The 72,089-nt window shown below is 31.5% G+C and overlaps 6 protein-coding genes and 1 pseudogene across 14 annotated transcripts in view; 5 read left to right on the top strand and 2 right to left on the bottom strand.

The window, feature by feature from the left end:
• LOC123202764 (fluoride export protein 1-like) overlaps positions 1 to 3,168 on the top strand; it is a 6,507-nt gene extending 3,339 nt beyond the window's left edge. For 4 of the 5 annotated variants that reach the window (XM_044618880.1, XM_044618878.1, XM_044618879.1 and 1 more), the window contains 4 exons: positions 931 to 1,029; positions 1,568 to 1,760; positions 1,837 to 2,261; positions 2,865 to 3,168. In XM_044618880.1, the coding sequence (XP_044474815.1) occupies positions 931 to 1,029; positions 1,568 to 1,760; positions 1,837 to 2,261; positions 2,865 to 3,086 (939 nt within the window). In that variant the 3' untranslated portion in view covers positions 3,087 to 3,168. The remainder of the gene's footprint in view (positions 1 to 930; positions 1,030 to 1,567; positions 1,761 to 1,836; positions 2,262 to 2,864) is intronic. The other variant, XM_044618881.1, reaches the window with a different exon arrangement.
• Positions 3,169 to 3,595: 427 nt separating this feature from the next.
• On the bottom strand, positions 3,596 to 6,551 carry LOC123202765 (flavonol synthase/flavanone 3-hydroxylase-like). Its single transcript, XM_044618882.1, has 3 exons — positions 6,058 to 6,551; positions 5,130 to 5,457; positions 3,596 to 3,930 (listed from the first exon to the last, which is right to left on the bottom strand). The coding sequence occupies exons 1-3, from the start codon at positions 6,510 to 6,512 to the stop codon at positions 3,718 to 3,720; spliced, it is 996 nt and encodes a 331-aa protein (XP_044474817.1). The 5' UTR covers positions 6,513 to 6,551; the 3' UTR covers positions 3,596 to 3,717.
• Positions 6,552 to 29,062: 22,511 nt separating this feature from the next.
• On the top strand, positions 29,063 to 34,175 carry LOC123202986 (flavonol synthase/flavanone 3-hydroxylase-like). The gene is made up of 3 exons (XM_044619139.1): positions 29,063 to 29,610; positions 32,812 to 33,139; positions 33,784 to 34,175. The coding sequence occupies exons 1-3, from the start codon at positions 29,156 to 29,158 to the stop codon at positions 33,994 to 33,996; spliced, it is 996 nt and encodes a 331-aa protein (XP_044475074.1). The 5' UTR covers positions 29,063 to 29,155; the 3' UTR covers positions 33,997 to 34,175.
• Positions 34,176 to 40,502: 6,327 nt separating this feature from the next.
• Positions 40,503 to 48,366, top strand: LOC123203081 (DIS3-like exonuclease 2). 5 transcript variants are annotated; one of them, XR_006499161.1, is made up of 8 exons: positions 40,503 to 40,959; positions 41,431 to 41,807; positions 41,935 to 41,988; positions 42,078 to 42,146; positions 42,447 to 44,654; positions 45,359 to 45,430; positions 45,526 to 46,266; positions 47,837 to 48,366. XR_006499161.1 is itself a non-coding variant. In XM_044619250.1 (7 exons), exons 1-7 carry the CDS (start codon positions 40,836 to 40,838, stop codon positions 45,937 to 45,939), a joined length of 3,318 nt encoding a protein of 1,105 aa, XP_044475185.1. In that variant the 5' UTR covers positions 40,503 to 40,835; the 3' UTR covers positions 45,940 to 46,532. The 5 variants fall into 5 exon arrangements, 1 of the variants encoding a protein (XP_044475185.1); XR_006499162.1 differs by lacking the exon at positions 47,837 to 48,366 and adding an exon at positions 47,384 to 47,730; XR_006499160.1 differs by lacking the exon at positions 47,837 to 48,366 and adding an exon at positions 46,603 to 47,730.
• On the bottom strand, positions 48,219 to 50,108 carry LOC123203083. The gene is made up of 3 exons (XM_044619251.1): positions 49,980 to 50,108; positions 49,784 to 49,865; positions 48,219 to 48,699 (listed from the first exon to the last, which is right to left on the bottom strand). The coding sequence occupies exons 2-3, from the start codon at positions 49,831 to 49,833 to the stop codon at positions 48,465 to 48,467; spliced, it is 285 nt and encodes a 94-aa protein (XP_044475186.1). The 5' UTR covers positions 49,834 to 49,865; positions 49,980 to 50,108; the 3' UTR covers positions 48,219 to 48,464.
• An 88-nt stretch (positions 50,109 to 50,196) lies between these two features.
• Positions 50,197 to 57,367, top strand: LOC123203082 (annotated as a pseudogene).
• Positions 57,368 to 71,983: 14,616 nt separating this feature from the next.
• The window catches only part of LOC123203101 (protein NODULATION SIGNALING PATHWAY 2-like), a 1,811-nt gene continuing 1,705 nt past the window's right edge, over positions 71,984 to 72,089 (top strand). The window contains exon 1 of the mRNA XM_044619279.1: positions 71,984 to 72,089. This exon is cut by the window's right edge and continues 1,705 nt beyond it. The gene's annotated coding sequence lies outside the window, so the exon portion shown is untranslated.

Here is a 72,089-nt window from a genome sequence, read left to right as displayed (position 1 = left end):
TCATTAGAACAAAGTGAAATGTTACTGAAAGCAGCATATGACTAGTGACAGACATGTTTCCGAAGGTTTTCTTTTGCTATTAACATCTATATTCCCCCTTTAGTCATCTTCAGTTTGATCTTCAACTCCAGAATTTCCTTTTTCTCGTTTGCTTACTCTAAGCTCCCTGTTGTTTAGTGTTGGAACTCCCTTCCCAATCATAAGCATTACATAGATGCTTCTGAAATTACAATCATTCCATTCTAGTAAGATTGGTCAATGAGATAGACCCTTGATCTTTCTTTAAATTTGAATTCTGCTATTCATCAGGTTCAAGGTTTGTAAAAGTAACCTTTATATTTGTATTTATTGATAGTTACTGTTATGATTAAGTGTAAAATATGAGATTTAGATCTGACATCGGGAAATATGAGTTGTTTTGACCTCTCCAATTTCAAAAATTAGTTTTTAACATGTGATTCTCTTAAGGTTTATATCATCTACTAATGTTAGAACTAACACTTAGGTGAAATATGTATGTGTGGTTATTAAATTAGATTGGACAGTTATGAAACATGTATGAGTAGTCATGAAATAAGTATAAAAGAGAGATTAGGAAAGAAGAGAAGGGAGAAGAAACTTGGATTTTGTTTGGGCAACCTTTGATTGATTGTGGAAGAGAGTCTAGTCTCTCGAACGCTAGACAAATTAAAGATAGTTATAGCCTCTTGAATGACCAAAAATGGAGAGCATTGATCTCTCAAAATAGCTAAAATTAGCAATTTGAGAATATATAAAATACAGTGGTGGTTTACTTCTTTTGGGTGCCGTTTTATTTTACTTCCTGTAAATCAATTCCGTTTGTGTGTACTAGCTGGTTTAAGTTGGTTGGGGGTGATTTGAGCAGGTTTCTGACAATTACAAATTTTCATTGAAAAAATTATTGTGCAGACATTAACAAGGTATTTGCTGCAAAAGCTTTTTGGCCCCAGTATTGCTCATGTGACAAATGAATTGAGCATCCTATACCTTGACCTTCCTTCTAATATGGTATTTCATTCTACCTGTCTTTCACACGCACTCAAGTTGAAAAGCATACTCATAAGATCATACTCTTTCATCAAACATTACATTCAGAAACAAATCTCACTTTTACCTGCTTTTTGGCTAATTCCAAACTTGTAATTTCATATTTTCTGAAGGAGATTTCATCAGTGACATGATGGATGCAGATTTGAAAGTGTCAGTCAAAGAGTCTGGATTTAGATTAGACTGACAGATGTATTTTAATTCCAGAGTACTGGAAGTTGACTTGAAATTGAATGATTGGGTGCTTGATAGTTAAAGGGTATTTGATGATCTGCCACTCTAAGAGGCTTTCTACCAAAGCCTTAAAATTTTCCTTTGCTAAACCAAGGCAATCTGGTGTTAAACTGATTTCCCTACAGCTGGTAGAAAGGCTTTTGCATTTTTCACACAAAATGCATTATTCATGATTTGCTGTTTTCAGATCTTTTTTTTTTTTTTAAATGATTGTGAACATTTTGAAAATTAATTTTCTCATACAAAATCAATATGATCCCTCCAGATTGGTTCTTTCTTGATGGGCTGGTGGGGTGTTGTTTTCAAAGGAGACATTTCCAAAGTCTCTGAATTTTTAGCCATCGGTTTGACAACTGGCTACTTGGGGAGCCTTACAACTTTCAGTGGCTGGAATCAGAAAATGCTTGATCTCGCCGTCAATGGCAAGTGGGTGCATGCTTTTCTCGGCTTTTTCCTAGGTAATATGGCAATTGTGAGACTCGGGAATAAAATTGGCCCTGTCCTAATCTCATTTCCATTTTGGTTGTTTTGTAGGATTGTTTCTTGTGGCCTACTCCATAATTTTCGGGATTGAGACAGCCAACGGTTTCAAGTGGCTTCTAAAAAGATTTTACTCAAGTACAAACAAAGAAATTCCGGACTTGAGCAGCAACTGCAGAGTGGATAGTTTAAAGCGTCATTTGGCAGCAATGGTAATATTGACTCTTTTGCTAGGAGTTTTATGGTGTGTGAGTGGAGTGCTAATGAAGAAGGAATATGATAGTGATAGCAGTGAGGCCCAGCTATGGTTGAGTTGCATTGTTGCGCCTCCAGGCGTCTGGATCAGGTGGTTCTTAGCCCGACTGAATGGACGTGGGTTAGGGAGGGCTGGTTATCTGAAATGGGTTCCATTTGGTACTCTGATTGCCAATGTTTCCGCAGCTCTTATCGTGGCAGCACTTGCTACTGTCAGGGAGGCGGTATGTATTCGCAATTCGGCCTATGTTTATATCAGCCTCCTTCTATGTGTCTATCTAAACTTAAAAAAAAAAACATCCCTATTCCAATATGTCTCACATGTTAAATTCAAATCAAGCCATATGTAAACTCGTCTCGATTTAAATGTAATTGAGTTTGATTCACTGGAGGAGAGTCAAACTCGAGTTTAGTTTAATCTGTAACCAAGCAAAAAATGACTTGAGAGTTTGACAAATTAAAAACTCTTAAAACTTGAACTTAATCTTGAAAATATTTAATTCTTAGGGGTAAGCTTGAATTTATTTTAACTAAGTTTGTTCTATACTCTTTTTTTAACTCGAACAAATTTAATTTGAATCTAACCTTAATTATAAACATTTGTGATGTTTTGAGTTTACCAGTAAATATATTTTTTGGATTTGTTTTTGATGAACCAAATTAAAAAAGAAAAAAATGAGGCCAGCGTCTTTGAGTTACTAGTTTAACATAGGTTTTGGTGCCAACAGTTTAACTTATCACCGTTAACGGTTTGCCATTTTTTTAAGTGTGTGTTTGTGCAAATGATTTGTTCAAAAATTTTGATAAGTAGATATTTGTGTGTGCAGGAGAATAATAATACCAGCAACGTAGTTGTCGGTGGCATACAATTCGGATTTCTGGGTGGTTTGAGTACAGTGTCTACTTTTGTTGCTGAGTTCAATGCAATGCGGGAGAGCAACCAACCATGGAGAGCCTATGCATATGCCCTTGCCACAGTACTAATCTCCTTTGCCATAGGGATTCCGATGTTCTGTGTACCTGTGTGGACAAGGAATTTCAAGTTCTGAATGGATTCCAATTTAAACAGCTTTTTTGCTGTTCCATAAACAAGAGCACAATAAATAATTACAAGATTTTGTTCCACTGCACAATTTATATCTCATATAGTCATATTTTAGGAAATGTAAGTGCCACCCACTCTTGGATTTCAACTTTTGGATTCTTTCCTTTCTTTTTACTGATTATTATGAAAAATAATTGTGTAATATGATTTTGAAAAAATAAAATAATAAAAAATTTAAATGATATATCATTATTTTAAAAAAATAACAAAAACATCTAAAATTTTAAAATTTTTTACATACATTTTTATTATATTATCATTTTTTTCAAAAAATATATTAATTTGTATTGGTAATATATATTATACTATGAATACGTGTTATATTATACGATATGTCTACTATATCGTATTTATTTTATACTTCTCATGATCCATATCAATTTTTATCTATATCATATCATATTGTAGGATATGTACTATGTATTGTAAAATATTGATACTCATACTCCGACAAAATCAACAATTGATCTTTCATATCTCTACGGTTTATTGACCAACTTAACATTATCACTAAAAGAGTAGTAAATAAGCTGTTATTAATAAGACTAGAGGCCCCCCGACAGCTGCAAATAGACTTACTGGGGAACCTTGTTGAGTTTACAATAAGCATAGTCACTAAATTTTTTGGTCTTGAATTTGGCAGGATTCTGTTCATTTACGAGCTTCGGATGAGGCCCTACCTCCAGGTCGACTGGTGGCTCTAAGAACACTGGCCATGACAATCTTGTCTTCTCCTTATTTACTGTCACTCTGTGGAGCACACTCCTGTACTTCCCATTGCTCAAAATCTGCCAAAAAATAATTTGACCAGAAAATTAAAGGGCTAATATATTAATCAAAAAATTAATGACAAGAGTTAAATACTCATATTTGTAGATAATATTGGATTCTAATCGAATTTAGTTCGACCGAATTTAAAACGAGTCAGTTTCAAATGAGCTTGAGCCTACAACTTCAAGCTTGAGCTCAAGCTATTTGTTAAACTCATAAATTAAAAATTTTGATACAAAATAAAGTTTTTTTGATCTATATATATTAAAACGATGTTATTTTAATAACAAATTAGTTAAAATAGAAACTTGAATTGAGTTCTAGCCAAGCTTAAGCTCATTTACAACTAACTCAATGAGACCAAATTTGGGCTCGAACTCTATTTCTATATATCAAACCGAATTTAAGTTTAGAGTAATTTAAATCTAACTGTATTTGTAACGTCAAGAGGTGGATTTGCAATTTTATATTTGAGTTAAAAATATAACTATCTCGGGATAACAGAGTGAGATAATCTAATAACAAAAAAATTTATTATATAATTATATAAATTGACGAATAAATAATTGTAAAAAAAAATTAATACCATTTATTTTCGTCCCTCTTTCTAGGACCTTAGTGAAACAGAATACTTTTTTTTAACTGTATTGTTTTACTTCCTTATCCTACTCCCCATTTTTATTTTCTTAAGTTCTATCTCTCTCTCACCTCCACTGTCATCGGCTTCAGTTCACCATTTCACTCACTTTGAAGTAACTCATAGTATGGTAGTTAAATTGATGGAATATTAAAAATCAAAATTTTTATTATATTTTTTAAAAAATAAAATAATACATGATAAGTTATCATTTTTTAAAATATCTCAAATACTTTTCAAATTTTAACACATTATTTTTAAAAAATATTTTAAATACTTCTGAAATTTTAAAATCTCTTTTATATAATTTGACTATATATTCATTATTCTAGAAGGTGCATCGATCTATATCGTTAATATGTATCATACTGTAATATACATATTATATTATACAATATTTTTGTTATATTGTATATTATAAATACACTTTAGGATATACATAATTTTTTATTTGTATTATAAGATATGTATACTGATAACTATGATGGATCATCTTAATTTCATGTGTATTAAAAAGATATCAAGTGTGTGTGTGCGTGTATGTGTGTGTGTGTGTGTGTGTGTGTGTATATATATTACCTCCATTTGATCGCCAATGTGAATGACAAGCGAATTAGTAACGTAGTTGACGTTGTACCAGTGGCCATCCCTGCAGGCCTGGAGGCCCTGAACTTCATTTGGTAAAAGAATAGTGATGGCGCTCATGTCCGTGTGCTCCGCCAGACCAAGAGCAAGCTCCGGCTGAGGACAGGGCGGGTAATGGTTTATCTTCAGAAGATAAATAAGGTTTTCGCCCCCCAGAGCCTTCCTCACCTCATCTTCTCCAAGCCCTAATCCTAGTGACAAGCTCTTTAATAGCTTGTCCGCCACCCCATGGAGCCACTTCGTATATTCTTCCGTCGCCTCCCTGCATTCAATATTACACTATGTATCAATAACCCCATTTCAATTAACGAAGTAAATATGATTCAATTAAGGAGAGACGTTAGCACTTTATATCTAATAAGAAGAAATGCTATCCGACGTCACTCTACAGCACCTATATTTCTTTAAAAAAAAATACATTATCTTTTCAACAAAAATAATGTATACAATTAACCAATTTAGTCTATCAACTAAAAACCAAATAAATAAGGTATATTAAATATAACAAAATTGATCTTTTTAGTGTTTGCCAACGATTTAGAAAAGCCAGAGATGAGAAGAAATAGTTTTAACACGTAAAAAAAGAGAGAAGCTTTAAATGTCAAAAAGAAAAGGAGATAAAATCAGAATTAAGAGATTGAAATTGTGAAGAATAGTGAAACATAAAATTAATTTTTAATTGTTAAAACAAATAAACACGTTTTGAAATTTATCATATTTCCAAAAAAGCTTTCAAAATGTTTCGTATCAATTTCAGGATATTTTAAAAACGAAAACATTTCAAAAACGTAGAAACACACCTTATAGTGCATTTCAGTGCTTTCTAGGTATCACATAAATTAGAGAAAGTTACATTACACACCTGTACGAAGGAGGATTTTTAGGCCAAAATTGGTAATTAATAGCCGATGGGGGAGAAATCTTATGAAACAAATGATCGTTCCAAGTTTTCTTCCCTTCTAATTCTTTTTGAAGCTTTGTTCCATAGCCTTCAATGCCTTTAGACTCGGGAGGTTTAGCATATACCTCCTTCTCTTCCTGTGGAAGCTCAAAAAACTCCTTCCCAACTTGCTGTAATTTGCTTAAAACCTCACAAGGAATGCCATGATTCACAATTTGGAACATCCCCCATTTCTGGCTCGCATCAACGATCAGATTCAGGGCTTTTTCCTCATCAGGGTCATTCAAATCAATGACGGGGACCTCAAGGGCCATTCCATGAATGGTGGTGAGCCCTGGTTGTTCATGTTGTGACCTAATGAACTCTTCTGGGATTTTTTCTTTCAGCTCAATGGCTCGCCCTGTTTCGATCGCCATGAGATTAATTTTTCTTCAGCCTCAAACGGTTATGGCTGGTATAAATGTGACAAGTTGTAGCTCCCTCTCATAATTTTTTTTATGGAGTTTCAAGAATAATGAGACAACAAAATTAGGTGAAACGTACAGTACTATATAAACGGTTTCGCTCAACTTAAATTTCGACCTACTTAAAGTTGACACCTATAAATGTAATATTAATTGCTTACAATTGATGGATCAGTATTAGAGATTAAATTAGGATATTAATTACAATTGATGGATCTAATAATAAAAAAATTTATTATATAATTATATAAATTGATAAATAAATAATTCTAAAAAAATAATACCATTTATTTTCCTCCCTCTTTCTAGGACCTTAGCGAAACAGAATACATTTTTTTAACTGTTTTGTTTTACTTATCCTACGCCTCACTTTTATTTTCTTCAGCTCTTATCTCTCTCTCATCCCCATTGTCATCGGCTTCAGTTCACCATTTAACTCACTTTGAAGTAACCAAGAATATAGTAGTTAAATTATGTATTATATTATTTATTAAAAATTAAAATTTTTATTATATTTTTTAAAAATAAAATAATAAAAAATTATAATTGATACGTTATTATTTTTAAAAATATCTCAAATGCTTTTGAAATTTTAAAATCTTCCGTATATAATATTACTATATTTTTATTTTTTTTAGAAGATATATTGATCTATATTAGTAATATATATTATATTATAATATACGTATCGTACTATATAATATATCTGTTATATTGTATATTATAAATACATTTTAGGATATACATAATTTTTTATTTGTATTGTATGATATGTATACTTATAACTATGATGGACCCATCTCAATTTCATGTGTATTAAAAAGATATCAAGCGTGTGGGTGTGTGTATATATATATATTTTACCTCCATTTGATCGCCAATGTGAATGACAAGCGAATTTGTAACGTGGTTGACGTTGTACCAATGGCCATCCCTGCCGGCCTGGAGGCCCTGAACTTCATTTGGTAACAGAATAGTGATGGCGCTCATGTCCGTGTGCTCCGCCAGACCAAGAGCAAGCTCCGGCTGAGGACAGGGAGGGTAATGGTTTATCTTCAGAAGATAAATAAGGTTTTCGCCACCCAAAGCCTTCTTCACCTCATCTTCTCCAAGCCCTAATCCTAATGACAAGCTCTTTAATAGCTTGTCCGCCACCCCATGCAGCCACTTTGTATATTCTTCCGTCGCCTCCCTGCATTCAGTATTACACTAAATATCAATAACCCCATTTCAATTAACGAAGTAAATATAATTCAATTAAGGAGAGACGTTAGCACTTTATATCTAATAAGAAGAAATACTATCCGACGTCACTCTATAGCACAGAAACTGAAAACTGAAATATATTTCTTCAAAATGGTAAAAAAACAGAAATATGTGAAAACCTATAAGTGTATAAATATATGGTATTTTTTATAAATACCAAATTAAGAAAAAAATACATCCACCTATATTTCTTTTAAAAAAATACATTATCTTTTCAACAAAAATAATGTATGCAATTAACCAATTTAGTCTATCAACTAAAAACCAAATAAATAGGATATTTCAAATTCGACAAAACTGATTTTTTTAGTGTTTGCCAACGATTTAGAAAAGCCAAAGATAGAGAGAAAATAACTTTAAATGTCAAAGAGAAAAAGAGATAAAATCAGAGTTAAGAGTTTGAAATTATGAAAAATAGTAAAACATAAAATTGATTTTTAATCGTTAAAAAAAATAAACGTGTTTTGAAATTTTTCATATTTTTGAAAAAGCTTTCAAAATGTATCATATTAAATTTTTTCTCTAAGGTTTCTAATTTTTCAAATTCAATTTTTCTGGTGATAAAGAGATTTTTCCGACGATCTTCAGCCAACATCTATTTCTCTTCCTTCCATCCAAATCCAATAACACAAGTTATTTCACTTAAATCCAATAAAGTTAAAAGTGTTTACACTAGCACCATCCACAAAAAATATTCCCTACAAATTTAGAGTTCAATTATAACTTTAAAACAAGTGAAATACATAAAGGTTTTGAAAGAGGTGGTTAAAATCACAAGAAGCAATCAAATTGAAAGGAAATAGTACAACAACACAAGTAATTTTTTATATAAAAAACTTATTCAATGAAAAGAAACCAAAAAAAAAATCAATTTAAATCCAATATAATTAAAAGTATTTACAATAACCAAAATCCACCAAAAAAAAAAATATTCTTACTAATTTAGAACTTAGCTACAACTCTAATACTAGTAAAATATATAAAGATTTACGTATAAATGGGTTAAAATCATCAGAGAATCAATTAAACTTCAAATTGTATACAAATTAATCTAATTGTTAAAATCAAAACTTAATCATTTATATTAAAGACCAAAATGTTATTTACATATTGATTAAAAAATTAAGTTAGAATGTTATACCTAAATATATGAATATCTTAATATCAATTATTGAAAAATGAAAACAAGTAGAATGGTATAGCTGAAGATTTACAAAATAAAATAATAAAACAACATGAATCCGATAATTTCTACTTTGAAAATAAGCTTTGGCAAGCAAGATGGAAAATTTGAAAGTAAGGTGAATTAAGGATTTGGCAGAATTTAGGATGTATTGGTTTGGACTATATTATACATTAAACTATACAATGATTAACATGTATTTTTTAAAAATTAGGGTATGTGTAATCTGTCTATTTTGTGCAAGACCCAAGTCCACCTTTTATCTCTACACGATCCTTTGGTCAAAAAGGATAAGATTGAAAACGAAAATAACATGTATTTTTTTTTTAAAATTAGGGTAGGTGTAGTCTATCCATTTTGTGCCAAGGCCTAAGCCAATCTTTTATCTTTGCACAATATTTCTTACAAAGAGTGAGAGATAGTGTCACCTAGAAAATGAAGATGAAAATAAAATAAATTAAAATTTAATCATCATAAAAAATTATTGTGAAATATTAGAGATTTGAAAGATAAAAAATTGAGTTTTTTATTTTATGTAGTTATGATATTATGATAATTAATTAAAAATATAAGAGACATTTTCGTATTTTAAAAATTCATAAAAAAATAGAATATGTAAAAGAAGGGTAACAATATGTGTTTAATACAGGAGATATATAAAATAAATATTTAATACTTTTTAGATTCAAAAATTTAGAATGACGTATTTAAAATGTGAATTAAGTGAAAATACAAATTAAATATGAATAATTCATATTTTTACTAACTAAAAGTGTTACAATTTCGTATATTATATCAAACACATTGTAAGAGGTAGTGTTACATTTTTATATGTTATATCAATTATTAAGTACATTAAATTAAAAATGTAATTCCCTATTTTGTATAAGAGGAAAATACGAAAAAAATTATTTTATGAGGAGAAATCCTACTTTAATCGGACTATGTAAATAAAAGGTCTGATATTGATATGATATCGCCAAATCTCAAACCCAAATGCTTTCATTTGAAGGTTCTAAGTGCTTTATTACTATGCTACCCCATGGAAATGGAAAAGAATAATATTATATATATACTTTTTTAATACATAATTTAAACACATAAATAGTGTATCAAAATATATATATACATAAGATTATATAAAGATTTTTTTTAATCTGATTACCACCTTCAGCTTAGGTATTTAAATATTACTAAGGTAATTTTGAGTTTATTATAATTATATTATTATTTATTAATTTTTTGAAATAAAAATAAATTTATTTTTAATTAATATGACAAATAATATAAAAAATATTTAAAAATAATTATATTTAAGGGTATTTAAGTAAAATAATTTAATAGTAATCTTTTATTACCTTTAACCAAACACAATAATTATTTATACCTATCAAATTTTATCAAACATAGTAATCATTTATACCCAGTAATCTTCTAAGTATTTTATCTTCAAGGTAATCTTTCTATTTTGATAATAAAATATTATCCAAACCAAACGCCCTCTTAGGGGATAAATATAATTTTTTAAAATTTAGAGTAAATTATAAATTTTTAAAATTGAAAAAAAATATATATTTAAATCTCAATTGCACTTTTAGAGTTAAAGCATTTTTTTTAACACTAATTGACCGCAGATAATTATTTAGATTTAGATTTTTGAAAGAGAAATTATAAAAAATGGCCAAAATACCCTCCCACTAAACAAAAATACCCAAAGTCACCATTTTCAAGTAAAAATGCCGAAATTCACTATTCCTAAGCAAAAATACCCATGGTTTTTTTCTAAAATATCAAAATTACCCTTCCCCTTATTTATATAAACCCCCTCACTCTCACTCTCACTCTCATTACATACATTTCTTATATCACTTAAATACTTACTTTCACTCTCATTTTTATTTAATATTAATTACTACGGGTTCTTTCGGAAAGAAGAAATTCGTATTTCTAAATTCGAATCGCAAAAATCAATTCGTGAAAACTATATTGAAAATAACATGTTATGAATAAATAGATATATTGAAATACCCTAGAATGTCAATAATAAAAAAATTACTCAAAAATCTAAAAAACAGATCTAAATTTCGAAAACTATACGTTCAAATAGCTTATGAACGAGAAAACCGAAAAATCAATCAAAAATTTCATAATTACATCGTAAAATGTGTCTAAAAAGAACATCGTAATTACAAATATCAAATTTGAAAATTACATATGAAAAAAGTCTAATATGGTCACAAACAAACTCAAAATCATAAAAACTGAAAATCCTAAATTTGATAAAATAAAAAAACTATATAATACACATTAAAACAATTTTATTTTGGCCTCCAAATTTAGTGCAATCGACAAAGCGGTTGTCATTATAGAGCTCGAAACGAGCTTCGCGTTGATATATTATAGGCCCCGTAACTCCTCTCAGATAAAAAGTTATGGTCATTCAAAGTCTGTCACATATAAACCCTATAGTTTTAAAAACGTTAATTTTCACCTAACCCACGGTTTTCACGGCCTACCCACTATTCAGTTTAAAATTTCACATGGACCCCCGTAGATCTCCCCCTGTTTCCTCTCCCCTTAAAACTTTGAAAACGTTAAATTTCTCCCCCATCCCACGGCAGCGTCGGCAACAACGCACTGTCATGTGGTAAATTTCAAAAAAGCCCACAGTGGACTGAGGATTCTCACACAGCTCCCTAATATTTTGAAAACACTAATTAAGTCTCCTAACCCACTATCGACTATGGGAGAAATTGTTCGACAGTGGGAAACACTGTTCCCACTGTCGGACTGCCGAACGTTTCAGAAGGGATTTTCAACTAAAAATTCGTCATTTCGACCTCCAATTTCAACACAAATCAAATCTACATAGACTATAATACAAAACCCCTCAACCAATTCAACAAAATCAACCAAGAATCAAAACATTTTAAGCATTGTTCAAAATCAAAACCCTAAAGTTTTCAAACTGCAAAATCTCACTCAAATCTTAATAATATGAACAATAACTTGATTCAAACAAGATAACGGAAGATACACTAACGTTTTGTGCCATTTTCGGTGGCCAAAAACCACAAATATCGCTAGAAATCTGGCCGACAATAGATGACCGTGGGACAGGGGAAAATTTTGAATTTTTCCCTGTTTTTGAATAGTAAACTTACAGTGAGAACAGGAGAAATTTGTTGTGTTTATATATGGGCAGTTTTGATATTTCACAAAAATTGGACATTTTTGTTTTAATCTAAATTTTTTGAGTAATTTTATTTAAACTCTCTTACTTTTGTTTATTTTTTATAATTTCCCTTTTTTTTTTAGGCTAACAATATAATATACTTTGGTGGGAACAAACCTTTCCGCATTAAGATTTCTTGAATGAACGGATTGGACAGTTACAGATATGCATAGATTTAAGTTCAACAAGTGGAATTGAATATTATTCTTACCAAAGAAATTCTATTAAAGAAATTTGACTCCTCGTGTTTATTTTAGGCAATGTTAATGTAAAACGACAAGACATCTCCTGCCAAAACAGATTCTGTTAGGTCAGCTGGCTTTGGTGCGCCAGTTCTTCAGATACCGACGCGACGTGTGTTCATCTTTGTTGTCAACCTCTCTCGTCTATTTATTGTAGAGACCGTCAAAATCCGAGAGTTAAAAACGAGACTACACTCCTCAGTCCTCAGTTAACAGAAAACTGAGGAAAAACCAAATTCCGCCGTGTCTTAAAGCCAAGGGCTGTCAAACTCAAGAATCTGGAAGGTTTATTCTGGCCCCTCTTAGTTTACAGATTCATTATTGTTTATCTTTCAGTTGCTTCGATATTTGAACGATAAATTTTCAGAAGACTTTTTGGCGGGCCGGTATGATCATTTTCTTTCTTGTGCATTAGCATATTTTAATTTTAGAAAGTTTGAATAAGTTAGCTTTCTCTTATGATCTAACTTTTCTTTATTTTATTTTCGTTTAGTCCTTCTGATATGGTAATTTATTCTCCACCTGTCTTTCACATGCACTCATGTTTAAAAGCATACTCGTGAGATTACACTTTTTCAATAAATATTACATGCAGAAACAGGTCTCACTTTTACCTGCTTTTTGACTAATTCCAAACCTGTAATTTCATAATTACTAAAGGAGATTTCAGGGTGACATAATGGATGCCGATTTGAGAGTGTCCGTCGATAAGAGTCTGGTTTTTGAAATTGAAGAGTACTGGATGTTGACATGAAATTGAATTATTGAGTGCTTGATAGTTAAAGGGGATTTGTTTCCAAAGTTTATGATCTGCCTCTCAAGAGGCTTTCTACCTAAGCATTAAAATTTTCCTTGCCAAAACCAAGGCAATCTGGTGTTAAACTGATTTCCCTAGCTTAATAAAAGCTTCTACAGCTGGTAGAAAGGCTTTTGCAATTTTTACACAGGCTGCATTATTCATGATTTGCTATTTTCAACTCTTTTTTTTTTTTTTTTTTTTTTTTGTAAAAATTTTTAAAAATTTATGTTCTCCTGCAAAATCAACATGATCCTTCCAGATTGGTTCTTTCTTGATGGGTTGGTGGGGTGTTGTTTTCAAAGGAGACATTTCCAGAGTGTCTGAATATTTAGCCATCGGTTTGACAACTGGCTACTTCGGGAGCCTTACAACTTTCAGTGGTTGGAATCGGGAAATGCTTGATCTCAGCAGCAATGGCCAGTGGGTGTATGCTTTTCTCGGTTTTTTCTTAGGGAATATGGCATTTGTCAGACTCGGGAATAAAATTGGCCCTTGAGAATATGCATGTTATAAACAAGCCCTGTCCTAATCTCATTTCCATATTGGTTGTTTGCAGGATTGTTTCTTCTGGCCTACTCCATAATTTTCGGGGTTGAGACACCAACGGTTTCAGGTGGCTTCTTAAAAGATTTTGCTGAAGTTCAAACAAAGAAATTCCTGACTCGAGCAGCAACTGGAAGGTGGACAGCTTAAAGCGTCATTTGGCAGCAATGGTAATGTTGCTACTTCTGCTAGGAGTTTTATGGAGTGTGAGTGGAGTGCTGATGAAGAAGGAATATAATAGTGATAGCAGTGAGGCCCAGCTATGGTTGGGTTGCATTGTTCCACCTCCAGGTGTCTGAATCGGGTGGTTCTTAGCCCGACTGAATGGACGTGGGCTAGGGAAAGCCGGTTATCTGAAATGGGTTCCATTTGGTACTCGGATTGCCAATGTTTCCGCATCTTGTATCATGGCAGAACTTGCTACTTTGAAGAAAGCGGTTCTATAAACAAGAGAACTGTAAATATTGCAATAGTTTGTTCCACAACACAAGTTATATTTTCATGTAGGCGATATTCTGTGAGAGTACTATTTCTGGATTGTTTTGCAGGATTTTTTCTTTTTCTAATTCAAGTTGAACATGGCCTGATGTCCAATTTATTTTTTATAACAGATCATTGTAATTTTTTGTCTGGTTCACTTGGATTAAATCTCTTTGGGACACCGACATCTTATCCGATTAGCAGTCTTCTTTTTTCCTTTGTCAAAAAAAAAAAAAAACTTATTCTTTATTTTTTCAAAAAGAATTGATAATATAAGTGCCAACCACTGTTGGATTTCAACGTAGAATTTGAATCATTTAGGTATAATTAATATATGATTAAATATTTTTAATTTAAAAATATAATAATATTTAATTATATGATAATATATAAATATGTATACATAATATTATCCTTATGAAAATCTTTTACCTATGATCTTACACTAAATACTTGGATGAAATCAATTAATCCAACTTCTATATCTCTCCCTACGGTTTATTGACCAATTGAACACTAATTATCACTAATGACTCAAATTATGAGCAAAGAGTAGTAATTAAGATAATTATATTCTTAATTCCTGTTATTAATAAGACTAGTTCCTCAACTCAAATTCATGATTATTTATGTTTTTATATTTGCTAAAACTATATATACTCACTTTGATAACATAAATATGTATACACTTATATATGTTATCATATAATTAGATAATTTTAAATTAAGGATAGAATAACAACAAATCATATAATAACATGTATGAATATATATATAGTAGATATACGTTAACATTATTAATTTGATGTTATGGCAAGGTCATAGTCAAATTGCCTACCATTCTTCTTCCACAATCTTGATTTGGAATTGTGAATTGTGGTATTTGAGACGAGAATAGTTGACTTAGCTTGAATTTTAGTTAAATGTCATACAAGAGCGATGTTTTATAAACTTTAACTAATAGCTATTTTACTTTAGTTAACAACCATATCACATTGTGTAGGTTTTTCAAACATCGAATCAAATCAGGGTGAAAATTATATGCCCCCTTTGCCTTTTTCTTTACTTTATATAGGTCATGCAATGTCATGCATCCAAGATCTATAGTTGTGTATTGCATGTTTGAAATTGCCCAAAAATCCATTAAGAGTAAATGGTCGAGTGTTATGAGCCATCCTTTTCATGAACGAGTCAAAATAACATTATAAATAGTCTCTCTAAGGTGCACGGTCATGTATACACTTGTGTCTTGCATTTTCCAACTCTGATTCTAATTGGTCATATCTTAAATCATGCATTAGATAAATTAGGACATTTTTAACTTATTTTTATTTAGGCCAAAGAACTATTTTCCATTCAAGTTTAGGTGCGATCTCAAAGTCACACTTACGAAGTTTGAAAAACCTGAAGTCTCATTCGTTGACCAATTGAAATTAAAATTTTTTGTTGGATGCAGGGATAAAACCATTATTTTACTAATAATATTTAAAAAATATAAAATTTATTACATTTTTCTTTCCGAAGTTTTAAAAACTAACATTTCACCCCTCCTAAAGTTTTTTAGCTTTGAAAATTCACATTTCCCCCCTCCAAAAACTTAGAATTTTTTACTTCCTCTCTGACCATTTTCTCTAATAATCTGGAAAGAACGACGACAAAGCCTCTTTGACAATAAAGAGATATAGGCAAAGAGATTTCATATCTCTTTGTCGATGAAGAGATCTCTTCATTAACAAAATTCAGATCTCTTATCTCATATCTTATCGGATCTCTTTGTCTCTGACGAAGAGATTCGTTTCAAATTTGTTTATGTGCATCGACCAACGATTTAGAGTGGAGAGTGGAGGTCGTCGACGTCGAAGATGGTGGCCAGAGAAGTGAAGAAAAATTGTAGGGGGAAATATGACTTTTCAAAGTTAGAAAACTTTATGTAGGGGTGAAGTTATTAGTTTTTAAAACTTAAGAGAGAAAATGTAATGAATTTTATATTTTTAATGTTATTAAAAAATAACGGTTTTACTCCTGCTTTTAATTGTAAAGATATTAAATAAATGAATTATGGTTCAATTAATTAACACATGTAAATAACAAAATTATGCAAATATATAAATACATCAAGGAGAATTAAGAAGCACACAAATTAAACGTGACATTGCATAAAACTTAATTAAGTATCAATATACATGCTTATTTAGAATTTAATTATAAAGAAGTTATACACATAACATAATAAATTTAAATTAATAATACGGGTAATAAGTCGAAAAATTTATAAACATAAAAAATAAATAATATTTTAATTTTATTAGATAAATGTATAAATCATGTAATCCCACTTGTGTATTGAATCTTAAATATACATCTAATAAGTAAAATTAAGATGAAAATAAAAGGGGAGGCTTCAAGAGAGTTAGAAGGACTTCCCTGCTTCTCTTTTATTTTACATTGTAATGGGTACAACAAACAACGCTGTGGGGTTCGTCAATGATGTGCGAAGACTTTGTCCAAGTGTGGTGGTATTCGTAGACAATGAAGGGTGGATAGAGTCCGGAGCAACGGTGTCGTTTAGGAGGAATTTTGTGAACTATCTTGAATATTACTCGATGGTGTTTGAATCACTAGATGCAGCGATGGGCAGTGGTGAGTGGGGCGAGGAAAATAGAAATGTATTTGCTGAAGCCGAAGATAATCGCGGCGGTTGAAGGGGCATTGCGGCGCGTGGCACCGTGGAAAGAGCTGTTTTCACGGGCGGGAATGAGGCCGGTGAATCTGAGTCAATTCGCCGATTTTCGGGCGAAGTGTTTGCTAGGGAAGGTACAGTTGAGAGGTTTCCAAGTGGCTAAACGCCCAGGCGAATTGGTCCTTTGTTGGCATCAGTGGGCCCTCGTTGCCACGTCAATATGGAGGTGTTAGATAGGGGGATACTTGGGCTAAAGAGTAATTTCAAGTGTATTCCAACCAATTAATTCTTTTTTTTTTTTTTGGTTGTGTTATGTTTTGTTGTAATGGTAGAAAGAAGGTTGGATAAGGATATTGTCCAAGTGTCTCCGTTTTTAGTCGAATCTTCTTGGGATTAATTAACGTAACGTTTCCTAAGTCATAATTATTTATAATTACAAATATAAGGGAGCTTATAAATTGCCCACATACTGAATTAAAACTCCTTAAAGTCCAATTTACAATTAGTCTAATCAGGCATCAAAATATTTTAATGGAAATTATCTTTTGGTTAAATCGTGACACAGATTTAAACCCTTTCTTCCCGTTAATGATTATTATCAGTTACAAAATCATTGCTTATAATTAATATTTTGACTAAAAGCATTACTGTATCTGTATGTATATGTAACAGCAAAAGACTTTATAACAGTATTGACGAAGGTGGGGTGATGGACGGTGGTAAGTCTGCCAGTTGTAATACATGGTTTATGGGCTCGGTCGGGCAAATTTGTATATATTATGGGCTAATATATTAAAAGAGGGGAATGAAAGAGAGCCATTGACCAATATTGATCTATGTTCAAATTTGTATACATGGTTTAAGTTTTTTTTAGTATAAGAATTACAATGTATACAAGAAAGTATAAGAATTACAATGTAAATTCATAATTATTTAACCACTAAAATACCCTAAAACTATATTACTTCTTCAGAGGACCAACCATTTTTTTAGATAAATGTATAAATATGATTGGAGTGCATGAGATGACTAACGTAGGTTAGCGAACTCTTTTATTTTATTTTACTTTCATTTTCATCTCTTCTTAATTAGATCCTCAGTCGACCCCCTCCATTACCCTTTTTTTAACAGTTCATCTCATCGTCTCAACTTCTTGATACATTCTCTATTCTAAGATTTCAAACTAAAAAAAAAGATCAAATTATAGTCTTTTAAACATTTATGTGGGATTAACAAATGAATATTTTTATAAAGTATTTAGATAATAAAGTTATTATTATACCTTTATTATATTTTTTAATATAAAAAATTTGATTTTAAATTAAAAAATTAATTACAATTTTTAGGCATCCCATAAAAAAGTAATTTTAATCAAAACTTACACGGAAAAATGTAATATAAATCTTTTCTTGTGACCTGACAATCAGGCAACGAAGCTTTGACAAGGAGAATGGATTGAGGGTCGTGACATTTAACTTAAATTCACATAAATATGTTGCATTGAATTGACTTTAGATCTCCTTCACAAACTTATAGAGGATCGAAAGTCAATCAATTAAGGAACTCTTCGGTTTTCCGTGGTTTAAAAATGGCTTGGATACGTGTTCCTTTTTCATCCTTGTAAATTTCTGTTGACCCTATTTTTAAATTATAAAGTTATAATTTATATAAAAAAAAATTATATGTTTTCTTTTTTATAATAATTTTTATAAAAAAATTATACATTTTTCATCGATTGAATATTAACTGTTCATTAATTCTTCCCATGCTATTTTTTTTTTTTCTTGAAGTCATTGTTTTATATTTTAAATGTAATTTTATTTGTAAATTTTTAAATTATATATTTCAATTAAATTAGTTGTAGCTTGAGTTATTATAGGCTCTTGCTGTCACACCAACTTTTGTTAATTCCTACCCTTCATAGGACCACTCACTGTAGCTACCCCTAGTCATGCTATCACATCAACTACTATTAATTCCTACCATTCTACTTCCACACCCGTGGCTGTAGATCTTTTGTTTCGCCTTTTGTTTTTATGGGCGGAAGGAAGATTTTCCACACAAGTTTAGATACATTCTCAACCTTATATTTATAAAATTTTGTAAGTTAAAAATTTTATCTATTTATTTAAAATTTTAGTTAGAATTAAAGATGGAATCATTATTTAATAAAAAATTTAAAAAATTAAAATTTTATTACGTTTTTTCCTCTCAGTTTGAAAACTCAAAATTCTCCCTCATATGAAATTTAAAAAATTAATATTTCTTTTATAGGGTTTACAAATAGTCTTTGATTACATTGATTCTCTCTCCGGGTTTAAATCTCTTTGTCGATCACATTCCAACCATTTACAAAAGTTATTTTCTTCAATAAAAACAAAATTATCGTTGTTAGAGTGTCTTCGTCTGACATAAAGATAACCATCGGAGGTCTTAGACAAAGATGATGTTGCCGTTTGAGATCTCTAACAGTCGTCTCTATTTGAGATAAAGATAATTTAAGAAAAACAATTTCATCCTATATATATTAAAAATTAATTTTTTAATATAAATAATTAATATTACCAAATTATAGGTGGACATTTAACTTTTTAAAGTTAATCGATGAATGTTTATCATTTTACTAAACTTTGGGTGGGAATAAGTCTTTTGGCCTATATAATTTTACAATACTTTCATATACATCATTTACGTATATAAACAATATATTATTATACGATTGAATTATTTTGAATTATAAATAAAATAATAGTTAATAATATAATAATATTTTTTTGTATATACAAATTATATATAACAAATTGTATAACATAATTTTATGATACATTTATATATTCATATTATTTTTTCGTGTATACAAATTATATATAACAAATTGTATAACATAATTTTATGATACATTTATATATTCATATTATTTGTTCGTGTTTTACCTGCGTTTCTCTCACATAGATTGGCAGATATAAATTTGTCAATTATCATCGGTAGATCACTGCTTCTTACTCTGTTGTAAACATGGTTGACAAAATAATAAACAGTATAACATTATTTTATTGTCTCATATTATAAGTTGAATTCGATTCAAACAAATTTAAAATAAATTTAATTTAAGTGAGCATAAATTCAAATTTAAAAATTTAATATTTTTGAATTTAAGTTTTAAGGATACTCATCATATCAAATTTATAAATATAAAAAATTTAATATAAAAAATATTATTTTGATCAGTATATATTAAAATAATATATATTATTAATAAACTTAATTTAAAACTTAATTTAAACTTAAACTTAATTTTAATTTTATTAACATGAGGGGAATTTGAAGTTTTTTGGAAATAAATTGCAATTCAAACTCAAATTTAACTTGTATAAATCAACCCATATCTTCCTGCATAGAATTTGCTATAAATTTGACATCCAGCACAGCTTTTTTCATAGTCGTTTCGTTGACCGCATCCATATATACAGTTTGTTGAAACATGTTGGTGTAATTGCCTGCTGTCCCCGTCTGACCCAATTCATCAGAAAATAATAAAAGCCTGGAATATTCTTTTGCCTTCTGTGAACCCATTTACAATTTGCGGATTTTAGATGTTTAAATGGGTCAGTCTCTAAAATTTTGCCGGTAGAAGAAAAATAATTAAAGGGCTGTTTGATCGGAGGATTTAAAAATTATTTTGATAATTTATTATTTATTATTTATTATTTAATTTATTAATAATAAAATATTATTGTAATATTTGTTTGTAAACTATAAGGGCAGTAGCGTAATTAGGCTTAAGGATGCATGGGTCTTTTGATTTATAAGAGAGGGCAGTTTGGTAAACTTGCTGGGATGCACTTTGGTTGACCTAAGTATATAAACCTATATTTGGCCGACTAAAGTAGAGAGAATATTAAGAGAAAAGGAGGCGTGAGCTGCTGTGTATTCTTTCTCTGGTTTATGCGTCTTGTGGCTTTGTGTGGCTGCTGTGTGGCTGTGTTTGCTCTCCGAGTTCGATGTGCGTTGTCTCTACGGTGAAGTCAGGTGCTCTTTGACTTTGTATTGCCGTGTATTTGCTTGTATATTGTTTTGATGTACAGTGAGAGATACGTGTGTTTGTATATTGTAAATCGAACTTGATATTAGTGGATTTGACTAGAGGAACACCTCTGCCTTGGATGTAGGATTTCGTTTACGAGATCCGAACCAAGTAAATCGTGTTATTCTATTTTTTCCTGTTTTCCGCGTTTATATTGTTCGGGTCGGATTATCTTTGGGTTCGGAAGTATAAATCTATAACAAGTGGTATCAGAGCCACAAAAGATCTTTCCGATCTGTGATCTTGTGACCTATTTTTGTTTCTTTTCCGTTTATATTCGGCTGCTTGAGTATATCTTGAGGCGTGTTTAGTTTTCATGCTTTGCAATATATTTTTGGTGAAATATATGTGCTGTGTTTCTTGATATATGTGAATATTTTCGGAAAGATTGTGTTCTTGTTGTGAGTACTTTGCTTTCTTGGTACTGCTGTATTTTCTTTTGGTATTTGTAGGATTAAAGAAACTAAAAGAAAAAGAAAAAGAACATAATGGGGTCAACAAGGTTGGAAATAGAACAGTTTAATGGAAAAAATGATTTTAATATTTGGAGGAAAAAGATGAGGGCTGTTTTGGTGCATCAAAGGTGTGCAAAGGCTTTGGAAGGTATAGATTCTTTACCTTCTGATATGACAGAATCTCAGAAGGCTGAGGTACTTGAAACTGCTTATAGCTTGCTTATTTTACATCTATCTGATAATGTGTTAAGACAAGTTGATGATGTTAGTACTGCCGCAAAATTATGGTTGAAGCTTGAATCTCTTTATATGACTAAATCTTTGACTAATAAAATATATTTGAAAGAGCAACTGTTTGGTTTTAAAATGGATCCAGGAAAGTCTTTAGAAGAAAATTTAGATGAGTTTAATAAAATTACTATTAATTTGGCTAATATAGAAGAAAAAATTTCTGATGAAAATCAAGCCATTATTATTTTGAACTCACTGCCTGAAACTTTTAAAGATGTAAAAGCTGCTATTAAATATGGTAGAGAGTCTCTTTCTTTAGAAGATGTCTTAGGGGCTCTTAAGTCAAAAGATTTAGAAATGAAGATAGAAAAGAAAACCATAGGTGAAGGCTTGCAAGTAAGAGGCAGAACTGAAAAGAAATTTCAACAAAAAGATAAAAGATTTAATAGATCTAAATCTAGGCCAAAAAGAGTTTGTTGGAATTGTCATAAAGAAGGCCACATGAAAAGAAACTGCCCTGAAAGAAAGAAACTGAATTTTCCTTCAAATAATGAAAAACATGAGTCTGTAAATCTACTTGATGGCTATGACAGTGCTGAAGTTTTAGTTTTAACTGAGGGGTTGTCTAGGGAAGAATGGGTTTTAGATTCAGGATGCACCTATCACATGACACCTAGAAAAGACTGGTTTATAGATCTAAAACAGATAAATGGGGGAAAAGTCTTAATGGGTAATGATGATGCATGTGAGGTAACAGGTATAGGTGCTATTAAACTAAAACTTGCTGATGGTTCTATTAAAATTCTCAATGATGTTAGATTAGTTCCTAAATTGAGAAGAAACCTAATATCTTTAGGTTTGTTAGATTCCAATGGTTATTCTTATAAATCTGAAAAAGGGTGTGCTTAAAATAATGAGAGGTGCTTTAGTAGTAATGGGAGCTAAATTGATAAATGGATTATACATTTTAGAGGGAACAGCTGTTAGTGACTCAATGTCTTCTAAACCTGATAAGGTGGATGAAACTATTTTGTGGCATAAAAGGCTAGGACACATTAGTTTCTTGGGTTTGCAAGAACTTGGTAAACAAAACTTGATTAATTCTAACAGAATTTCAGCATTAGAGTTTTGTGAGAATTGTGTTTTAGGGAAGTCACAAAGATTGAGGTTTGCAGCTGCTACTCATAGATCAAAGAACATTCTTGATTATGTGCATTCAGATCTGTGGGGTTCTCCTCAGGTACCTAGTTCTCTGTCTAATGCTCATTATTTTTTAACCTTTGTGGATGATTTTTCAAGAAGAGTTTGGGTTTATTTTTTAAAAACTAAAGATCAAGCTTTTGAGTTTTTTAAAGAATGGAAAACTCTTGTGGAAAATCAAACAAATAAGAAACTAAAAGTTTTAAGAACAGATAATGGTCTTGAATTTTGTAACAAACAGTTTACTGATTTTTGTAAACAATTTGGAATCTTGAGGCATAGAACCTGTGCAGACACTCCTCAGCAGAATGGTCTTGCTGAGAGAATGAATAAGACTATTCTGAACAAAGTAAGATGCATGTTAGCTGACTCAGGATTGAGTAAGAAATTCTGGGCTGAAGCAGTTGCTACTGCTTGTTATTTGATTAATAGATCACCTTCTTCTGCTATTAATTTTAAGACTCCTATTGAACTGTGGTTTGGTAAACCACCAAATTTAAATCACTTGAGACCTTTTGGATGCCTTGCCTATATCCATGTGAAACAGGGTAAACTGAACCCTAGAGCCTTAAAGGCTGCCTTCTTAGGATACCCTACAGGGACTAAGGGTTATAAAGTTTGGTTAATTGATGAATTAAAATGTGTGGTTAGCAGGGATGTTGTGTTTAATGAATTTGCTTTTTATAAAGATCTGTTTATCTCTAACCAATTTCAGTCTAAACAGGTTCATATTGAGGTGGAGAATTCTGACTTGAGAAATTCAGCTAGTGTTGAGTCAAGTGATGGACCTGGTTTAGGCTCAGATCCAATTCATGCTTCAAAGTATGAAGATAGGGGTTTGAACCAGCAACCATCACAGAGTCAGAGTCAAAGTAGTTTAGACAGTGATTTTTCTGATTATCAATTGGCTAGAGATAGGACTAGAAGAGCTATTAAACTGCCATCTAAATATGCTCATGCAGATCTTATATCATATGCATTTAATATAGGTGATTGCATTGAATTGAATGATCCTTTAAATTTCAAACAAGCCTATATGAGCAAACACAAAAAGGAATGGTTAAATGCCATGCAAGCTGAAATTGATTCTCTGCATAAAAATAACACATGGATTCTTGTTAAAAGACCTGAAAATAAAAGGATTATAGGTTGTAAATGGGTTTTTAAAAGAAAACCTGCTGCTCCAGGCTTTGAAAATGGAAGGTTTAAGGCTAGAGTTGTTGCAAAGGGTTTTTCCCAAGTAGAAGGCATTGACTATCATGAGATTTTTTCACCTGTTGTTAAACATATATCAATAAGACTTATTTTATCTGCTGTGGTGTTATTTGATTTAGAACTTGAACAGCTAGATGTTACTACTGCCTTCCTTCATGGTAATCTAGAAGAGCAGATTTATATGGAGCAACCAGAGGGTTTTGAGAAACCTGGATCTGAAGATATGGTTTGCTTACTAAAAAGGTCGTTATATGGCCTAAAACAGTCACCAAGACAATGGTATAAAAGGTTTGATGACTATATGCTCTCCATTGGCTTTTCTAGAAGTGAATTTGATAATTGTGTTTACTTTTGTAAAACTGAAACAGGCAGCTATGTTTACTTGTTGATATATGTGGATGATATGCTTATTGTTTCAAAGAAAATAAGTGATTTAACTAGGCTGAAAAAATTGTTAAAAGATGAATTTGAAATGAAAGATTTAGGACATGCAAAAAGAATCTTAGGAATGGATATTAATAGAGATAGGATTAAAGGTATTTTAACTTTGTCTCAATCTGAATATGTTAAAAAGGTTCTTGAATTGTATGGTATGCATGATGCTAAATCTGTGAATACTCCTATAGGTGCTCATTTCAAATTGATGTCTGTTTTGCATGATTTACCTACTGATGAATCTGAATATATGAAAAAGATTCCTTATGCAAATGTGGTAGGTAGCTTAATGTATGCTATGATAGGATCCAGGCCTGATATTGCTTATGCAATTAGTTTGGTGAGTAGGTTTATGGGAAAACCTTGTAAAGCACACTGGAATGCTGTGAAATGGGTATTAAGATACTTGAAAGGGTCATGTGATTTTGGTCTTGTATATACTGCATCTGATACTAACAGTTTACATGTTAAAGGATACTGTGATTCAGATTATGCTGCAGATTTAGACAAGAGGAGGTCTCTAAATGGCTATATTTTCACATTTGGTGAAAATGTGATAAGCTGGAAGAGTTGTCTTCAACACATTGTTGCTTTGTCTACAACAGAAGCTGAATATGTTGCATTGACAGAGGCTACAAAAGAAGCTTTGTGGCTGAAAGGTATAACAGAAGAGTTGGGACTGCATTGTGGTATTCCTGTGATCTATTGTGACTCACAAAGTGCAATACATCTGTCTAAAAATAGTGCTTTTCATGAGAGAACAAAGCATATAGATGTTAGGTTGCATTTTATAAGAGAAATTTTGTCTAGAGGTCAGGTAATTCTGGAGAAAATTGCTTCAGAGGTGAATCCTGCTGATATTTTGACAAAGGTGGTTCCAATAAATAAGTTTAAGAGTGCCTTAGACTTATTGCAAATTGGAAAGTTGTGAGTCTGTCTTGCAGAGGTGTTTTTTGGCTAGTTAAATTCATGTTTGAGTCTTGTAGTTTTCAAACAAGGTGGAGTTTGTAATATTTGTTTGTAAACTATAAGGGCAGTAGCGTAATTAGGCTTAAGGATGCATGGGTCTTTTGATTTATAAGAGAGGGCAGTTTGGTAAACTTGCTGGGATGCACTTTGGTTGACCTAAGTATATAAACCTATATTTGGCCGACTAAAGTAGAGAGAATATTAAGAGAAAAGGAGGCGTGAGCTGCTGTGTATTCTTTCTCTGGTTTATGCGTCTTGTGGCTTTGTGTGGCTGCTGTGTGGCTGTGTTTGCTCTCCGAGTTCGATGTGCGTTGTCTCTACGGTGAAGTCAGGTGCTCTTTGACTTTGTATTGCCGTGTATTTGCTTGTATATTGTTTTGATGTACAGTGAGAGATACGTGTGTTTGTATATTGTAAATCGAACTTGATATTAGTGGATTTGACTAGAGGAACACCTCTGCCTTGGATGTAGGATTTCGTTTACGAGATCCGAACCAAGTAAATCGTGTTATTCTATTTTTTCCTGTTTTCCGCGTTTATATTGTTCGGGTCGAATTATCTTTGGGTTCGGAAGTATAAATCTATAACAATTATGATAATATTTTATTATTAATATTGATATGATATATAATATCGGTGATAATACCTTTATCTTAACTATTAAAAGATTATTAAAGTAATCGTGATTTTATTATTCTTATATTATTATTTATTAATTTTTTAAGATAAAAATAAATATATTTTTAATTAAAATGACAAATAATATAAAAATATTTAAAAATAATAATATTTAAAGATATTTAAGTAAAATAATTTATTTAGTATTTTTTTACTACCTTTAATCAAACACAATAATTATTTATACCTATCAAATGTTATCAAATATAATAATTATTTATACCCAGTAATTTTTAAAGTAATTTATCTTCGAAGTAATCTTTTTATTTTAATAATAAAATATTACCGAAATCAAACACCTCTAAGAATTTAAACCAAAATTGTTTGTTGGTGTTTTATGAAATTTTCTATCCGAATGATATCCCTTGATAAGCATCACTTTAAGGAAATTTACTTGAGCAATTGCGATCAATGACTAATTGTAGTATCAATAATAGAAGAACATCCTCTATATGCCATGCATTAGGAACACAGAAAGACCGTTTATCCCGTAACATTGAAACGATTTTTGTTTAATAGTAAATCTGTTTAAAATCTTCGTAGAGAATTTTTCTATTCTCCTACGTAACACAAACAAAAGCTATCTCATATTTCTCAACAAGAATAATTTAGTTATTATAAATATTATATTTTAATTTAATTAAGAGGGACATTCTAATATTCCTATCTGAATATAATTTTTCCACGTAACTCTTATAAATATAATAACTATATCATAGATTAAGATTTTTTTATTATTAATTTAAATTATGTTAAAAATTATATATCGTTTTTATTTTTCTTTAGGCCAAACGACTATTTCCCACCAAAGGTTTAGCGTTTTCTCAAATGTCCCCCCTTTAACTATGGAAACATCAAACACCCACCCATGACCGGTTAGATTTAACAAAACCTTAACGGTGATAAATTTAATCTCATTTTCCCCCCTAAAAGTTTAAAAACTAACATTTTTTCCCTAAGCTAAGTTTGAAAAGATTGCATTTCCCCCTCTAGGGTTTATTTCCAAACCTTTCCAATTTCCAAACCCTTCTCCGTCGCTTTCTCCGGCGCCATCACCGGCTGTCTTCCCCTCCCAACGGCTTCTCTTCCACCGACAACCCCTCTCAACTCGACCTCAACGCATCCGATGCAGAAAGAAGCCATCTGGGAAGAGAAATCGTCTTCCCAGATGAAGACGACTCGTCATCCCAGAGGACGACGAGTTGTCTCGTCTTAGTCTGGGAAGACGTCTTCCCAGACGATGACGACGACTAGTAAGACGAAGAACTTCGTCTTTCACAGCTTCTCCGACTCCGATTGGAAGTCTAAATGGGAGGAAAGAGATCTTCGGAAGGTGAGGATGCTTCCGGAGGGAGAGATCGTCGGCAATGGAGCTGAAGACCGTCGACAATGCTTCGGGAGGGTGAAACTATAATTTTTTAAAACTTAGACTGGAGAGAAATTTTAGTTTTTAATGTTTAGGGGGGTAAAATATATTTTATTTTATTTTATTTTTAATATTCTAAAGAAAATGACGATTTTACCCTTATCACCATTAAAGTTCTGTTAAATCTAACCAGTCATAAGTGAATGTTTGATATTTCTATAATTAAAGGGTGAAAACTTGTCATTACAGCATACTTTAAGTGGAAAATAAGCGTTTGGCCTTTTCTTTACTCTATATTACGTGATAATAGACATGTCTTATTGTATCCTTATTCTGACCTACAAAATCTTTAAATTGGATAATTCAATCGGTGAAGCAAAAATCTAATCAACGGTCGAAAATCTAGCGATCAAACAGGAATGTCACATCACATTAATCGTAGAGACAAGTTGGCTTCAGAGTCACTTGTCATTATACTTAACAACCGTCAGTCTTGATAAATCACGTGCATGCTTGAAACTGTTGCTGGTTTGTAATACGTAACATCAAGATTCAAAACAAAATCTCAACAGCCACCGATTCAAATTGAAGTTAACTGATAAGATCACGAGAGTTTAACACTGAGGTGTTATATAAATTTATATATAAAAATTGAGATAATATTTTATAATTAGATGGTATAATTATTTTTTAATTTAAAAATTAATTAATCAATATGAAATATAAATTATATATTGTATTATGTATCAAAAGTTTAGTTTTATATATCGTATATCAAGTATCTTAATATATTCTATAACTTTTAAGAAATAAAATAATTAAAAAATAAAATTGATATGTTATCATTTTGAAAAATATCGTAAATACTTTTAAAAATTTAAAATTTCTTATATGTACTTCTACTAAATCGTTATTTTTTTTAAAAGCATATCAATTCATGTCAGTAATTATATCATATTGTTCGATATATTTATTGTATCGTATTAATTACGATAAACTTCATGATATATGTTATTTTTCATTTGTATCGTATCGTATCGTAGGACAAGTATTGTGTATCATAAGATACTTTTAACTATGACAATCAAATATTACCACATCAGTTTATATAAATAAGTTTATAAAATTTGTTCATATATGTAATATTTCTCATCAACAATTACTTTAAAGTAATATTACATATACAAACTTATTTATTCAATATAATATGGTTACATCTGACTGGATAATTTTGAAGTGAGAGAAAAAGTAAATAATCATATCATCCAATTATAAACTATCACTTTAATTTATATAAATAAATTTGTATAATTTGTTCGTTTATACTGTTTAATTCATTATTTTTTGTTTGACAAGGGAATAATATATGTAAGAAATTCAAACATTGAATGGTAGATATTCACAACATGCAGCTTATAAAAGGACCACAAACAGAATTTACGAACATCAATTGAGCATATTAGCCAACCGAGCACCTCTGCCAGTGTCATTTTGTTAACCTGCAACAACAAATCTTCATAACCAAAAAAGGCCAATGGAGGTAGAGAGAGTGCAAGCTTTAGCCTATTCCGGGTTGGATGAGCTGCCGGCTCAGTTCATCCGGCCGCCCCACGAGCGTCCCGAGAACAGTAAAGCCATTTCGGAGGTGAAAGTGCCAGTGATATCCCTATCACAGCCCCGCCATGTCGCTGTAGAGGAGATCTACAATGCATGCAGCGAATGGGGTTTCTTCTTAATCACCGACCATGGGATACCATCGGCTTTGATCCAACGGCTACAGAAGGTCGGCCAAGAATTCTTTCGCCTCCCACAAGATGAGAAAGAAGCCTATGCAAATGATCCAGCTGCTGGCAAGTTTGAAGGGTATGGCACAAAAATGACAAAGAATTTGGAGGACAAGGTTGAATGGGTGGATTATTTTTTCCATTTAATGGCACCCAAAGCTAAGGTCAACTATGATATATGGCCCAAACATCCCCCTTCCTACAGGTAACGTCAAGTTTCATTGTGCTATTTTGAACACAAATAATAGGTACGAACTTATATATAAAATTATAAATACTAATTTATCACTACGTATTTGATTTTTATTTTAATTCCAATTTAAAAATATTTATACATAAATTAATATTTATTATTTATACATATAATTTTATTGATAATAAAGGTGGCCTGAGATTTTGGCTTTCGAGTCACCGGAAAATAATATTAAAAAAAAACTATATGTAAAATTCACAATAATACATTAATCTAACACATCAACTATTAATTATATATATAACACAAGAAAAACATAAATTAGATTTCATATATCATATATAATTTCAGAAAACATTGAAAACCTTTTTTATTTTGGTTGATTCAAATTTTATTATTACAGACATTTTTAACATATTACAAAACAAGTATATGGAAAAAAAAAATGAATTTTAGTATTTAAAATAAAATTAGAAAGAGAGACAATAAATGAAAATAATTATTAATGTTTAATTATTAAAGTAATATTATATATACTTATTTTAAAGATATAAATAAATATATATTTATGTATGTTATAATGTGATTAAATATTATTTTATTGTCAATTTAAAATGATTTAATTACATAAAAAATATAAATTAAATATAAATTTATTTATGTGAAAATAAGTATATATAATTTTATTATAATAATTAGAGTTTTCAAATAATTTTTGACATTTGCATTTTAGTCATTATCATCTTGTTCTTATTATCGGCAGCTCACAAATGGAAAATTAATTTCCCCAAGTCGGATGTAACTTGATTGGCTAGATGTAAACCTGACATCCTTGGAAAATAAATTTGTGGTTAATAGAGGTGCTCAAAATTCTGTGGAAACTAAATTAAATTAATTTTTGAATTAAAAAATAAATTATTTAAAAAATGGTTTAAAAATATAAAAATTTGATTTTTAATTTAATTATTGATTTATTTAATTTTTAAAACTCATTAATTGAATCAAATTGATTTTTAAAAAGTTAAATAAAATTAAATAAAATATTAAATATATTTTAAAAAATTAGAAAATATAATAAAATATAATTATTTTTTTAAATTCAATTCAAAATCTGATGAATTGAAAATTTAGTTTGATTAATTGATTTTTTTAATTTGGTTCAAAATTAATTAATCTGTAAATCGGATCAATTTCAATTCACTATTTTTTCTAAATCAAAAATTCGATTCGATTCAAAAAATTGGTAAACTTGCTTTGAACACTCCTAGATGTTCCCACTTTCAATAAAACAACAAATCCTTGTTCTTTTAAATTTAAAAAGTTTAATTTATTCACTTATTACCTATTTCTTTTACACAAAAAAAATGAAAAGGTCAATTTAACACAAACTTAAAAAACATATAAAAAATATTTAAAATATTAATATTTTAATCCGCAATATTTACATATTTATTCTTTTTCATTTTTTTATTATTGTCTATTTTTGTTGTTCTTGTCTCATTTATTTATTTTTAATAAATATCAATATTTTTTCTTCGTCTTTTTTCTCTCACTCATTTTTTTTAGTATCTAATATTCCCTCTTTTTCTTTTTCTCATTTTCTTTTAATAAATGTTAATACATCTCTTCGTTTTTTTTATGTTTATTATTTTAATAAAGGTCAAGCTATTTCTTTCTTTTTTCTCTCACTCAATTTCCCATCATCATTTCTTCTTTCTTCTTCTTCTCTTGTTAGTTTCTTTTTAATGAATGTTAATTTATCTCTTTTTCTCCTTTTTTTCACTCATTTCTTTCGTATAAATGTCAATCTATCTCTTCCCTCTTCTTTCTCATGCTTATATATTTTTTATTCAAGTAAAAATAAATTTAAAGTTACTAGAAGATTTTATTAAGAAATTGAAAAATAGAAAAGTGATGGTGAAAATGATGGGAGAAGAATGGTTGGTGGTGAAGATCACTAAAAGAGAAAGATGGTCATCAATTGTGTTGTTGGTAAAGATAGTAAAGGGAGAAAAATGATAATTGACGATTGATAGTAAAGATAACAAAAGGAGAAAGACAATGGATGATGTTAGTGTTATTGGTGGAGATGAAGAGCAGAGAAAGAGAATAGTTAGTAGTTGGTGGTGAAAATAACGGAAAGAAAAAATGGAAATGCAATGATAATATTATTAGTGAAGATAGAGTAAAAAAGATGATAACTAACAGTTTGTGATGAATGATAGAAGATGACAAGTGGAGAAGGGATAAAAAATAAAAAATAAATTATAAGTATAATTATTGGATGATAAATTAAATATTATTAGAGAATAGATTGGTTAATTAAATTTTTATTTTTAATAGGGGTATTTTTATAACTTTAGTTAAATTAAAGATATATTGATAATTAAATTTTGTATTAAATGGTGAGATAATTTTAATCATCATATTAACAAAGTATAAAATAATAATTTATATTAAAATCAAACAAAATTTATTAATAAAAGTTTATGATAGGTGAAAAATTAGACTTTTCAAATTTAAAGGGCAGAAATGTTAGTTCACCAAACCTTAAGAGTGCGAACAGGATCATTTAGCCTCGTCTAGTTTGACATAGGTTGTCTTCATCTTAGGAAACAGGCCCCTTGGCTTAGTCTGGGTCAGTTTTTGTAATGTTGGGTCCAGACTAGGATTGGTTTATAGGTTTAGACTTTTTCTTTTTTTGTTTAATTTTTTTATATTTACATTTAGTTTCCTTAACATATATTTCTTACTGTTACCTTTTTTATATATTTTTTTAAATATAAAAATAAATATATGTATAATATATAATTATATAATTTTAAATTAAGTATAAAATAATAATTAATCATATAATGATATATAATATATGTATCTATTTATATATTTAAAAATATGTATATATAGTACTACTTATTTTGTATACAAAAAATTTCATTAAACCTCCCCAGTGTAAAATTCTCGTACTTACCCTTTATATATATTTTAAAAATAATTTGGGAGAGATCAAGCCCTAAATGGGCCCTAGGACCAAGCCGTGAGATCGAGTCCTGGATCCTTTACTGGCACGGCTCAGACTGGACGGCACCCTCAACGGGCCGGTCCGAGCCCATTTTCCCACCTTCAGTTGGCCGAGTTTAAGTAAACAGACTTTCGTTAATTGTATCATGTTTTAACAGCCATAATGATTTCTGTTTGGTACTTGTGACGCAGTGAAGTGACAAAAGAGTACGGCAAGGAAATGTTAAGGGTGACATACGAACTCCTGGAGCTGCTTTCAGAAGGGCTAGGCTTGGAAGGAAAGGTTTTGAAATCCCATTTGGGAGGAGAAGAGATTGAACTAGAAATGAAAATAAATATGTATCCCCCTTGCCCACAGCCTCAACTGGCCCTCGGAGTTGAGCCTCACACTGACATGTCTGCACTCACCATACTCGTCCCTAATGATGTTCCAGGCCTGCATGTTTGGAAAGATGAGAACTGGGTTGCTGTCGATTACCTGCCGAATGCACTCTTTGTCCATGTTGGTGATCAAATTGAGGTGAATAAATAAATATATTCTCTGCTGAATAAAATGTTGATATATAGGGTAGACACAAACCGAACCGAGCCTGAAAATCTTTTGATTTAAGTTTAGCTCAAATAAAAAATGATTTGACTCAAGTTCGTCGAACTAAAGTGAATGGTAGTTTGAGTTTGACTTGAATTAAAAATGATTCAGTTTGTTTTAGTTTAAATTGATTATTCGAATTTGTAGTTTAGTTCGGCTCAAATTTAGAGTTCAAATTGATGGTCCAATTTGTGATTCATTGACAAGACAATGTTTTTACCCAAAAAATAAGCAAATTTGAATCATCAAATTGAACTATATATTTGAAATGAATCGAACCACGAAAACCCCAAATCGAATAACCAATTTAAACCAAACCGAGTCACAAATTCAAAATAAACCAAACCATGAATTTAAACCATCATTTTGAGTTATAAATTCAAGTTAAACTTAGTTAAATACCTTATAACTTAAGTTCAAATCAGTTTAAAAAATAAATTGAATATTTCAATTCGAATTTAACTCAAATTTTAATTAAATAAATTTAAATTGAGTCAAACCGAGCCAAACTGACTCAATTTGGATGCAGCCCTATTGATATAGATAAAACACCCAAATAAATGTTATGGTTTCAGGTATTGAGCAATGGGAAATTCAAGAGTGTTCTTCACAGGAGTATTGTGAACAAAGAGCTAATGCGGATGTCATGGGCAGTATTTGTTGCTCCGCCGCATGAAGCACTGATCGGACCCATTTCGGAGCTCGTGGATGATCAGAATCCACCAAAGTACTCAACCAAAACCTTTGCTGAATATCGATACCGCAAGTTTAACAAGCTCCCTCAGTAATATCAATTTCTATTTATATTGAATAAATTGGTTGAATGTTGTTTTTCAAGTGTAATCAAGTATGTTGTGTTCGATCTTGGATTTTGCTGCCAATGGCTTAAGTGAGGGCTCGAATCTATTGTCAGTCTTCTTTTGTTTTGTGTTTTAAAAATAAAGATGTTACATTGTGGTGACTAGAATTCTATCTTGAATTCTATACTCTTTAGGGTTTGATTTTATGGTACAAGAGAGAAAATATCGTCGTACTTTTTTAACTCCACTTTATATTTGTCTTTCCATCTAAGAGATTTTTCTCCTCTTGTGATTTTTCCCCAATCCGGGGTTTCCCAGTCAAATATTTTATTTGCTACTTTTATTTAGGGTTTTTTTTTAATCTCATTATTGTTCATGTTAGTTTCATAACATATCAGAATTAAGATGCGGTTTGCTTTTTATCATAACGACTCCAATATGAGAGAGTAAGATATAAACTATTTTTATGTAGATTGATGCAGACGATGCTTTATAAAAGTTTGAGATGATGTCATTGTCTTAGTCAATGAAAAAAAAGAAAATTTTGATGAATTAACGATTTTTCATTTTTTAAATTTAAAAAGATTATATTGTCATTCGTCTATTCAATTAGTTAATAAAAAATATTAATGAACACAAAAATATAAATTTATTGATAATCCTATATATATTATCAATTTGATTTCAAAATATCAATAAGATAATTAAAAACTATCTTTGTTACAATTCATAAAAATATCAATAAGATAATTAAAAACATAAACCCTAAAATAACGAGTCAAACTATGCTATAAACTTTTTTCTTTTACTATTATAAATATATTTTATCAGTAATTGAACTTATAACCATTAACACCAAATAAGTGGTGATATTATAAATATAACTCAAATTTAAACTCAAATTTTTTTTAAAAAATTTTAATATTTTACTATTTTTATTAACTTGAAACTAGTTCATTCTTAAATTATACAACCTTGAACTTATTTAAAAACTGGTAAAAAATTAGAAGTAGGTTAAAATATAGTAACATTTATCGACAGATGCTCTTTACAAGGTAGAAGCAACTCTACCTAACCAATTCAATAAAATTAAAGTATACTACGATAAATAAGGCATATGTTGCACAAGCAATCTTTCTGTGACATAACAAATTGCCTAGATAATGTTAAAGGACAATATGCTAAAATAAGCAAGGATTAAACTGTAACTAACGAAAGAGGAAAGCTATATATACATATTTTTAAATATATAATTGAGTATATAAATAATTATCATCATACAATTAGGTATATTTTATTTTTAATTTTAAATCACTCAATTATATTATAATATATCATCTGTATATTTAATTATATACATATAGTTTTATTACTAACAAAAAGTGCTTCGTTTTCATTGTCCTGAAATTTTTGATGGGAGATTTCTTTGGAACCCAGTTGCCCATCCTTCCATATATTCACATGCTTCCCATATCTTGCTCTCTTTTTTCCAGTCCCATACCTCCTTTGGTTGACTCCCCTCCTCCTTGCTTCAGTTTACTGACTTCTCTAAGTTCCTTGGAACAAAAAATTATGAATAATTTAGGAGAAATAATAGAGAATCAGGTCTTGCGATTTGTGAATTATGAAAATTGATGTGAAATAAAGGAAGTATAATCTTTCAAATGGTTTATCTAGAGAATATTATGACTGGAAGAAGTGTTACAACTAGAATGTCACATATAAGGAAAAAACTTTTACCTTCCGAGTGAATTGCAAAAAGTACACTAGCTGATCTGCATATTGTAGCAGATCATCGCATAGAGGAAGAGGTTGTTTCAATTCCAAAAGTGCTCTATCAACATTGATAAAGCCTACTTCCACCATACTCTTCAAAACCCTAGCCTGGAAGGTCTTCCCTCTGTAAAACGGGGGAAGTTGCTCAATTTGCTGAATGTAGCGGAACGAGAAGAAAAGTCTGATAAAGGGGAGTTGCTGAATGTAGATCATTTCTCCAACTCAGTTTCTGCATCTAGAATTGACTAAGGAAAATCACTCTCCACCTATTTCATCCTCTCTCTACACAGACCAGATCCTGATCGGTGCCGTAAGATCGAGTTAATAGTTTACTCGTGCTAGCATCAGTTAGGAACTTAAAGCTCTAACCTTTTTAGATCCAGTCAAACCCGAGGAAGGCTTTATTTATTCTAACAAGATTGGTGATTCATGTACTAAGGCCTCTTACTTCCTCTAGTTTATTGCTTTTCATCAATAAATTATATCCTTCTACAATAACAACACTCAATATTCAAAGGCATTTATTTAGTCTAAAAGTATTGGTGCTACATGCGCTAGGATACATTTCAAACTTTCTTCATAATATCTTGTCCAATGAACCGTTCACTGCTTACTACACCCAATAAACAAAGAGAACTTAAAAAGTAAACAATGCGGCAATGCCCAATAGCCGACACCAAAAAATAAATTGCTGAGTTATGGTGCTCCCGCCACCACGAGCCGATAAGGACCAAACTGCACGAGAAATCCCAACTGGGTCTACCCCAAATTGGGAAAAGAACCGCTTCTCTTCGTAAGAAACAATCGCTTGCCATAAATACGGAGAATAAGCTCTTGTCTTGGGTTCATTTTGCTTAGCGAAAGCTACAAGATTTCGCCAACGGAGAATGAAATTTGGCAGAAGAGCGTTGGAAAAGAGCCGAAGAAAAAGAAGGGTCAATGAGAATGTGAAGAGAACGAGTAATCCTTGTACGGGTCGGTAATTTCCTTTGGATGGATTGTTCTGGGAAAAAGATGTTGGGTTTAGGGAACACACTGGGTTCTGGAGTGTGTTGGAACGAGTTGAGAGGCTGTACGAGAGTAGAAGAGTGAGAGACTGAGGTGGAACCGAGTTGAAACTGAAGCGGTACAGAGGATACAAAGTTGGGACATGGGTTGCCTTGGAGAAGAGGACAACCGAAAGCAATTGATGACACTTTTCGTATACAATTGAAAAGTAGCCTTATGAAAATATGAAAATCGTTATAAATTTACTTAAGTAACTATGAAGCATAAGATTGAGAAATATAATATTAATTATGTAAAAAAATTGAGATGAGAAATGAGAAAGAGAGTTATGAATTCAGATAAAAGGAAGTGTATATTACATGAAAGGAGGAGGATATTTATAGAAAATTTTACCGCTCTCTAGTCAACAAAAATGACAATTTGTCAAGTTAATTTTTCAAAACATTTAATGTCTTTCTATTATCTTTTGGCCAAAGTCAAATTCATGCGGTGAAAAAATCTATCATCTATAACAAAAATATGCCCATTTTAATACAATAATATATAATTATAATATTAATTTAAAATTATTTAATTACATAATAATATATTTAAGTGTGTATATAACATATTATATTTTGTATTATAATTATGAGTAATATTATATACAACTATTTTAAATATATAAGTAATTATATATTTATGTGTGTCATAAATAATTAGATATTATTTTATATTTAATTTAAAATTACTTAATTATATGATGATACACATTAATATATACTTATTTATGTATTAAAAATAAATATGTATAATTTTATTATATAATTATTATTATATTTATAGTTGTTTGGTGGCCTGATTATGTTTTTTTCTTAATTGGTTTTTAAGGTTATTAATCCAAAAATGTCAATTATGGGTCATCCCATTTGCCTGACAAATATATGGTCATGCATTATTGACACTTGTGCACGAGAAAGATTACTTGTTAATGGCTTCATATTGATAATGCGATGTCATTCCTCCAAGATATATGGTTGTGCATTGCATGTTTGATGAGTGTCCAAAAATCTAACAGACCAAATGGTTAAGTGTTACGTGAAGTCTTTTTTGGTAAACAAGTTAAAAAAAGAAAACATTGTAAATAGTTATTTGTCTAAGGTGCTAGGTCACGCATTCTCTTATATCTTGCATTTTTTTTTTTTTTAAATTTTGATCCAAATTGGTCATAACTTATGCATTAGATAAATTGAGGATTAGATTTGAATCAAGTTTATTCAAGCTCAACTTTAAGCTTGAAAGTTCAACAATTTCAAGCTTGAGTTTTAACGTGTTTAGCGCGTCAAACTCACGAGCCAAGAATTTTGATATAAAATAATATCGTTGTAATAATATGTATTAAAAAAACTATGGCTAGATTCGAGCTGAACCAAGCTCGAGCTCGGGCTTGTCAAACTTGTTATGCTTGAGCTCAAACTCAGCTCGAGTTCGATTCGACTCGTTTTGAATTTGAGTATTTATTATTAAAACGATGTTATTTTAATACATATTAATCAAAACGATATCGTTTTGTATCAAAAATTTTAATTTACAAACTGTGATAATTAAGCTCAAGCTCGAGCTAGCTTAAGGCTAGCTCATTTCGAGCTTGTTCCAACCAAGCTCGAACTCAAATTCGAATAAAATCGGCTTGGATCTAACTCTAAAAAAGACGTCGTTTTAATAACAAGCTAATTAAAAGCTTGATTCAAGCTCGAGCTTATTTGAAGTGAGCTCAAAGAGTATAAATTCGAGTTTATTTAAAGCGAGCTTAATGAGTTCGAACTCAAACTCAAGCTTAGTTCTATATAAATCGAACTTAACTTAAACTCAATTCGATTTAAATCTAAACCTAGATAAATTAATACATTTTAATTTATTTTTGCAGTTATCAAAACATTTTGGGATCCAACACCCCACATGATGGCTAGATTGGCATGGGTCTTGTTACAATGACAATGTAACTTAGGTCGAGCCCACATTTAATCGCAATATAACTACCTACTTATTTTACCGTATCTTTGTAGAGGTATTAAATAAATGAATTATAGTTTAATTAATTAACACACATAAATAACAAAATTATACAAATATATAGATACATTAATGATAATTAAAAAACACACAAATTAAACATCACATTGCATAAAACATAATTAAGTATCAATATACATGCATATTTAAAATTTAATTACAAAGAAATTATACCTATAACATAATAAGTTTAAATTAAAAATTTAACCCAGATGATGATGACAAACCAAAAAATTTATAAATGTACAAAAATAAATAAATTATACTTAAATTAATTTAAGTTAAGATTAATCTAGATTGGTTTCATATCAATTCGAAAATACCCTAAATTATAGTTTATGTTAAGAATTCTTTCATAATCTATTTTTTTTTAAATTATATTTTGTCAAGTTAATGAATGGTATAAAAAACTATGAGTTGTAAACATGACAATTGTTTTGAATAGTGGCTTGTATCTTCATCCTTGTGTTTACACTTATGATTTAATGACATCTACCCACACAACTAAGTTTGTTTTGTATAAATCTAGTGTCAAACCTATTTATTTTGTTAATGACAATATTGCGTTTATGATATACTAAACTTGAAAGAGACATTCAACCAATTTATATATCAGCTAAAAAACTTGTTCCCATCTAAGATTTGATGTAATATCAAAGTTTTACTCGTCAATTTTAAAAAACTTAAAAATCTATCTATGCATTAATTTTTATTAAAAATTTTAGTCAAAGTTATGAGTTAAACTGTCATTTAATAAAAAAATTAATTTTTTATCATATTTCCTTCCTTAGATTTAAAAATATAATATTTCTTTCACTTAACGTTTGAAAAATAAATATTTTGCCCTTAGGGTTTGCAATTTTCCCTTGCTACTCCTCTAATGATCGAAGCTGGCAAACCTCAATCGTTAGTGCTCCTCTTTCTCTCGAATGATGACAAATCGTCCACTAAACAGTCGTTGACCTATCGAACAAATCTATGTGATGTATAGATTTATTTGATTGATTTGTGCATCGATTGATATACATATTGACTAAATGAAGACTTTATTTTTTTCGTTCAATTGAATTGTGCGTTGCACAAATTCATTCATTGCGTTAATGATTCCTCATCATCTGGGTGAGAAAGGAGCGTCAATGATTTAGGTTGATCGACTCCAGTCCCCAGAGAAGTAGCAAAAGAAAATTGTAAACTCTAGGAGAGAAATGTTTATTTTTTAAACTTTAAATAAAGAAAATTTTTTATATTTTTAAGCTTAAAAGAAAATTGTAATAAAATTTTATTTTTTTATTAAATTATGATTTTATTTTTAAATCTAATTAAAATTTTTAATAAAAATTAACTTATAAATAAGTGTTTAAAATTTAAAAAATTGACAAATAAAAATTTAAATTTAAGAGTGACCTTGGGTGAGAATAAATCTTTTAATTATAATTAAATATTATTTTAATTTTAATTTAAAATAATATAAAAGATAAATGGTGGTAGCTGAACCAATAAACGCAAAGTTAGCATCCACAAGTCATAAGAGTCCAAATTAGAAATAACACGTGTCTCATGATCCAGCGATTCCAACGGTCCAACTTCTCACTCTACTTACAACAAGTCACTTGTAAAATATATATTTAAACAAATAAAGGAGGAAAAGAAAGTGTCATAATTCATGAAAGATGGAGGGAAGAGAAGGGAATCGAGAGTCGGCGCCCTGTGTTGACGCCGACCGACCAATCACCTCGTCCTTTTCTTCCCCACTGTCTTTTTATTTACTCTCTCTCTTTCTTCATAAATCGAACTATATAAAATCCTAACATCTCTCTTATCTTATCTTCTAAATTTTTCTCTCTTTTTTATTTAGTTTTTTTAATTCACATCTTTCTTTATCTTTCCTTCTTCCCTTTTTTTTGGTTAATCGGAAGATGCTAATGTTTTAATCTCGTTAATTCTTTTCGTCTGTTTTACATTTTGCATTTTTTAATATCTTGATTAAAATAATGGTGAGAGGTGCTGCTGATCAATCTGTAGTCGATGATGGTGTTGATAAAGAGAGGAAGAAGAAGAATCGTCGATCCAACCGCCGATCTAATCGTAACGCTTCTGTTTCAGTTTCTGGTTCAGGTTGAGAACTTCTTTTATGGCATAATTGGTTTTAATGATTGTGAATTATTTTCTGTACTCAAAGTAAGCTCGGAAGAGAGAATATTTAATGAGTTTATTTGAAGTATTGTATTACTAGATTAGCGGGTTTTTTTAAGTTAATTTTTTTCTGTCGTTTCACGTTAAGTTTTGTCAATTCTCGGTAGTTGTGTCCTCTGGGATTAGAGGAGAAATGCCTTTATATTTTTTGTGGAAACATTAGTAGTATTGAATGATTGAGTTAAATATTTTTCTATACACCATGATTTGTATTTATTGAATTTTCTACGTTTTTTACTTCCGCAATTGAATGATTTTTGACAACGTTGATGTGGTTGGTAATGCTGAAGCCTCTGCATTTTGTTTTTGTCAGTCTCTCTTCATTCATGATTTAGATTGCATACCTTGGTTTCTGTTTCATCTTTTCTTGATTTTAGTTAATTGTTCGAACAGCTTCTACTTCGATAAGTGAAATACATGGGGAAGCTATGCAGACCTTGAGGAATGGTAACAAAACGAGTTTTGTGAGTCACTCGTCGTTGAGGCAGCAGGGCCTAGACTTGCATCCATCCAATAATCAAGAATCAACCAAAGCATCTGATGTTACTTTTTGTTCAATGCCAACAATGCATATAAATGAACCTGATTCAGTGGAGACAAGCAGCATGCATCATCTGTTGCCTGCTGATCTTGTTGGAGAAGTAGTTTCAGAGTCATGTCCCACAATGACTGCCCATGACGGTTGGGAATATATAAATGAGGAGGGTTATGCTCAGAGTCCGATTTTTCTTCCACATTTGTCCAGGGAAGCAGTTAATGAGGCATTAGAGGTTTGTACCTCTGATTCTGAATGCCTAAGGCTTATTCAAATTAATGTTAACTCACATATACAATTTTGGATTCCTATAAGCTAAATTTTGTGTTCTTTCCTTTTTGGGTTTCCCTTAAATCTGGCAGAAAGGATATGCTTTAAGAGCATTGTTTCATGTAAATGCCCACAATCAACTTGAGGTTGGTAATAGTCCTTTTCCAAAGTTTCCTATGTTTTACTTTACTTTTTTTGGTGCAATATTATGCATTTGCTTTTTTTGCACTGTTAGGCCTATTGCAAGATTGATGGAGTACAGACAGATGTTCTTATTAGTGGGATTGCTGCACAGAATAGAGCTGTAAGTTTGGCATTGTTTACAAACATTATTATTATTTGAATTTTTTGAATCTATTTATTTTTTTTAAATAGCACTGATTCTCCTATCTATCTTAAAACTTTATGGAAGTTTTAATTGTTTGAATGAGTAATTTCTTTTCCATTTTTTTATCATTGAATGGTTTTCCATGGCTTGATTGATATTTATGTCAAGATGCTTGATTTAGTGTCTTTTTCTTTTCTTTTGGGTGCTTTTCTTGTGCATAAAAATATTTGTGTTGTTAGATATATTTCTGTAGTTGGTGAAACTTCATTTTCGTAGGTGGAAGGAGATGTTGTGCTGATTAAGGTTGATCCTTTGTCACTATGGACCAAGATGAAAGGTCTGGCTAACAATTTGGCCCTGGCAGAATATAGTAACTTCCTTTCTGAAGCAAATGAAAAACGTGGTGATACCTACAAAGGAAAAAATAAAGTAGAATTGGGTTATGATCGTGTCAATTCAAATTGTACAATGCTTGCTGAGGAGTTCCATAATGAGGATGTTTTTGCACCTGGAGAAACTTCTTATCTAGAGAGCATTGAACCAGCGTGCTATAATTATGTTAACGGATATCATCTCGCTACTTCAGATTCTACATATGTTGGTTCCTCTGATCAGCAGTATGCAGTTGAGAGTTTGTCTGCCATTATTAGTTTAAATCCATTAAAACGACCAACTGGCAGGGTTTTAGCCATCATCAAAAGCTCTCCTCGTCGAGATTGTATTGTTGGATATCTTAATGTTAACCAATGGTTTAATTACAGGGACAGGTATGAAAAAAATATGAAAAAGAAGTGTTTGAGGATTTCTGAACATGATTATATCCAATTAACTCCCACTGATCCTAGATTTCCAGAAATGATGGTCCTTGTGAAAGACTTACCTGACTGCATCAATAAAAGATTAGAAGAGGGTGATGCTACTCTTGAAATGGAGCTGGTGGCTGCACAAATCCTTTGTTGGGGTGAAGAAAGTCCTTTTCCCCAAGCCCGTGTCTCGTGTGTTTTTGGACAAGGTGGTGAAGTGGAGCCACATGTTAATGCAATTTTATATGAAAATGCAGTTTGTTGTTCTGAATTTTCTCAAGAATCCCTCTCATGCCTTCCTTCTGTTCCTTGGGAGGTGCCAACTGAGGAATTTAAAAGTAGGAAAGATCTTAGAAATCTGTGCATATTTACAATTGATCCATCAACTGCCACTGATCTTGATGATGCTCTATCAATTGAAAGGTTATCTGATGGCATTTTTAGAGTAGGTGTCCATGTCGCTGATGTGTCTTATTTCGTTTTACCTGACACAGCCTTAGACATGGAAGCGCAGTTACGATCAACTAGTGTGTATATGTTTCAATATAAAATTCCAATGTTGCCCCTCTTGCTCACAGAGAATCTAGGTTCACTAAACCCTGGAGTAGATAGACTTGCATTTTCTATTTTCTGGGACTTAAACAGTTCTGGGAATGTCGTAGATCGTTGGATTGGTTACACTGTTATAAGATCCTGTTGCAAGCTTTCATATGAAAATGCTCAGGATATTATCGATGGTAAAATTGATGCGGAAAGTTTTAATACATCAGGAAATGGCTTCCCACAGTTGTATGGCAATTTTGAATGGGCCAATGTTATTAGATCTATTAGAAGTCTTCATGAAGTTTCAAAAACTCTGAAAGAGAAGAGGTTTAGTGAAGGGGCTTTGCAGCTGGAAAGTTCCAAACCTGAATTCTTACTTGATGAAGATGGAACTCCATATGATACCATGCTTTCGGAACGGAAAGAATCAAATTTTCTTGTTGAGGAGTTTATGCTTTTGGCAAATAGGACAGCTGCTGAAGTTATCTGTAGAGCCTTTCCAGAGAGTGCATTATTGCGGAGGCACCCTGCACCTAATATACGGAAGCTCAAAGAGTTTGAAGCATTTTGTCAGAAGCATGGTTTAGAATTGGACACTTCTTCCTCAGGACAATTTCATCAGTCACTGGAACGAGTCCGGGTAAAGCTCAAGGATGATTCTGTGCTGTTTAATATTATTATGAATTATGCTGCAAGACCAATGCAATTGGCATCTTATTTCTGTAGTGGTGATTTCAAAGATAATGTGGACTGGAGCCATTATGGACTGGGTGTTCCACTGTATACACATTTCACTTCACCACTGCGCCGTTATCCTGATATTGTTGTACACCGTACATTGGCTGCAGCTTTAGAAGCTGAGGAGTTATTGTGGGACTATAAAAGAAAGTTGCTGAAAGAAAAGCAAAGTGATGAAATAAAAGGAAGATTTTTATCTGGTATTTATTATGAGAAAGATGCTCTAGAATCAATGGAAGGCAGGGAAGCATTGTCAGCTGCTGCATTAAGGCATGGGGTTCCTTGCACAAATGTACTTGCTGATGTTGCTGCTCATTGCAACGACCGAAAGTTGGCCAGTAGAAATGTTAAGGATGCTTGTGAAAAACTCTACATGTGGGTTTTGTTGAGGAAAAAAGAGGTACATTCCTCCTGCTTTTGACACTTTGTTTTGTAGTGCCCTTTTTAAAAAATTTTGTTATTATTATTTTAAATTATACAGAGTTGCAAACAGGGCCCTGATCCGGACTATGAACTAATAACTATAATTAATTTCAGTGCTTACCAAAGTTGATTTCTTTTAGAGAAAGTAGATTTCTTATTAATATAAGCATAGGTATTTGAAGGGGAGACAATTAAAGTTTCCAATCAAGTTATCTGTATCAAGACCATGATCAAATTCATATATTGGACTGCACTGGAAGTAACGTGGTGATATATTTATATATTTTTGCTGGGAGTATAAAATTAAATATGGAAGAGGGTGCCATTGGTGAGGCTTTAAAACTCAATTAGCATATCAGTTTCAATATATCTTTATTTTTTATTACATCCTAGTCTTATTCCATTTAATCGCTTTTTAGATCCTTGTGATCAGCATTATTGTATTTGTATCTTTCCTATCTGTTGCAATAATATGGTGATTTTCTTTGATATATTGAGCTATGTTGTATGTGGGTCACTGACAGTTCAGGTTGGTGATGTGCATTTGTTAGTGAACTTTATTTAGAGTTGAGTGGTTGCCATTGGTAGGAAAAAGGTTCTATGTTCATGTGCTTTGGTCGCTGTTGAGGCTTTCTCATGGAGTTAAGCTTTATGTTTTACGGTCCTCTGTTCTATTTGCAGGTTTTATTGTCTGAAGCAAAAGTTTTGGGTCTAGGGCCGAGATTTATGTCCATTTATATTCACAAATTAGCTGTAAGTAGTTCTAGAACTTGTAAATTCCTCTTTTCATATATTTGTTTAACATTATTGTTAGTGGCTTTCTTTATTCAAATGCATATTTTTGTTAGATTGAACGTCGGATATATTATGATGAAGTTGAAGGCTTGAAAGTAGAATGGCTTGAGGCTACATCTACGTTGGTGCTTAATTTGGGTACCTACAAACGATCATGTAGGAGAGGTGGTCTTGCTAATTACCGGCTCCTTGAAGATGTTGCATTGGTTACAAGACCTTACGACCAAAAAGAGGAGCAGAGTATGTCTGGAGGCAGTGCTAATGAGTGCATTGCAACCAATGTGGGTGTGGCTGGTTCGAGTTGTCCATGTTTGGATCCCACTTCAAATTGTGGATTTGATCCTGGGGTTTTCCCCATGACCGTGCATCTCCTTTCAACAATTCCTGTGGCACTTCATGCTGTTGGTGGGGATGATGGACCCCTCGACATTGGAGTGCGGCTCTACATGAGCACTTATTTGGGGTAAATTTTGTTTTGGAAGTGATAATAAAAATCAAATAATGGAAGCCTTCTTGAGGAGAAGAAATCAAGCCTCAGTTGTAGATAAGATTGTGTATAATTATATCTGAGTTTTAGGATGAAAGGAAATCTGTGGTGTCACCTGCCAATCCTACGTGAATCTGTCTCATGCGAGAACATCAACTGGTGGGAGGAGTACTTAATAATGGTCGGGCCGTCATTGACTTGACTTTTAGTGGCTGTTTTTGACAAAAGCTGCTTGCTGGAATACGCCTTCGTTTTTTAGTTGGGGCCAGTTTCAGTATAGTATATGCCCGTATCCAGTGCCTAGATTGTGAGTTTTTCTACTTAATGTTTTATTTATACTAATTCGACACTGCAACCCAATAATTTTTGGTTTTGGGTGGCCATATCTTGATTTAAACTTATTTCTTTTTAATACTTTTTATAAAGATATGTGTAGTATGCTCAAGTGTCATTAACTTTCTATTTGGTTTCTGTTTTTCTATGGGATTGAAATGGAAGTGTCAAATAATGTTACATTAATTTTCCTGGCCTCCTTTAGTTTGAATTGCAGTTTATCCCATTCTTCTTGTTTTATACTAGATTGCAAGCTTTCATTGCTATTATGTTTTTTTTTTTTTCACAATTATTACATTTAGTCATGCAGAAAAACTCAAACAGAAGATTTTCGTTGCTCTGGCAAAAACAAGTGGGATCCATGACAGTCCTCTAGCTGTCATATTGTGACAAAGTGAGGATCTGGGTTCCTCAAGCGGATGCCTATGTCTTGTAGGTCTTGGTGGATCTTCTTCATGCATTCCTTCCATTCAATTCTCTTCTATTATTTTTGCCTCATCAACCAGACCCTCCTGCCCATAATTTTCTTTTTCATCTTCAAACTCGTCACCATGCCAATCGGCCATTTGCAGTGCACTTTCTGGAGTTGCTTGGCCACCCTCCTGCCCATCATTTTCTTTTTCATCTTCAAACTTGTCACCATGTGAATCGGCCATTTGCAGTGCACTTTCTGGAGTTGCTTAGCCACCCTTTTTTTGCAAGAGAAACGGTTTTCATAGAGTCAAACTTGTCTACTGGCTTCAGTTTGGTAAAGGCGTTACATAGACTCAAAATTTCTTAGGCGTCCATACGAATTTTTTAATTTAAAAAGAAAATTAAGCAATTTTTCTCGTTGGTTAGCTTATTAACAGATACTATATTGCAGTGAAAATTGGGTAAGTTTTGAACCATTTATTTCGAAATTTCCAATCAATTTCACTTACGCCCCTTCACCGTTGATTCTCACTAGCCAGAAGTGCTAGCAATTGGTTTACTTGTTCTTGTCCCATTTGTTGTTGTTGGCCCGTTGGTGTTCCTCTTGAGTGCTCTCTCTTTCGGCTGCTGCGTTTGATTTTCCTCTTCCCGTCTTGTTTTCTGATTGCACCTTGAAGGCTGCGGATTCATTTTTCAATGCTTGGGTGATTTTTTCTGCCAATAACCTGGAAAGCACTCGGTGAAGTTGAGTACGAGAAGATGTTCATCAGCAGGAGATTATCTAAAATTGAGGTTAATGATTTAGAAGAAGATCTCATTTGTAATGAATGTCATCCATGCACTTGGCCTTCGGATTCGAAATATGGTTAGAGAGGAGATACTTCTGCTGCATTGCAATTCTGTCTCTATGGCATCATTATGATTACTCAATGATTTTGTCACCTCCGCATAGATCTATATCCTAACAAAACTCGCTCTACTATATGAATGAAGCTCTAATTGACTTCATGTTGTAAGCTTGATATATAGGCTCTTCATGGTATGCATCTCTTCTCTTCCTGGTATTAAAAGCATTGCATATTTAATTTGAATTCGTAGAGCATTGTAATCTCTTTTGGTTTCAACTGTAGTTATATGTCTGGGATGAATTGGAATACAGGCCACATGCAGAACTCCTGTTTGGAAAAAACATCAGGGCTGAAAGATTACCAATGCTATGTAGGCTAAAAACATGATAAGCAACCAGATGCAAAATATGTTCACGAGGAGAATCAAAAGAAAGTCAGATGCTCACTAACACAAACGATCATGGTCATAAAATTCGAGAACCATCTTATTAAAAGAAAAGATATCTGCGGCCATCTGAAATCAATGTATGTAACTCGATTTGAATCTATCCTAGACAGATATCACTTCTTGGATCAAGTCTATGCCCTATTTTGGTGACATCCATAACCATATCTCGAGTTTTCACAAACAATTAGTTAACCCAAAATGTTAAAACGCATGCAGTGAAGTGAAAGGGTTCTGGATTCTGAATTAACCCTTCTGATCAAGTGATTTTTATTCAGTAGTAAATTTATATGGACAAATTATGTTGAAAACAACTTCAAAGTCACTGGCTTTCCCATGAAATGAGTGAACATGAAGTCAAAACAAAGTAACATGCAGAGACTCAAATACTCAGAAAGGAATATCTTTTCAAGTTAAGCAAGAAAAACAAACTGCCAGCATTCAAGGAACTTGGCCATAACCATATCAAGACTGGGATCCTGTTTCAGCTAATGAAGCATCTGCCGCAGAATTTTGGTTTTCCAATAGTTTCATTTGGCGTTCTGCATGTTCTCTTTCACAGGCTGTGATTCCCATGATAATATCAAGCATTGTCCCAGTTGTGCCAAAAAATACAAGGGGTGCCAAAGATTTTCGTTTAATCCCTACTGGAATTGCAAGCAAAGCTCCAGCTACTGAGAACACCCATGTACCCAATGCACTGCAAATATATCACGTTTGGTTAGACTAAATTCACACTTAGAACAACTGTGCTGTGATGTACAAAAAGAATATTTAATAAAAAGATATGGTTGTAATACCTTACATGCAAGAGAAACTCAAGAAATGACTTAATGAAATAAACTTAATTTCTTGAGAATCTGGAGCTACAAATTCCCACTTCCAAGAGGGTTAAGATTCAAACACACCAACTTCTTATGAAAAACACTTGTTATAAGTATGCTTCTGTTAATAAAGCGTCTGCACATCTGAGCGCAAACAACTTCAGATTTTCTGAATTTATAGCTACCTTGGAATAATGAACTGGCTATTATGAAAATTTGTACATTATCATATAAACCAAAAACAGCCAATCTAAGTTGAAATACTAATTTTTTTATGGCTTCAACCTAGATCGACACAAAGAAGAACAAGCAATTGCAAGGGAATATAAGATTCCAGTCCACAAATCAACATTAAGAACATTGGAACAAAGGTGATTTCAAAGAGGTCAAAATTAGATGTGGGTGGACGATTGTGACAACATTCAATGCATATATCTGGACTTTCCGGTTAGAACACATAAATTGATAAAACCACACATTATCTGAAATATATCAGAAGTTGTATATCATTTGCAGTATGTTCTAATATAAAAATTTGCAACATAACCAGGACATGATAGACAATACATGAACCTGTTAGCCTCGATACAAATCTGAATTTACATGCTAGACACAGCTCAAAATTATGCACTCAAAAGTGCCAGAAAGTCAAGTGATGGTTCTGAAAATTCGTTTATGGAACACAGAACAATTGAAATATCCATTCATAAGAAAGAACCATGAATGGGCAACATTTAGTGATGCAACTAAAAAGTGCTCCCAAGTTATGATATTGAATAAATTTCATCAATATAAAGGAAAATTCTATTTCAGACTTTCCAATTAACTGTAAATTAATAAACTTCAAACCAAAATGTCAATAAACAATTACTATACTCCAATTAAGAACATCATTTTGCAGTTCACAAAATAATTGAAACGGAGAGACAGATCAAGATATTAAAAGAGAAAAAAACTGACTTGGAAACAGAACAATCCTCAAGTTGCTTCACTGGTTCTTGATTCGCCATCTCTCTCTTTCAACTAATCGTGCTCTCCTAATCTGCAAAAATCCCTTAAACCATCAAAATTAAAGACACGAAAGTAAAAAGAAGTCAAGAAATTTCAGCAAAATCTTTCGATGCCCATAAAAGAGAAATTATCATTTAAAGTTCACCTGATGAAAGCCCCAGCCAAGAAGAACGAACAATGCTGCAAGCGCCACCACCAGTCTGAGCTCCTAATGTCTCCTCTTGTTAAAAGCAGCATTTTTTTTATTAAAACGTCAGAGATGAGTGTCGTTTCAGAAAAACGACACTGCAGTTAAGTCGGTTGCTTAAAAGAATTAAACCCAAACGAGAACTAACGGACGAATTTGAGAGACAGGAAGAGAGATGGGAGGAATAGGAGGGCCATTGTTGACAATTGGACATCTGCTAAGCGATGTGGGAGATGAGAATGTTACTCCTACCCCTCTTTCACCTATTGAAGATTCCAATAATACCCCTCAGCCATTGGACCTCACTAAGCTCTTTCAGGTTCTTTCCTTTCTTTTTAGCTACGGCAAATTCATTCCCCCATCGACCATGTTGAATGATTTTCTTCGTTTTAATTGTGTATCATTTCATTCTTGTATATTATATAACTTGTTGAATCTTCTTTTTGGATTCCTTCGTTGAATTTTTAAGTTTTAGATTTCTTGATATTTTCTTTAATTATTCCAAAACCAAGTGCAATTGTGAAGCTGCACTTGCGTTAGTAGTTCTTCCTGTTTGATATGTGTGGGCAAAATCAATCGAAACTGGGTTTCCTAGAGTGGATTTAGGGGATTTCTAGGCTATCTGATGTGGTAAAGGATCTAAATCGAGAAAAGGGACAGAAATCTATCCTGAGGTGGGTGGATTGAGACCGAACCATAAAAAAAAATTAAAATTTTCAGAAAAACCATTAATAATAGTTTTATTGATAAAAATAAGATGATTCCTTAAAATAGTAAAGTTATTTATACTAAGGTTACATTACCTATTAAAATAAACCCTAACTTAAAAAGTCACATGACTGTTTTATTTAAAAATAAATAAGTAAATAAATTAGGAAAAGAATGCGCTTGCATCAATCTCCTCGGGTTGGAAAAGAATCTGGCTCAGATGAAAAAACTTGAACAATCTCAGCATACATCTCTGGATCAACCCTTTTAAAGTCATCTTCAGCAATCCATGTGCTTTCACTAGCAGATTTACCTAACCACTTCACCAAAAATCTTCTATATTGATTGCCCCTTCTTGATGTCGCTTCTTTGACGTCGCTTCTTTGACGTCCAACACATCTTCAATAACATCTGCTTGCACTTTGGGCAATTGACTAACTTGCTTAGAAACAGAATCTAACTCGCCATCAAGCCCATCAAAAGAATACAAATCAGAAACATTGAAGATGGGGCTGATATTTAAATTAGAGGGTAGCTCAATCACAAATGCATTAGAGCTAATTTTCTTTAGCACTTTACAAGGTCCAAATTTCCTGGACTTAAGCTTGCCATAAGTGCCTCTGGAAAACCTTTCTCACCTTAAGTGCACCAGCACCAAGTCACCTTCCTTAAATTCTTGCAACCGTCGATGTTTATTTGTAGCAACAAAATAAGCCTTACTGCTGGCTTTCAAGGCTGATTTCACCTCTTGATGAACCCACTGGATATGGTCAACAAAAGCCTCTCCATCATCACTCACCCTAGCCTCTTGTGGCAATGGTACTAAGTCAAGAACATGTTGTGGCTTCAACCCGTAGGCAGCTTCAAATGGTGTCTTCTTTATAGTTCTATTTACTGAATTATTATAAGCAAATTCAGCTTGTGGTATCACGGAATCCCAAGTCTTCACATTGTTCCGAACAAGACATCTCAACATATTACCCAAACTTCGATTTACGACCTCTACTAGAATACTTCAATTTAGTCCCAAGTTTCCTCCATAGAGTCCTCCAAAAATGCCCCACAAACCTAACATCTCTATCTGACACAATAGAAGTGGGAACACCATGCAATCTCACTACTTCTTTAAAAAACAATTCAGCAATACGTGTTGCATCTAAAGTTTTGGAACATGGGATAAAATGGGCCATTTTTTAAAACCGATCCACCACAACAAAAATGGAATCATACCCCTTAGAGGTCTTGGGCAGTCCCAGTACAAAATCCATGCTCAAATGGACCTAAGGTGCTTCTGGTTCAGGTAAAGTAGTGTATAGCCCTGTGTTTTGCGAACTTCCTTTGCCAAACTGGCAAGCTGAACACCGTTTCACCAACCTCTCCACATCCCGTGACATTTTTGGCCAATAGTAACACTCAGTCACCATTGCCAAAGTCTTATCTCACCCAAAATGTCCCCCTAAACAAGTACCATGGAGCTCTCAAATAATTTGTTCACACAAAGACCCTTTAGGAATGCACAATTGATTACCTTAGAACAAATAGCCATCGTGCATTCTGAACGGCAAAGTTGTTGCATTAGTTGAAACTTGCAATTCAACTATTACACTGCTGAAATATGGATCAACTTTGTATTGTTCTTTCAGCTCTTCAAAACCCACCACTTGAGTACTTGTTACGTTCAAAAGCAAAGAGCATCTACTCAACGCATCTGCAACAATATTTAACCCACTAGATTTGTACTTCAAGGAATAATTAAATTGATCAAGAAATGCACTCCACCTCACATGTCGATCAAGAAGCTTCTTTTGTGAATTTAAATAACGCAAGGCTTGATGATCGGAATAAACCACAAACTCCCGATAAGCCAATTAATGCTGCCAATGATGTATTGCTCTCACCAGCGCATAAAACTCTAAGTCATAAGTGGAATATCGTCGTTTCGAATCAGCTAATTTTTCACTAAAGAACTCTATTGGCTTTCCATCTTGACTCAAAACAGCCCTAATTCCAGCCTATGATGCATCACATTCCACCACAAATAATTTTTCAAAATCTGGTAGTGCAAGAACTGGTGCTTTCGTCATCATAGTCTTGACACGTTCAAAGGCTTTTTGGGCAGCATGTGACCAATCAAAACTATCCTTTCTCAAATATTCAGTTATGGGGCTCATAATGGAGTTAAAATTCTTGATAAATCTCCGATAAAATGAAGCTATTCTATGAAAGTTTCGAATATCCCTGATGGATTGTGGCATTGGCCATTCTGTAATGGCACGTATTTTCTCTAGATCTGGTTTTAAACCTGCTGCAGACACAACAAAGCCAAGAAATACCACTTTGGGGCACATAAAAGAACACTTTTTCAAGTTTATGTACAACTGCTCTTTATAAAGCACCTCAAAAACTTGACGTACATGCTTTAAATATTTTTCTTTAGTCTTACTAAAGATCAATATGTCATCAAAATAAACCATAACAAAAGACTTCAAAAAAGGTTTTAGTACCTCTGTCATGACTCGCATAAAAGTGTTGGGCGCATTAGAGAGACCAAAAGGCATCACCAACCACTCATAAAGCCCATTCGGTGTTTTAAAGGTTGTCTTCCACTCATCATCGCTTCTTAATTTGATTTGATGATAGCGACTCTTTAAATCAATTTTAGAAAATATTCTCGAATCGGATAGTTGATCTAACATATCTTTTAGACGAGGAATAGGGAAGCGATATTTGACCATAATTTTGTTAATTACACGACTATCCACACACATCCTCCAAGAGCCATCTTTCTTGGGTGCAAGTAAAGTCAGACAAGCACATGGGCTCTTGCTCTCTCGCACTAGCCCCTTTCTAAGCAACTCTTCCACTTGCCTTTGTATTTCAGCTCACTGCATAAGAGGCATTCTATAGGTTGGTTGGTTTGGCAATGGTGCTCCTAGAACCAAGTCGATAGCATGTTGTATGCTCCTCATAGGTGGTAAACCATGCGGCAAGTCATCTCTAACCAATTTTGCATATTCATTCAGTATTAATTTAACTTCAGGGGAAAATTGAACTGACTCTTTAACCTTATCACTGTTCATTATCTTGCTAACCAAAGCATACATAATCCCAAGTTCTTGGCTTTCAGCTTCAAACTTCTCGGCAGACAAGTACCCATTAACCTTGTTGTTCATTGGAAGAACATTTGTTTCCTTAGCTTCCTTAAAAGGGTGCAAAGTGTACCTTTTGTCGCCTTTATAGGAGAAGTAGGTATTAGGCTTGGTGCGATGTTCCATATCATGGTCATATAACCAAGGTCGACCCAAAAGGATGTGACCAACATCCATAGGAACAATATCACATAAAGCCTCTTCATTCAGACTAGAACCCATGCTAAATTTGACCAAACATCGCGTCGTAACTGGAATCTCATTGCCCTTCTTCAACCACCTAACTTGATATGGATGCAGATGTTTCTCTGTAGGTAACTTCAATTTTTGTACTGCCTCAGTTGAAATAACATTCTCCATGCTTCCTCCATCTATAATTAAGTTATACATCTTACCACCACATAGAACACGAGTCTGGAATATGTTGCGCCGCCTCCAATCTTTGCCCTCTTCCTTAGTTGTTGCAATCATCACTCTTCTAACCACTAAGGACTCCCCTTGAACTGGATGAACATCAATCTCATTCTCTTCATCAATATATTCATCATAAACAGGTTCAGCATCCTCAATAGCATCATTAAACTCTACAAGGTTCACTGTTCGTCGTGGACAAGAATAGGAATAATGTCCCTGTTCTTCACATGTAAAACATGGAGGTTGTGAATTGTTACCTGCCTTGAAACCACCAGAACCAGAATTATTTTGAACCTCATATTGCACAACACTTTTTCCTTTTTCGCTTTTATCCACGTTACTCACACCTCTTGCTTTAATGGATGTGACAACCCCTCTGCTATTACGTTGAGTTGTTTGATCACCCTGAAAAGTCTAATTAATGCTAGGATTGCTTGTTGTTCTGCCCAATAAAGGCCTCCTTGCACCATAGCGCAACACCTTCCTTTCAGCCATTAGAGCGTATTGATGAGCATCTTCAAGATTAAACAATCGAACCACACCCATTTCATCTCTAATAGTTCTATTCAACCCTGCAAGATAACGTGAAGTCATCTGTTCATTTGTCTCACTTAAACCAACACGAATAGACAAATTGTTGAACTCAGAAGTATACTTTTCGACGGACATGTTGTTTTGCTTCAAGGAATGAAATTTCTCATATAATTCCATAGCATAATCAGTTGGCAAAAAATTTTGCCACAGCTTTTTCTTCATGTGCTCCCAAGTGTTGATTTTACCTTGCCTTGCCTAGCACGTTGCTCTTTAACTCTTTTCCATCATTGAAGTGCAATGCCTTTTAATTTGAGTTTAACAAACAACACTTTCTTATTTTCAGCCATTGGTTTCCACTCAAAATATGTTTCCAAGCTAGCCTCCCAATCTAAATAGTCTTCGACATGCGTCTTCCCATAAAAATCGGTAACTTCCACCTTGACTCCCCTACCATTCAAATCAAGAGCATGCAGTAACCGGTCTTCCAATCTGCCTCCCACTGCATTATTTACGGCTCCAGCATCATGAAAAGGGTTTTCATTCTCTACATCATCAAAATCATCCTCTAAGCCACCTTCCGGTATGTCAAAAGGGTTGCGGTAATCTTCCGGAGTCTCCGTACGGGCTACCGCAGGTTCTTGCCGCCGCAAAGCTTGTACAGCCCGCGACAAATCTTCAATCATACAATGCATCTCAGCAAGCTTTGTTTGTTGTACTTGATTGCCTCTCCCACGTCCTCTATCACGTCTAACCATTGTGAAGGAAACAAATAGGAACCCTGAACAGCTAAGGATCTCAACAAGCTCTGTTTGCTCTGATACCAATTGATGTGGTAACGAGTCTAAATCGAGAAAAGCGGCAGAAATCTGTCCTGAGATGGGTGGATTGAGACCAAACCATAAAAAAAAATTGAGGTTTTCAGAAAAACCACTAATGATAGTTTTATTGATAAAAATAAGATAATCCCTTAAAATAGCCTTAAGAGGCTGTTTATACTAAGATTACATCACCTATTAAAATAAACCCTAACTTAAAAAGTCACATGCTAGTCATATGAATGTTTTATTTAAAAATAAATAAGTAAATAAATTAGGAAAGGAATGCTCCTACATCACTATCAGTAAAAAGAAAAGGAATCTGATTATTGTTTGAGTAGAAAAATAAGATATTGCCTTATAAAATCAAAAAAAAAAAAATTGATTACTGTGTGGGGAAAAAAGTTAAGGACAAAATATTTTGTTAAATGGTGAGGTGATAAACAAACTTTGGCTATGTTGTAAGCTTATAGTCCCTTGATCATGTTTATAGTGAGGTCAGCGTATGGGATAGAAACTTATGGTAACATATCAATATAAATCTTTTGACTTATCTAGTATAGTAATTGTAAGACTGGTAATTGGACTCACTTGCTTGGTGTGGCCGGTTCAACCACAAAAGGACAGTTTGACTCAAATAAAGTTTTTTCGTTACAAAAAGAAGTTAACTTTACTAATTATAATGCAGGAGCGCAAGGTGTTCATCATATATAGAACTGAAGTTCTTGTTTAATCTGCCTGTGGTTTTGAAATTTTACACACCTCTTTCTTTGTATCTACGATGATAAAGCATATTCACTCCGATCATTTTTGCTTCAGGAAAATTACAATCAATTGAATGAAGCACTTTCTGGTTCTGATCACTCATGGACAGCTCTAACTTTAAAGGTAATGGATGATCTCTGATGAAGGATATGCAGAATTGTCTCTGGTTGAATGATTCTTTTGTTTCAGAATGTTTTCTGCATCAATGAGGCTTGTTTCGGACACTTAGCTGTGTCTTATATATGCTTTCATCTTTTTTTTTTTTTTTTTTTTCACTCTTTGCGGTTGGTGGAAATGGAGGTGGCATGGTAGTGTTTCAGCATTAATTTCGTATTCTATTTCTTTACTGACTGTTGTGGACAATTCTCTATCTTCTTTGCTGTGACTTATGTTTTCCACATTTACACCAGACTCTCCAGTATTTTTTTCCAAAATGGTTTCTATCAATCAGATCCCTTACCGTTATATTTGTTTCTTCTTTCATTAAATTTCTCTTGGTTATGTCAGTTATGCATTGCTCTGGAAACTGCAAATAATTTGGTTTAGTCCACTGACACGAATGTTAGATTGCTATCAGAGAAGGTTGGGGAGATTGAAAAAATTATCAAGAGGGGAGACTCTGCCATAGCAGCAGCAAAGGCTATACAGGTCTCTCTAAACCAGAAGGAAGGATTGTCTGTGGGAAAATCTATGAAATAGTCGAGGTCCCATCAGGAGCAAGGTTTTTACTGTCTTTATAGGATTTTCCCTTTTAAAAATTGTCTTCATAAAGATCAGGAAGAAGAGAATAGAGATACTTATATAAAATACGTGACACTTTTTTGGCTCTTGGATTCTTGTTTAGGTAAGTTTTCTGTCCTGTGGCTAGTTCGGTTGTTTTTCAGTGACTGACTGTTTGAATCAAAATCCAGGTTGTTACTACGACATGCATGAATTTAGACTTTGTCTTTTCCTGAAGTTATATTCTGACATTAGCATGTATGATGTGTTTCAGTGTTGATTGAAGTTACCCCTTGAATGATACGAGTGCAGAAAATTTTGAACTAAAATTAACTGCCAAATAATTCTATTTTATTTCTGCTAAGACATCATAATCCATTCAGTTGCTTTACTTTCCACAATGATGTTGAAAGCTGCTATTATGATATGAGTCCTGCCTCCAGGATTTCTTCTATGCATTGTTGGTATATATGCTGGATTCTTCTTCAGGATTTCTTCTGTAACTTGTAAACCTTCCTTAGCGTTGATTTCTCACCTGTTAAATGAGTAAAGGAATCCTTAGACAAAAATAATCAGATTATCAAGACTCTCATAGGCTTGAAATTAAGGTTATTGTGATGCTATAACTATCGCAGAACAGGTTTCTTGTGTATTATGTTGTAATTTATTTGTATGCATTACTTCTAGCTTTTCTCTACATGGTGATGTACCTACACATTCCCTAAAACCATGAAATTCAACAGGGATTTAAATGGTACTGAAAAATTTTACAAGACTGGGAGTTTGGTGGGAGATGTTTTATTATCAAAATTGAAATATTATTTTGAAGGTTATTATGTATAAATTATTATTATTATTATTATTATTATTATTATATTTGGTAAAATTTAATAAAAATTGGGAGGTATAAATAATTATTATATTTGATTAAAGATAATAAAAGAATATTAACATATTATTTTTGTTAAATATATTTGGATTTGATTATTCTAAAATATTTTTTTTATTATTTGTTATATGAGTAGTGTCATATATATAATTTTTGTGCACAAACAACAACATGTCATCATGCGCTTGAACAATTTAAAATTAAAGATAAAATAACACTCAATCATATAATGACACATTGTTGTTGGTATGTATAATATTATTGTTGTTATATTAATTAAAAATGAAGTTATTTTTACTTCAAAAAAATAAATAAATAAGGATATAATTATAAAAAAATCAAGATTACTTCGATAATATTTTAATATATAAAGTAAATGTGATAATTATGATATCTTTTATATTATTTATTATATCATTATTAATAATAAAATATTTTATTATTTATAAATTAAATAAATAATATAATATAAATAATAAAATATAAATTAATCGAAACTTATTAAGAGGGCGTTTGGTTTGAGTAATATTTTATTACCAAAATAGAAAGATTATGTAGAAGATAAATTACTTAGAAGATTACTGGGTATAAATAATTATTATGTTTGATAAAATTTGGTAGGTATAAATAATTATTATATTTGGTTAAAGGTAATAAAAGATTACTAGTAAATTATTTTATTTAAATATTCTTAAAATAATTATTTTTAAATATTTTTATATTATTTGTCATATTAATTAAAAATAAATTTATTTTTGTCTCAAAAAATTAATAAATAATAATATAATTATAATAAAATTAAAATTACCTTGGTAATTTTTAAATACCTAAGGTGAAGATAGTAATCAGATTAACACCTATATTACCTATCACGTCAGCATTGATAATAAAAAATTACTGTAATCTTTTATTATTGACAAATTAAATAAGAGAATAAAAAATAGATTATCAAGATAATCTTTAAATACAAAAACCAAACGCCCTCTCAATGTTATGATCGACTCCCCTACAGATCTCTCCAAAGCACAGTACCACACAGTTCAAAAAACTAGTGTAAATGAAGAAGATATGTCTGATTTTATTTTTCTCACTGAGCAAGAAAACAATATAAAACGTCTTCTATTTCAATCAGACCTCTCACGCCATCCAAAATCAAGCAACAGAAAAGTAAATTAAGACCATTTGAGGTGTCGGTAGCCTCCCCAGCATATAGCTGCCCAGTACATAACCTCCTTAACAATTGTCACTGTTCACTAATATATTTGCCAAATCATCCAACTTTTATTCCCTTCTGCTGCCACGTTGCTCACTCTTTTTCGAAGAATCTTCCGTAATCCTTTTGCCCTTTAACCAATTTCCTCTCTTATGTGTCCCCTTCTTCCTTCCAGCGCAGACCTTGAGAGGCCCATCATAGTACTTGTACCAAACCTGATGTTCGAAATTGTTTATCATCTCTTTAATCCAATCTTGTGCTTAGAGCTCACTTTGAAGCACATAGAGATGGTAATAAGTTGGCCAAGAGCCTTAATTCTTGTCTATTTTCCTAGCGGAGAAACTTTTCTTTATTCTCTCTTCGTCTCGCTCTCCGAATACAAAAATAACAAAAAATCTTTGTCTCTTTTTTCGTAGAAAAAATTTCTCTTTTTCTCTTCCTATTCATATAAAAAAAAGTTCTTACACTTTTTCTCTCTCTATCTCCACTAAAAAAATAATAAAATATATATTAAATAATATAACATATTTATAATAATTCAAAATTTGTAAGAGTAATTTAATATATAAGAGTTTAAAGATTCCATAAGAGAAAAAACTAATTAGAAAGATTATATATTAGAGATATATATATCTCTGTCCCTTACTACAAAAATTTTAACTGTTTTCATCTCTGTTTTTATTAGAGAATTTTTTTTTAATTTAGAGAGAGACAAGCTTGGACCTAATTTCATACACGGAAATGTCATCTATATAAGTATAGTCTTAACTATTACTAAGCCTACCCCAAACATCACTTTCAGTCCAGTCAACGCGAACTCAATTAACAAAGCCCAAGTTCATTCCATTGTCGATTTTAAATGGGTTTGATCCAAACTAGTCTAAACGAATATGCATGAAAATGACCAAAAAATATCTTCAAGTAATTTAGAGCAACATTTTAAGCAACTTGACAGAGGGAGAAGGAAAATATCTTTTCTATTATATTTAAAAAAAAAAAAAAAAAACTTCTTCTAGATGATATTTAAAGTCAATAGATACAGGATTATTTGTCTAAAAGGCCTCTATAACTCTCTTTTATGTATAAAATAAAATAAAGTAATTAGGTTAAAAATTTGATGAGCTCTCAGCGATCATGAGCTTAACCATCAACTGGGGTCAACACTTTCTGCAGCTAAGAAGAAAGCAACAACTTAACCAAAATTCTTACCGACTAATCAGTGAAGAAAGGAGACAACGCTATCAACAGCTGTGGTCTCTATTTTTAATTTGTGCAATTTGTATTAATCTAACAATAATGTCATCGTCTCATTACCTTAATTAACTCCTTAATGATGCTTTCAGGAACATAAACCCCCTTTAATTAATGGGTTGATTCTCGTCTTACAAAAAACAATTAATTTAAGTGACGGATCTAAGGCAGTGACATCACTGCCTTTCAACTTTAACTAATTTCTTTATTTAATTAAGCATGACGTTGGCTAAAAAGTTAACGAAAATGACTTTTCTTTTGGACAGGATCAGTTGATATTATCGCTCCACGTGGACGACAAATAAGCAGCAGCCTGTTGGTTCTCCAAGAGGCGCTTTCAAAGTAGGAATCATTCTACATGGTTTATTGCTTTACCCAGTCTTAATTATAATTTAACTAATCAGTGATTAGTTGACGCTAAGTACACTGTAGGATTATGATAATTAGGATTAAAGATAGAGGTTTCGCTATCATTTGTTACTTCCAAGTTACTTTCGGCTTTTGGTTTGGCCAAAGGACTTATTCCCACCCAAAATATATTGTTATGTCAAGTTTTTTTTGTTAATTTTAAAAATCTTATTTATCCATATATATATATAGTTAAATTTAACGAAACTCTAATACCTTAAAATTTTATTTTTTTTTTCTCATAAACCCTAAAAACTAACTATTTTTTCTTTAGGTCAAATTTTAAAAAATGGTATTCTCTCTGTAGGGTTCAGTTTTTAATCTCCGATGCTAAATTCGATGCTATCACGGGTGACAAAGATTCTCTGATGCATTACCATGCTCTAGCAATCTCCCAAAAGAAAAAATCTAGGAAGACAAAGAGCGTTAGGGTGGGAAGAGAATCGTCTTCCCAAATAAAGACGAGGTCTTCATCTTCATCTTGGAAGATGAAGAGCTTCTTCTCCCAATGAAGATCTTTATCTTTTTAGGTCAGATTTGCATCAGTCAACATTCCAGAGGAGGGGAGAGAGACTGTCGGAGTATGATAATGCATCGAAAAAGTTTTATCACCTGCGATGGCACTAGATTTGGAGCCGGGAACTGAAAACTAACCCCTAGGGGGGAATTTGATTATTTAAAACTTGGTCTAGAGGAAAATGATTAGTTTTTAGGGTTTTTTAGGGATGGGGAGGGGGAGGGGGAGGGGGAGGGGGAGGGGATGAGGAAAGAGATTAAATTTTAATTTATTTTTAATATTACAAATAAAATGACCAATTTACCTTTGAAACCATTAATTTTAACCATCTATAAATGGGCAAATATGATTTTTAAAGTTAACGGGGGAAAACTTGAGATAATAGGATACTTTGAGTGGAAAATAGTCCTTTGGCCTTTTGGTTTCTTTGAACTTTGATACTTTTGCAGACTTCCTTACCATGTTTTTAAAATTAGGTTGATAGTCGGATCAGTTATATCATTATTTTACCGCTTAACTGATTTAATTAATTCAACTGATTAGTTTTAATATAAGTTACCATAATTGAATGAATTATTATAAAAGGTTGAATTAACACTTTATAATATTGTAGAATTATTCCATTGAGTGTTATTATCATTCTCAAATTTACCACTATTAAAAAAATCAATACAATTTTAAATCTATTCATTTATATTAATAATACAAACATTATTGTATAAATAATTCACATAAACAACATTTAATTCGTCGTGAGCTCTTAACTTTTAAGAGATTTTAAATTTACAGTGTGGAGTTCCGACTGAAATTTGAGTCTTAAGAGGTGAGAAGTGTGTATTCACTTTGAGAGAAAAGTTAGATTCTAATTTTAGGTTTAAAACTTTTAAATTTTATGTTTTAATGTTTTTAAATTTTAATATTAAATAAAGTAGTATTTAAATTTTTTTTCATTGCCAAAATAAAAAATTAGTAAGTAAAATAAAAATAGGTTTCTTGGGTTTAAACAATTTTTTTCGATTGAGTAGTTTTCATTAGATTTGATTGACTTTTTAATTAGTGAACAATTAAATAAAAATTGGATCTCATTAGATTTGATTGACTTTTTAATTAGTGAACAATTAAATAATTAATTGAACTTATTAAATCAATTGATTTAATCCGAATTTGATACTAGTATTTTCTAACAAAAACCCAATGCATCTTACACAGTCATTCGCTGATTCTAGCTGTTTCAATTGGAAGCCACGCTCTCAAGTGAGAGATGTGATTTGGCTGCCAACACTGCTAAAGATGGAGCCTCATAGCTTTTGGTGTGAAGAATTATTTTATATTTCTCCAATACAATAATGACTAGGATTAGATTTGAACTGAGCTAAATTTAAGCTCGATTCGGTTTATATATAGTTAGCTTGAGTTCGAACTCGAGCTCAACCGAGCTCGACTAAAGCTAACTCAAATTCGATTTGATTCATTTTTCGTTATCAAAATAACATTATTTTAATACATATTGATCAAAACGATATCGTTTTGTATCAAAAATTTTAATTAGAAAATTTAACTAGTAGTTTGAGCTCAACCAAGCTCAACTAAGAGCGTCTCATTTTAGACTCAATTGAACCAAACTCAAGCTTGAGTTCGAATTGACTTAATTTATATCTACCCCTAATAATGACCAGATCCAGAAGCAGCAAATTTTATATAACTTCAGTCGATTTCAGGGACAATAATGTCAAAAGAAAGACAAAAAGAAAAACAAAACACTAGTTCCCAAATGTCGTCCCCTACTGGTTTTTTATTTGTCAGTATGGTGAACCTGTCTCTGCCGGTTGTTCAATAAACATCATCCTCGTTGTGAGTCATTCCTTCCTTCTCTTAAACAACCAGAACCCGTGATTCACGTTGCCAAACAAGTTACACCCATCTCAATAATGTGCAATGTCATTTGGGTATATTTTTAATACATAATTTAAATATATAAATAATATATTATTATATAATCATTATATCTAGAACATCTATAGGATTAGTAATTTTATTTGTAAGAAACACTTGCCACGTTTAGGGTTAATAGAATGGTATAAGTTAAAAGTTATATTATGTGAACATATTTTTAAGTATATAAATAAGTAAATATATAATATATCATCAAATGATTGAATATTATTTTGTTTTTAATTCAAAATCATCTAATCATATAATAATACATCATTATATGTATATTTAAAAATATATAAATATAATTTTATCGAGTTTAGCTCGACTTCTCTAGAGCCACGCTTGAGCATGTCAAACTCGTTTTAAAAGTGTTTAATGAAGCTTGAGTTTGAATTTGAATCGAGTTTTGTGTTCAGTTCAATAGTAAAATGACATTGTTTTGATATATATTATTTAAAATAATGTTATTTTGGTTGATTTATGCTAAATCTTTTAGACTAGTGAGTTTCACAAACTGAATACTCTTAAAGTTTGAATTCGAAAATATTAAATTTTTAAATTCGAATTCATTTGAGTTTAATTTATTTTAGATTCATTTAAGTTAAACTTAAATTTAAATTTGAGTAAATTTATATCGAATTTAACCGTAATTTTATTGATAACTTAATGGTGATGTAAGATGGAAGATTATTTTTAAAAGGAATCTTGTAGTCATCAAATTAGACAAAAGAATCGCATATCTTCCTCGGCGTATACGATACGAGTTAAAAAGATATATTCAATCAAATTGTTAATTACAAGAGTTGACAACAGAGTTTTTATTATATGCTAGGATTATTGTTTCATTAATTTTTATTATGTTGTATCTCAGGAAATGCGCCAATCGGCTTGCATTTTGACTTGGATTATGAATGTCTATTCCTTATGAAATGGGACTGATTTTTGATTAAACTAAATTTGGTAGGTTAGCTGCGTGCATGAACCTCCAACTTTATGTAAAGGTTAACAAAATTTGTAAAATATTAGAATCTTCGTTAGATTTGTGACATTTTAACTTATCCCAAATCTCGAATTTACTTGTTCAATCAATTCAAATAGAATTCTCCAGTTAAAAAATAATAATAATAAATAAAACTTAAAACTTTGAATTGTTATGACATTAGGGTTGCAGTTTTAATGCTCACTGACGGGGGGACATGTATAGCCCCACGAGAACTTGGAGAGTCGTCAACTTTGAACACTTGCCGTTTTTTCTTATAACATTTTTAATGCAGAAATGGATTGCAATAAACTAAAAATGCAGTATAAAATAAGAAATTTAATTCGAATTTGACTTCTTTTAAAACCCTCAATAGATTGTTCCCTGTGTAAACTAGAATAATAAATATTATAAAGGTGAAAAAGACTTATTCCCATCCAAAATATATTCTTTTCTCAAGTTTTTTTTTATTATCTTTAAAAAAACATAAATATCCACTCATAGATTATTATCTTTAAAAAAACAAAAATGCAGTATAAATGGTCTATCTCTCCCAAAGCTTCATTTTCTTCTGGCAGTCTCTCTCTCCCTATCTCTCTCTCTCTGATCGATCATCTAAATGAAAATTATGAGCTCTTTGTTTGAGAAGACAATCTCTCTTCCCTAGGGTCACAAGCGGATTCACGATCTTGAAAGGAAGGCCAACGACTCTCAGGAGGAGAAGAGAGCGACGACGACAGACAACACAAATAAAGGAGAATGTCGCATTGTGTGTAAGCCATTGGGAAAATAGAGTGCCAATGATGAAGGGCAGGACTGACGTTGAATTGGTCTTAAGCGTGAAAGGCTACCAAAGACAGAGGAAGGAAGTGGCTGTTATGAATTGGGTCGAGAGAATGAAAAATAAATCCTAGGAAGGGAAAATGTTATTTTTTAAAGTCTGACCTAAAGAAAAAATTGTTAGTTTTTAGAGTTTATAAGAGAAAATAAGATAAAATTTTAATTCATTTTTAATATTATTATAAAATAACAATATTAGTCGTAAAACTAACAGACTTAACTGTCTTGCATGGATATTTAGATTTTTTGAAAAATAATGAATAGAAACTTGAGAAAAGAGTATATTCTAACGGTGCGTTTGGTTAGAGGACATTAAATATTACTTTGGTAATGTATTTTTTATTATTTATATTATTTTGTTTGGTTTATAAATAATAAAATATTTCAGTAATGTTTTATTACAAATAGTGATGTGATAAGTAATATAAAGAATAATATAAGGAGTAATCTGATTACTACCTCTACCTTATGTATTAAAAGATTATTAAGGTATTCTTCATTTTATTATAACTATATCCTTATTTCTTAATTTTTTTAGAGTAAAAATAATCTTATTTTCAATTAATATAATAAATAACATAAAAAAATATTTTAAAATAATTATATCCAATAATATTTAAGTAAAATAATATATAAATATTATCTCATTACTCTTAACCAAACATAATAATTACTTATACCTACTCAGTTTATTAAATTTTATTAAATATAGTAATAAATTTTATCTAATAATCTTTAAAATAATATATTTTTAAGATAATACTCTAATTTTAATAATAAAATATTCTTCAAATCAAATCACCCTTAAATGGGAATAAGTCTTTCGGTCTATTACAAATTATAATAATTAATAAATAATAAAATTATTATTAAATATTAAATTTAATTAATATTAATGTGTGAGACCAGGTGTGTCTAGTTGCAATAACTAAATAATGATTAGTTACTGTCTTACCGAAGCTTTTTGACTTGTCCTTGTAGCCGGCCGTCCAAACAGAACTGGACAGTGGAGGCGCGTGCCTGATTTTCACGGACCGGTCTGTTTCATTGCGTACATCTTACATTTCAGGCCGTTGCATCAATTAAATTACTATAATGTTCCAATCAAGCGCCCACTATATAGCCACGTCTTAGGTCACACTTTGGGGAATCCTTCACTTCACTGTATATCAACATCCATGTATTCTATTTTTATTTGTATTCGTTAATTTCCTATATATATTTTGGGTAATTAATTTATTTTGAAAATTCTTCCTCTAAAATTTCACTATCCTTATCACTGCACTGGACTTTGACCAAGCGTTAAGATTAATTGCTCCGACTGACTGGCATATTTGAGAATGATTCCGCCCATCCGATGGATTGACTTTTTACTTGGTCCATCATTTCAGCTATTTAGCAGCCGTAAATGAGTATGCTTTTCCTCATTCTCTGATAAACAAAATAAATATTAAACAATATTACTCGGGTAAGCAAAATATTAATAATGATAAATATTATTTTAATATTTATTTATATTTAATCGGAGAATCACTTTTACATATTTTATACTCAACTATATCATTAGAATTTATTTTTTATATATATTCAAATGTCATAAAAACTTTATTTTATTTTTGGTTTTTAATTCTCAAAAAGATTTAATTTATTTTTTAAAAATTTTATTGAGTCAATAATTGTTATGCGGGTACACTAACCCCTAGACAAGGTCATAGGTCATATCAGACCAAATTTAATATAACTTATTATATTTACAAGTTATATCATGTTAAGACTTGTGATATGATAAGATATGAGTTTTCGGTAGGTTGAACCTAAAGACCCCGATGCAACCCAAACAATTCATAGACACAACATGACTAGTAAAATTTGGGTCGTGCCACTGCATAACGTGTCTTTGACATGTTTATATAGTACATATTTCATAGTAATTATACTTTAAAGTAATGTTTAGTTGTCATATGACAAATATCTGATAGTATATCTAGAATTCTATTGACTTGACACATCAACTAAGTGTATAGATAATTCACACCAAGAGCGTGTAGATAACTCAAGTTGCCTAGATGCATTTGTTACATTAGGCAAATGATTATACACATATCACCTTAATTAATTGGATGGATATGCATACTTAGCAAAACATTCAAACACTATATGCCCCTGGATGATGACAATACCCTCACCACTTGGCCATAAAAGCCAATAAAGGGATAAGGGCAAAGATCTTTCTTATCAATTCGATCATTTTTCACGTTTGTGAATATATTCTTTGAATTCTCTTTAGTTTTTCTATAATAACATTTCAAATTCACTTATTCACCAAAAGCAAGAATACTCTTTGTAATTGTTTTTTGAAAAAACATTTTAAAAAATTAAAAATAGAATAATGAAAATAGGTTTGGCTTAAAGCAACCAAACTTCTTTAAAAATCTCTTGTATTATTATATAATTTTCAACATCAACAAGAGACTCAAAACAAAGAATGGATTCGATCAAGAAAATAATATATAAAAATATAAAATAAAAATGATTTATACAAAGTGAATATCTATAAAAATAATATAGAGGCAAAGACACCTTGGATGGTTAAATCTACGAATAGAATGAGATGTCTTTGTCCCTAGGCTTGAGATTTTCTTGTAAGAAAATTTTTGAGTAAATGGGTTAAATTGTCACTTAAGCATACACAGTTAATTACTTTTTATTAATAATAAGTAATTTTTACTTACAAATTATCATAAAATCCAAATGATTTAAACAATATATATTGTGATATCGTCAAAAATAGTAAAATAATTTACTTGAATTAGTAATGTGACTAAATATGAATGTTCGTCAAATAAACTAATAAGAGATATTGTCGTTAATATTGATGAAGATGAAGAGATGCTTGTTAGAGATGAGAGATTTCTCTTTAATGATTTTTCATATGAGTGTCGTCGTTAAATAGTTACTAAAGTAGGAGGATGAAAACCGAAAGATTTGGAGACGAGAAAAATCACATTTGAAAATTAAAAAAGTTAAAACTATGATAAAATTATAAGTTTTCAAAATTAAAAAAAATTAAATAAAATTATAATTTTTTTAATATTATTAGTAAAATAATAGTTTTACTTTTAACCCTAATAAAAATAAACTTAACAAAAATTAAATTATTGATAAATTTTTAAATTTTTAAAAATTAATAAATATCAATTTAAAATTTTACTATATCTTAAATAGGAGGAGGACTAAATGTCCAAATTAAGACTTAAATTTTTCATGGGCATTAAACATTCTTCTAAAAGCCAAAGCGAAAATTTGTGTACTTAACAATTTTTCTTATGATGGGAAGTACGATCGGTGATGTATAAGTAATTTTAGAGAAGGTGGTGTGAGACGGCGGATCCGGCCGGTGAAGTGAGGTGGTGAAAATGCTGACATTGTCACAGTAAAAAAAAAAAAACCAGACAAAGTGATGGAGTTTACGGAATATATCTTACTGACGTACCGTCAAACGTATTGCTGTCGTACTGAATTTCATTTTGATGGTTTCAAGGCAAATTGATTCGTAAATATCTTTGCTGCTATTTTTTATTATTATTTTTTACATTCTATATAATTTATAGGGAGAGGACTATTTCCCACCAATTTTTGATGCGTTCTCAAAATATCACACAAGTCAGATAAAAATCTAGTTTTCCCATCTATGAGCAGTTAATGTGGATGGTTTTTGTTTCCATAAGGGTAAAATACCCTTGTTAGATGAAATGACAAAAATACCCCTCTACAAAATTCATCCCAAAATTGATGTGAGGGTTTTCCTTCACCCCCTTAGGTTTTAGAAACTAACATTTCACCTTACCTAAAGTTTTTAAACTTTGAAAACTAACATTTTCACCCCCAAATTTAGGGTTTCCAAATTTTTCAAAAAAAACACGGCCCCCCATAACTTTCAAAACTAGCAGTTTCACCCCCATTCTTCAACTTCATCTCTCGACGTCGTCTCCGGCGTAGTCACCTGCCTCCTCCTTCTCCTGGTGCGACGGCGGTGGTGGCCGAAAAAGGAAGAGACGGAGATCTCCTTCTCCTGGTGCACGGTGCGACGAAGAGACGGAGATCTCTTCGTCGCACAATGCACCAGGAGAAGGAGATCTTCGTCTCTTCCTTCTTCGGCCACCACCGCCGTCGCACCAGACGGAGATCTCTTCGTCGCACCACCGTGCGACGAAGAGGTCTCTCTTCGTCGCTCCACCCAGACGACGAAGGACAACTCTTCGTCGCCCTTCGTCGCTCGTCGCGTCGTTCAGATGCTACGACAAAGGACGACGAAGCGTCGTCCTTCATCTGTTCTTCCAGATCTGGATGACGCTTCGTCGTCCAGATCTGGGCGACGAAGGGTCGTCCTTCGTCGTCCTTTGTAGTCAGAGATCTCCCATCGATCGATTGCAGCGGCCGTTGGTGGTGGCCAGAGAAGGAAGCAAACCCTAGGGGGTGAAATTAAACTTTTCAAACTTTGAGGATGGGTTAGTATTACTTTTTAAAACCTGAAGGGGGAAACGGTAAAATTTTAAAGTTTTAATGTTTTAAATAGTAAATGACGATTTTGCCCCTGTTCCTAATTGAAAAAATGGACGGCAGTTTGGTCATGGGTGGGAAAACTGGATTTTCATCTGGCGTGGGTGACATTTTGAATACGCATCAAAAGTTGGGTGGGAAATAGTCCTTCTCCCTAATTTATATTATATTCCCCCAATCATGCATTTTTCTTTCCAGACTCTGAAATTCTGATTATCCGGTTATCATGTCACAGGGTTTATTCATTCGCTTGCAGTTATTAATATTTTGAAATATATAATATATATAATTTGATGTATTATAATATAAATAAAAAATTATAAAATATATCAAATTAATATAATTAATTAATATATTATATAATATAATATAAAATATTAATTAAATTATTTATTATTTAAAAAATTATATTATATAATATAATATTTAATATATGATATATAATATAAAAAATTAGATTTTTGATATACAATATACAATTCAACTATTATACATTTAACTATTACAACGATTGTTTCCTGATTAACAAAAAAGAAAATTATATTAAAATCATTTAACCATATTAACTCACCTGTTGGTCCAAAACCAAAGTTAAGGCAAAGTATTTAATAATATAATAATAACATAAATTATAAAATAACTAATTAAACTATTTTAAAAACATTTATGAGAAATTATAATAAATATGTAAAACTAAATGGTGTTAAGTGAAATGATCTAAAACTTTAAAAATTAAGCAAAATTGCCCTCAATTTGGGAAACGACTAAATTGTCCTTATATATAAACTCCACATTTTCTCTAGATTTATTGTTCAAATTCAGAAAAAAAATTGGATCTCCCATAGGGCGCAACTGGTTTTCGTTTTTTCCATAGACTTTTTGTGTTTTTCGATAATAAAAAATGACAAATAAAGATAGTACATCATCTCACTTCTTATTTGAATCAATTTATTGTTAAGAGTATTAAGATTTGAGGGAAATTTTGAGGTTTAAATATTTTGGGTTTCGATTTTAAACAATGCATAAAATGTTTTGATTCTAGGTTGTTTTACTTGAATTTAGAGGTTGAAATGACGATTTTTTGCCAAAAAATGGGTTAAATCTGTTGACGCTATGGTAATCTCCCACGGGCGCTCATGGGGTGGGGGGAAAATTTAGCGTTTTCAAAATTTTAGGAGAGGGGAAAGAGGGGCGTAGGAAATTTTATACTGAACTGTGAGGCAGTCTGTGAAAACCGTGGGTTGGGTAGAAATTGACTTTTTTAAACTATAGGCTCTTAGGAGACAGACTTTGAACAACTATAACTTTTGATCCGAAAGGAGTTACGGTGTTTCAAGCTCTATAACGACAACCCGCTTCACCAATTGAGCCCAATTTGGAGGCCCAAATAAAACTGTTTCAGTGTGTATTATGCAGTTTTTTTGTTTTACCAAATTTAAGATTTTCAGTTTTTATGATTTTGAGCTTATTTGTAACCGGACTAAACTTTTTTTATATTTAGTTTTCAAATTTGATATCTGTCTCTTTAGTTTTGTGCTTTTTTGGATAAATTTTACGATGTAATTATGAAATTTCAGATCAATTTTTCAATTTTTTTGTTTCAAAGAACGTCTAGTTTTCAAAATTTAGATTTTTTTTTTTCAGATTTTTAAGTGCTTTTTTAATTGTTGACATTTTAGGGTATTTCAATATATCTATTTATTTTTAACATATTATTTAAATCTTTTATATATTTGTGTAATATCAAAACACTCTTCATATTTTTCTAACATTTTATTTAACCTCTAAATTATTATCAAATATCCAAATGTCCTATTTACATGACATACAAAATAGGATTAACAAATAAAATTAAGTTTTGAGTTAAAATTCATATAAATATTTTTTTTTTATGAATTGATTTTTTTTATTTGAATTCAAAAATATGAACTTATTCCTTCCAAATGAACTTATAATAATTGATATTAAGTAAAAATAAGTATTTAAGTGATATAAAAAATATATGTAATGAGAGTGAGAATGAAAGAGCTTATATAAATATAATAAAAATTAATTTTAGTATTTTAAAAAAAATTTAAGATATTTGTATTTAAAAATAAAAAAATAGATATTTTTACGTAATAATGAGGTAAAATAGTTATTTAATTTAACTTCCCTCATTTTTATCTTCGCTATCCAGACGTCCCGTATAAATGTCATAGAGTAGGTGGGTGGAGAGTCTATAAAATGGCAACGGATTTATCTAGAGCCCATCTTATTCTACACTCAATTAAAATTTAATAACTCAATCAATCACTTGCCACCTCAACTGTCTCTTCTTCCAGCTCTTTCCCTCTTCTTTTATGTACACCTAAGTCTCTCATTATAATAC

This window comes from Mangifera indica, chromosome 19 (genome assembly GCF_011075055.1).
Source record: "Mangifera indica cultivar Alphonso chromosome 19, CATAS_Mindica_2.1, whole genome shotgun sequence".
NCBI lineage: Eukaryota > Viridiplantae > Streptophyta > Magnoliopsida > Sapindales > Anacardiaceae > Mangifera > Mangifera indica.
The sequence above is the reverse complement of the archived record's forward strand: the minus strand, read 5'-3'. Positions and strand labels throughout refer to the sequence as shown.

Excerpts from the sequence above, each read along its gene's own strand:
- LOC123202765 (XM_044618882.1), bottom strand. The coding sequence starts at position 6,512 with ATGGCGATCGAAACAGGGCGAGCCATTGAGCTGAAAGAAAAAATCCCA. Across the intron at positions 5,458-6,057 it reads AAAAATCCTCCTTCGTACAG|GGAGGCGACGGAAGAATATA; the intron begins GTGTGTAATGTA and ends TATTGAATGCAG. Across the intron at positions 3,931-5,129 it reads ACATTGGCGATCAAATGGAG|ATTTTGAGCAATGGGAAGTA; the intron begins GTAATATATATA and ends ATTTTTTGGCAG.
- LOC123202986 (XM_044619139.1), top strand. The coding sequence starts at position 29,156 with ATGGAGGTAGAGAGAGTGCAAGCTTTAGCCTATTCCGGGTTGGATGAG. Across the intron at positions 29,611-32,811 it reads AAACATCCCCCTTCCTACAG|TGAAGTGACAAAAGAGTACG; the intron begins GTAACGTCAAGT and ends CTTGTGACGCAG. Across the intron at positions 33,140-33,783 it reads ATGTTGGTGATCAAATTGAG|GTATTGAGCAATGGGAAATT; the intron begins GTGAATAAATAA and ends TTATGGTTTCAG.
- LOC123203081 (XM_044619250.1), top strand. The coding sequence starts at position 40,836 with ATGGTGAGAGGTGCTGCTGATCAATCTGTAGTCGATGATGGTGTTGAT. Across the intron at positions 42,147-42,446 it reads TTGCTGCACAGAATAGAGCT|GTGGAAGGAGATGTTGTGCT; the intron begins GTAAGTTTGGCA and ends TCATTTTCGTAG. Across the intron at positions 44,655-45,358 it reads TTTTGTTGAGGAAAAAAGAG|GTTTTATTGTCTGAAGCAAA; the intron begins GTACATTCCTCC and ends TTCTATTTGCAG.
- LOC123203083 (XM_044619251.1), bottom strand. The coding sequence starts at position 49,833 with ATGGCGAATCAAGAACCAGTGAAGCAACTTGAGGATTGTTCTGTTTCC. Across the intron at positions 48,700-49,783 it reads GAGGATTGTTCTGTTTCCAA|TGCATTGGGTACATGGGTGT; the intron begins GTCAGTTTTTTT and ends ATATATTTGCAG.